At 37.7% G+C, this 72,089-nt stretch overlaps 3 protein-coding genes across 6 annotated transcripts in view; 2 read left to right on the plus strand and 1 right to left on the minus strand.

Annotated features, from left to right (window-relative positions):
* Positions 1 to 4,176: 4,176 nt before the first annotated feature.
* Positions 4,177 to 16,151, plus strand: KLRF1 (killer cell lectin like receptor F1). Its single transcript, XM_060658421.2, has 6 exons — positions 4,177 to 4,491; positions 10,792 to 10,890; positions 11,801 to 11,956; positions 14,211 to 14,350; positions 14,967 to 15,079; positions 15,589 to 16,151. Exons 1-6 carry the CDS (start codon positions 4,407 to 4,409, stop codon positions 15,695 to 15,697), a joined length of 702 nt encoding a protein of 233 aa, XP_060514404.1. The 5' UTR covers positions 4,177 to 4,406; the 3' UTR covers positions 15,698 to 16,151.
* Positions 16,152 to 24,957: 8,806 nt separating this feature from the next.
* On the minus strand, positions 24,958 to 47,531 carry CLEC2B (C-type lectin domain family 2 member B). Of its 4 annotated transcripts, none has more exons than XM_060658424.3 (6): positions 47,265 to 47,530; positions 40,193 to 40,288; positions 36,875 to 37,038; positions 31,856 to 31,959; positions 30,226 to 30,366; positions 24,958 to 28,324 (listed from the first exon to the last, which is right to left on the minus strand). In XM_060658424.3, exons 1-5 carry the CDS (start codon positions 47,332 to 47,334, stop codon positions 30,258 to 30,260), a joined length of 543 nt encoding a protein of 180 aa, XP_060514407.2. In that variant the 5' UTR covers positions 47,335 to 47,530; the 3' UTR covers positions 24,958 to 28,324; positions 30,226 to 30,257. The 4 variants fall into 4 exon arrangements, with proteins under 4 accessions (XP_060514407.2, XP_060514409.2, XP_060514406.2 ...); XM_060658426.3 differs by adding an exon at positions 44,845 to 45,054 and having other exon boundaries at positions 24,958 to 30,366; positions 47,265 to 47,527; XM_060658423.3 differs by having other exon boundaries at positions 24,958 to 30,366; positions 47,265 to 47,529.
* Positions 47,532 to 68,982: 21,451 nt separating this feature from the next.
* KLRF2 (killer cell lectin like receptor F2) overlaps positions 68,983 to 72,089 on the plus strand; it is a 15,695-nt gene continuing 12,588 nt past the window's right edge. The window contains exon 1 of the mRNA XM_060658420.2: positions 68,983 to 69,119. Within this exon, the coding sequence (XP_060514403.2) occupies positions 69,056 to 69,119 (64 nt within the window). The 5' untranslated portion in view covers positions 68,983 to 69,055. The remainder of the gene's footprint in view (positions 69,120 to 72,089) is intronic.

Below are 72,089 nucleotides of genomic sequence, written 5' to 3' on the forward strand. Positions count from 1 at the left end.
ATATTTTTGTAGTATACTAAGATGGCTTTTTATTGCTGTTAGAACTCTTCGCGGTTACTTGGATTTAAAGTTAATTTTGAAAAGCTAGATTCAAAAAAAAAATGTTAAAGGCTGTATTTTTAGAGCTGTTTTAGGTTCACAGCAAAATCGAGAGACAATTGTGCAGATTTCCCACATCCTCCCGCCCCCACTCATGTGCAGCATCTGTCACTATCAATACCTGCCCCGATTGATTTGTTAAAACCGATGAACCTATGCGGGCACATCATTAGCACCCAAGATGGGAGTTTACATGAGGGTTCACTCTTGCTTCTGTACATTCTATGGGTCTGGATAAATATATATGACCTGGATGCAGTGGTATAGTGTTCGTTATACAGAGTAGTTTCACTGCCCTAAAAATCCTCTGTGTTCTGCCTATTAATCCTTCCCTCTACTCCTGCAATTGCTGATCTCATAGCGCATCAATAGTTTCGCCTTTTCTAGAATGTCCTGGTGGAATCATATAGTGTACCAGTAGGCAGTCTTTTCAGATTGGCTTCTGTTATATAGTAATATGCATTTAGAGTTTCTCCATGCCCTTTACTGGTTTGATACTTATTTCTTTATTTTACTGGATACTATTTCACAAGCTGCCCATACCACAGCTTATGCAGCCATTCATCTACTAAAGGACATCCTGGTTGCCTCAAAGCGTTAACGATTATAAATAAAGCTGCTATAGACATCTGCCTGCAGGCTTTTGTGTAGATACATGTTTTTCCGTTCCTTTGAGTAAATGCCAAGGAACATTATTGCGGGGTCATATGGTAAGAGCGTGGTTAGTTTTGTAAGGAACTTTCAAACTGTTCCCCAAAGTGGCTGTACCATTTTGCAATCCTATTAGCCATGTAGGAGAGTTTCTGTGGCTCCACAATTTGGCCAACATGTGGTGTTTCCAGTGTTCCGGATTTGAGCCATTCTAACAGGTGCGAACTGGCATCCCATTGTTTAATGACATTGTCTCCAGGACATACGACGTGGAGCTTTTCATAAGCTTGCTAGCCATCTGTATATTATCTTTAGTTAAGGTCTTTGGCTCACTTTTTAATCAGGTTTTTGTTTCTTATTGTTGACCTTTAAGAATTCTTTGTATCTTTTGGATAACAGCCCTTTATCAAATGTGAAGTGCAAATATTTTCTCCGACTCAATGGCTTGCCTTGTCATTCTTTTGACAAGGTGTCTTTGGTAGAGCCATTTTTAGTTTTAATGAATTCTAGTTTACCAATTATTTCTAAGACCTTTGCGGCAGTTTTAATAAATAATATAGTAATCCTATAATGTGACACTTTAGATTCTGTTATATATTTCCATAATACCAAAAAAAACCCCTACATTTAAATATAAACTTTGAATGTAAATAACAGAAATTACAGAAATTGTACATTCAGGTTAGCTTGGCGCGGCAAATCCTGAATCGTACAAATTTTCTAATATGCTAGATTCTAATTTAAGTTTAGAAAGCCACTTATTACAGTAAATCAAAAACCCTTTGTGGAAGCAACAGAAACTTCTCAACTTGCGGTGGATTTGATTTATTTTATCATTACTACACTAACTCTGAGAGAGGATTTGACAACAGGATTTTGGAACCTAGGAGCAACCTACATCCCAGATGATTTTATTTAAGCCACAAATGGAATTCTCTGGTCCTTTTATATCATTGAGGTCTGTTTCTCAGTCAGCAGACATCCACCACTCCCGGCACTGGAGACAATGTTTAGATTGTTATCCATTTCAGGTTTCTTTTCCTTTATTCTCTGTCAACCTAATTGTACAAGGTGTGCAGCTCATATAATGACCCAGGTTATCATTATTGTAGGATCTAAGTTCTTGGTGGTATTTCTATTCTGTTGGCCCAGTATTTCATTTACCAGAACCATCAGGGGAAATTGTAAGAAAACTTGCTTTTATAAATCTCCTGGGTTCAAGGCATAGTTCTCCTAACCACCTTGTATAACAGTAACCCAACTGCAGTGATGCTGTTCTCCGCTTTTTGTTTCAAGGGTTGAGAAGGCACAAATGCAAAAAAGGAAGTCTTAGCTTCTAATTCATCAGGGCCTTGATCATGTTCCTTATTAGAACAGTCTTCCTGTGGGCATTAGGAGCTCTACACCCAACAAAAACAAGGTCTTGGGTTAAACAGGAGATAAGGATTAAGGAGCGCACTTGAGATGAGCACCGGGTATGAAAGTGTTCGATCACGATATTGTACATGTGAAACTAATATTACGCTATATGTTAACTAAGTGGAATTTAAGTAAAAACTTTTAAAAATGTAAAAACACACCCCCAAGATCTGGGGGAAAGGAAGGAATTTTCTTCATATGGGAGAAATAAGGTGTAATAATGGGAGGGGGGGCACTTTGTGAACCCTAACTGCATGTTTTGATTCACAGACCTGTCTATTCTGTCTAGGGCACCAGCTGGTGTCACTAGTGTGCATTCAGGAAGTCATGTCAGCATCCTGCCCAGCAAGTCACTTATAGATAAGTAACTTCTTCAGGCATGAATGGATTAGCAGATGTTCTTTTCTGCAAAATGCCAAATGCAAAATTGTGTGGAAAATCATAACAACAAATCAGACATTCTGTAACTTTGTGAATGGTGATCCTTGCGGACATTACAGGTGCAGAGGTCAAATCTGCTCCTAAAATCCGTAATCATTCCTACAAACACAAAGCACTATCCAGTCCATGATGGAAGACGCTTAAGTAGAAGATCTGCCATCAGGTCATTAGCTGGTTTCCTTTGAACTTTGTGCTCTTTGGAATTTGCCCTTGATAGGCTGGGCATTCAGCAGAGGCATTAAAAAAAATTGGCCATGAGAAGGGAAGAGGTTATTATCTGAGCATCTATAGCTTCCATCCCTGCTGTCCAGCCAATGTTACAGGTGTCCCTTTAGTAAGTTCCAGCATGTCTGAGGAAAGACGCTGATGGACATGCACTTTTTCCACCCAATTATTGATAAATAAGCCAAAAGTTGAAGCCTCTAGGTAGAATACGTATAGCAGGACTATAACATGAATTTTTAGACAAAATAGTCCTACGGTAACTGTGAAAATATCAAGTAAAATTATCATTGAGTCACTAGTAAATTCAAAAGGACAATTGTACAGGTAGCATTAGCTCACCCCTCTCCACCACCCACCTTCTGCATCTCCTTCTTTGCCCCGGGAGAGTGACCTGTGCAGACAACTTTGCCCCGTGGCTTCCACTTGCCTTTAGCCAATTGATTTGGGGGCAGGAAGGCAGAGGAATGAGATAGGAGTCAGGGTTCATGGCCCTGGGCCTCCTCTCGGAGACTAGGACTGACTGTACTCCAGCCAGGGGTGCCTGCTCTACCCAACTCACCTTCCTCTATCTTCTGCCTCACCAGTGAAGCCTTCCTGTGGAAAGTTCTAGGTTTCTGTTCTCAACTTGCTACAATTGCCAAAGATTTAGGAGTTATGCACCAAAATTTTAAACTTCATCTCAACTTACAAAATGAATGTTTCCACAACTGTATTACTCTTTTTAGATTGGGCTTGAGGGGACTTTTTAGAGGGATAAGAAAGTTCCAAAAGTGCATTTGGGTGATGGTTGCACACATCTATTTATTTTCTAAAAGTCATACAATCATGTAATTACATACCATGTTATGGTATGTAAATTAGACCTCAATGAAGCTAAGAGAAAAAAAAAATCTGAAATCTCTGTCCTGCCTCATGAATATTGTATATTCTGTTCAAATACCAGAAAAGGCCATTGAAAAATATGGTTTCTTTCCTAAATTCTCCCCACATTTTTTTTTTTTTGGTATTTAAGATGTCTTTAGAATGTCAAAAGTTGCCAGTATTTTTTTCTTCAAATTATATTATTAAATTATTAGCATGATTTATAATCAATCTTGTTTTAGGGTCAGGAAATTTAACTGTTAGGTAATTGCAAACTATTATGTTAAATCAAATATCACTATATCAGGAAGTGTAATTGAAAATTGATGTATTGTAACTAAACCGAAAGGCACCTATGTATCATTTAACTCGACTCTGAAAGGGGTACAATTTCCATTTCCCTGACTTTATGGGATTATCAGGAAACATTTTTCAAAGAACCATAAATGATATTAAATTCAATATGTGGTGGACAGTTTAGAAATTATGTGTTATGTAGGTCATGAGAAATAAACTTAAAAAAAAAAAAAGAAAACATTTCCTTTGAGGTTTTCACCGATAGATGAAACTGTGTACCCTTGTCTGTACCCTGAGTGAACAATTTGAGGACTAGCTCTGAATAGCAGCAGATTTATTATTTTCTTATTATATATCATACTTAGGAAAACAAAACGTACACATATACACACATATATTCACCCACATTGAAGATGCAAGATGAAGAAAGATACATGACCTTGAATTTACAATGGAAAAAAAGGAGTTCTATCGAAACATCCCAACTTAAATTTAAAGGTATGGTATTCCTTTTTTTCCCCCAATTGGTATGGGTTAATATGAATAAGAATTCAATGTGGGTTAATCTGAATATGAATACGGACGGTAATTTCCAACATTCCAGTCTTTACTGTTCTTGGACTATTTTATTTTTTGGTGCTTTCCTCTCTCTGTCTGTCCCCATCTTGTCTTTCTGTCTCTCGCTATCATTTATCAAGGTGAGGGCAACAATTGTTTTTAAAGTAAAATTTTGTGTCATATAGTTTCCTAAGGACATTCTCAGGACAAAATACACCCTTACTTGTTATTAAGAAAAATTTTGTGTCATATAATTTCCTAAGGACATTCTCAGGAAAAAAAATACACAAAATTAGTAAAATTGAGATGGATGTTTAGCTCCAATCATCCACCTCCTTCTCACTCATAAAAATGGCATCATTAGTACTAGTTTTTAATTCAGCTTGTCAAAAACTTTAGAGTGTATTTTTCACCAGGTGGAAAAATTTCAGTTTGGAAAATAGAGATACTGACTTGAAAGACCACAAAATGTAATGGCTCTTCTGTGCAAATTTTTTTTTCACAGTTTGTAGATATCACTCTGAAACCAAAATGGGTTTTGGTGCAGAAAAGGAGCTCAGGTGGTTGCAAATAATGAATGTGCAACTCCTAGCTATTTAAGTGGCATCTGCTAATATTCATCCTTTACCAATAAATGCATCGTTCGCTAATAGTAAAGTTTTCTAACATTTAGTAAAGCTTGGGGTGTGACATACATTTGAGTCTAATTGACAGTTTAAGTCCTGTCATGATACACAGGGCTTTTACTTAACTTTGTGATTATATATTTGTGTATTTTTTTCCTCGTATCTTGGTGGTAATGAAAATAAGACATTACATTTTTGCCACTATCTAAAGTTTCAGAATCAGTGTAGAAATAGAGTTACTAATAATATAGTTACTTAATATAGATTGAGATGTTTTTGCAGGTTTTTCTTTTCTTGCCCTTAGTGTATATTCCATGCACAGTCCCATTATGTTTTAAAATTGCTTGGGGGCGCCTGGGTGGCTCACTCAGTTAAGCTTCCGACTTCGGCTCAGGTCATGATCTCACTGCTCGGCCCCTGAGTTTGAGCCCCGCGCCGGGCTCTGTGCGGATAGCTCAGAGCCTGGAGCCTGCTTCAGATCCTGTGTCTCCCTCTCTCTCTGCCCCACCCTCTGCTTGCACTCTGTCTCTGCCTCTCAAAAATGAATACATGTTAAAAAAAAATTCTTGAAATAATTCCTCTTCATGGTTAAGCCACTAACTTAATATCCAGTTAGGGCCCTTTACTTCATCTTCCATTTTATTTTTAGGGATCACCTTTTTTTCACCTTGACTTAGTTCATTTTATGATTATGTATAAGTATACACACTGTGCAATTGTAATAATATATATAATGCCTGTTATACAATATAATTATAATTATTTTATAATTATTTAAAACATTTATATATTTTCAAAGTCAAACCTAGATAACAAGGTACTTCCAGAGATCTCCAACTCCCCAAAATCCAGATTCCATCTTTTGCTTTCACCCTGCTCTCTCCTCCCACACATTTCAATCCTACATACAGCCTAACATTTCTCTATTAAGTGGATGTGCCATAGTTTGTTCCACTAGTTCCATTATTGGCCATGTAAGATGTTTGCATTGCTTTTCTATTGTATTCCTATTATAAATAGCACTGCAATGCCTTGCACATATGTCTTTTGATGTTTTGCCAACATGTCACAGGGATGTATTCCTAGAAGAGAGATTGCTGGATACCAATGCAAATGCTCATGTAATTTTGCTCGTTTTCCCCCAAATATTGCTCCACATGATGGTACCATTTTATGCCATGATGAATCTAATAGTGGCAAATATCTTTTTAAAATACTGACTTCAATGGGGCACCTGGGTGGCTCAGTCGGTTAAGCGTCTGACTCTTGATTTCGGCTCAGGTCATGATCTCATGGTTTGTGAGTTTCGGGCCCCACATTGGATTCTGTGCTGACAGTGCAAAGCTTGCTTGGGATTCTCTCTCCCTCTCTCTCTGCCCCTTCCTTGCTCTCTCTCTCTCTCTCTCTCTCTCTCAAAAATATACAAATAAACAAATAAAATAAAATAAAATACTAATTTCAATTCTTTTGGTATACCCAGAAGTGGGATCGCTGAAAGGTATGGTAGCTCTATTTTTCTTGTTTTGAAGGACTGTCATCCTGTTTCCAATAGTGACTGCATCATTTTATATTCTCACCAACAGTGTGCAAGGGTTCAAAGTTCTCCACACCCTCACCAACACCTGTTATCTCTTTTTGATAGCCATTCTAACAGACATGAAGTGGTATCTCATTATGGAATTGTTTGCATTTACCCAATGATTAGTGATGTTGAAAGACTTTTCAGGTACTCGGCCATTTGTATGCCTTCTTTGGAAAACAGTCTATTCAGATCCTCTGCCTCTTTAAAAATAAGATTTTTTTTTTTTTGCAATTGATTTGCATAAGTTGTATGAGTTCCTTATATATTTTAAATGTTGGCCCTTTATCAGATAAGATATAGATTTGCAAATGTTTTCTCCCTCTAATTTTTTTTTTTCTCTCGTTCCTTGTGTCTTCAATTTAGGTGGTTTGAGATCTTCCTTTAAAAAAATTTTTTTTTACTGTTTATTTTTGAAAGAGAGAGAGAGAGACAGAGTGTAAGCAGGGTAGGGTCAGAGAAAGAGGGAGAGACAGAATCCGAAGCAGGTTCCAGGCTCTGAGCTGTCAGCACAGAGCCTGATGTGGGGCTCGAACCCATGAGCTGCGAGATTATGACCTGAGCCAAAGTCAGGCCGAAGTCAGATGCTCAACCTACTGAGCCAACCAGCCACCCCAGATCTTTCTTTTTAACTCAATGTAGGTATTTATGGTTATAAACATCTCTCTTAGAAGAGCTTTTGCTGTGTCCCGTAAGTTTTGTTGTGCTGTATTTTCATGTTTATTTGTCATAAGTTTTGTTGTGCTGTATTTTCATGTTTGTTTTTTAAAGATTTTTAAAAATTTCCCTTTTGATTTCTTCTTTGACTCATTATTTGTTCAAGAGCGTGTTACTTAATTTGACATATTTGTAAATTTTCCAGTTATCCTGCTGTCTTGATTTCTAGCTTCATACCATTGTCACTGGAAAAAAAAATCCTTCATATGATTTCAATCTTCTTAAATTTGCCATGACTTGTTTCATAAACTATCATAGGATCTATCCTGGAGAACGTTCTGTGTGCATTTGAGAAGAATGTGTATTCTTCTGTTATTGGATGGAATGTTCTGGGTATGTCTGTTAAGTGCATTTGGTCTAAAGTAATAATTCAAGTTCCACGTTCTTATAGTGATTTTTTGTTTGGATGTTCTATCCATTGTTGACTATGAGGTATTGAAGCCCTCTATTATTATTGCATTGTTGTCTATTTCTCCCTTTCACATCTGTTAATACTTGCTTAATGTATTTATCCACTTTGTTGTTGGGTACATATATATTTCTGATTATTATATCCTCTTGATAAATTAACTCCTTTATCATTATATGATGATGACCTTCTTTGTCTCTTGGTAGTTTTTGACTTAATGTCTATCTTGTAGCTACCTCTGCTTTCTTTTAGTCTCCATTTGCATAGAATATCTTTTTCTATCCGTTCTTTTTGAGCCTATGTGCATCCTTAAGGAAGAAGTGAGTCTTTTGTACATAGCATGCAGTTGTATCCTGTTTTGTTTTTTTTGAATCTATGCAGCCACTCCATGTCTTTTGATTGGAGGAGTTAATCCATTTATAATTAGAATAATTCTTTTTTAATTTTTTTTTTTTATTTTTGAGACGCTATTTATTTTATTTTTATTATTTTTTTAATATGAAATTTATTGTCAAATTGGTTTCCACGCCACATGAGAAAGAATGAAATATGGCCTTTTGTAGCAACGTGGATGGAACTGGAGACTGTTATGCTAAGAATAATTCTTGATATGATAAGACTTACTAATGTCATCTTATTACCTGCTATTTAGCTGTTTTGTAATTCCTTTATTCTTTTCTCTTTTTCTTGCTGCCTTCCTCTGTGAGTTGGTTTTTCATAGAGGTATGCTTTGATTCCCTCTGTTTTTAGTGCATGTATTTAATAATGTGTAGGCTTTGCTTTGTGGTTACCATCCACTTCTGTAAAACATCTTATAGATATAACAGTCTATTTTACACTGATAACAACTTCAATCGCATACAAAAACTCTTCCTTTTTAATGCTTGCTTTTTACGTTTTCGATGTCAGAATTTGCCTTTTGTAGTGTGTATTCAATAACAAATTATTGTTATCTATAGTTACTTTAAAGACTTTTTTCTCCTTTAACTTTTATATGAGAGTTAATTTTTTCCAAACTTCTGTGGGAAACTTCCAGTGTTTCTCAATTAACTTCATTAGAAAACAAACAAACAAACAAAAAACACCTGTTACTGGTGTGCATATTGAACAAGTATCCATCAATTCCTGCTTTATTTTCTAGCATAAAGTTGTTGGGTTTTATCAGTTGCATTTTTTTACAACTATTGAGATGATCATACATTTCTTTCTAGCTCTATTAATAAGACAAAATGAAAATCTTACTATTGAATAGCATTGGATTGTTTTTTAAAGATTTTTAAAAATTTCCTAGTATAAATCTGCCATGGTCATTTTATGTTTGGGCTACAATAATATATTTAAGATTTTTGTATGGACACTTAGGAGTGATTGTGGATTTTTAAAGTTATTTTTATTTTTATTTTTATTTTCTGATGTTAAAGTCTTGTATGTTAAATTCTGTGCAGGAGAATTCTCTACAATTTCTCTACAGGAGAAAACACAAGATAGTGAAAATGTTATTTCCTCCAAAATCGTGAACCTTAATAGGGCTCAAATTCATACCGTGGAACTCTTTTCATGATGCTTAAGAGAAATAATTGAGCCTCAGTTTGAAAAGGCTTCTGCACCCTTTCTCCTAATGTTTTCTGATAATCATGTGTTTGATTTTTTTTAAATGAATAAATGACATTTTATTACATGTGTTGAATACTTTGAATTTTTTGATGATAACTTTTAACATATCAAAATATTAAAAAATAATCTGGGAAATACAGGGAATCCATTAATTGAATGAATATAACATATCTTATTTTACTGTCTTGTGAATACTATGATAAGATAAAAGCTATGTACTATTTTTCTGACATACTGTTTTATATGGTTTATGATGCTCTTTCTCGACCAGGTTCAGCATCTTCAAATGTGGTTTTTTACTCCCACAGATTTAAAGGGTATTTGGAATATGAATTTCAGCATTTATAATTCAATTTATTGACTGAACAATAAGGATGATCATAGTTATAGGGAGTGGCTTCTTATCAATTGTTGTGATACATTTGCAAAAATTATCTTTGATGACATAAAATGTTGTGCAAATATAGATGTTCATTTATTCAACATAAAATAATTGCTCATATAATTCCACAAGCTAATGTTCACCAACCTAAGTCCTTTTTAATGAGGTTGAGAAAAATAACAACGTATATAATTGAGGCGCTGGATGAGACTATTTACTTTCTATATTATGACACCAGTTTGTTGATAACAGCCATCACTGAATGCACATCTTATCTTGAACCTAGCAGTATATGGAAAATAAAATGAGTATTTTCATACATATGAAAAAGAAAATAGTCGTCACTCTTAAAGAATTTACCGTCTAAAGAGAAGCTGAAGCATCATTATTACATGAGTTAGAGAAGATTTTAGGATTTTTTTTTTTTTTAGATTAAAATAGCTGGTACCAGGAGTCGTATTTAGCTTTGATTTATATTGCTTTCTTAGTAAATGAGATGGGCTGAATGACTTGTGAATATTATTACCTTAAAGCAAATTTATTAATTCAAAGCATCTATTTGTGTGAATATAGATGTGTGTATTTGTAAGTGCACAAATGAGCGTGTGTATGCATGCGTGCTTGGGGAATTATTAGGTGTATACATAAAATTCTTTATCCCTCTGGTCAGTTATGTCAAATATTAGCAATTTCTTAAGATCTGATATAACATGCATCATAGCTCTAACCATGTAGTGTTACTATTACCGAATAAAATACATATTTATTTTTCTGTTTATTTAGGTTTTAAACTTTTGATTGCCTGATATCATTTGAAATTCAAAACCAATATTATTTGCAATCCTCGTCTTATAGTTGCTTTCACTTCTTAGAAATTACTTTTCTAAGCTAATTCATTTGATTAATCCCTCAGATTCTTCTGTGATGTTGCCTTGGTCTAAAATCTTACTGGGAATATCTGGAACCATAAATGGTATTCTGGTTTTGACTTTGATTTCCCTGTGTTTACTGGGTAAGTTGAAAGATTTTAAATACAAGTATGGAAATGTTTACGTTCTTCTTACTACTCTTTTCATATTCATTCATTCACTTATTCATTTTCTGTCATGTTAACAAAGGCTTAATTAGAAGCTACTGTGTATAAAGCCATATAGCATTCTCCAGCGTAATGTATTTAATCTGTAGTCAAATCAGGTGAGTATCTTGTTCTCAAGTGGCATACATTCTAATAGGAAGAAAACGTGTGTGTGTGTGTGTGTGTGTGTGTGTGTGTGTGTGAGAGAGAGAGAGAGAGAGGGAGAGAGAGAGAGAGAGAGAGAGGGATGTATTTGGAAACCGTGTTTTGGATTTCTTAGAAAACTGTGAATAAAGAGAATTCCATTATTTTTCTTAAAAATATTTATATGTTTTATCTAAGATTACATTTAGTTTATTTTTTTGTCCAACAAATATTTACTGAACAGCTACTATACCCCAAACATTACCACAAATTTTCACCCCCCCCAAAAAAAGGAATAATCAGGGTCAAGAATCTCTAATGAAAGAAATAGATTTTAAATAAATAATTATGGTAGAATAGGCTAAACACAGTATCATAGGTTTCAGTAAGGCATTAAGAAAGCATGGAAAGAGGATGTAGGCTCTCTAGAGGAGGAATTTTGCTTTATTTCCTACTGTATCACCAGTTCTTAGGACAATGCCTGGCACAGAATAGATCCGCAGCAAATATGTATTCTAAAAACGATTCAATCGTGTCATCCTTGAAGTTATTTTTCATTAAATGAACATGAAAATAAGAAACTTCCCAGTTACCCCTTCAGATGTTTCTTGTTCCAATCATCAGAATCTTTCCAAAGAATTTGTCTCTCAAACATTGCGCAGAAAAGATATTTCCCCTATGTTAAAATAATCCTGTTTTTAAGTTTCTCAGGGAGTATTGCAAAAATGCCAAAAAGGAAATAATTCAAATCTCACCCAACACGATGACATTGGAAACCCAAAAATGAATAATGGCACAAGAGGAAATTTAAGTAATAAGGATACAAGCCACTGTGGCTCAAAAGCTACGGACCATACAGGTATCTCTCAAGGCTTTGGCTTATATTGAGTTTAATTGTTTTGGCTTTCAAAATTTGAAAAATCCTATTTAACAGGTATGCATACATATGCATATACATACATATATATGTATATATGTATATGTACATATATATATTGATTATTCTTTTTCCAGTGGGAGGAAAGCTGTAAAAAAAGAACAAAACAAATAGTCTGTTCCCTTCAGGAACTTAAAATCAAATTGAAATATGGAAAGTTAACTGTGATTATAAGGCAGTGTATAAATATGGAAAGTTAACTGCGATTATAAGGCAGTGTATAAATATGGAAAGTTAACTGCGATTATAAGGCAGTGTATAAATAAGCTGCAAATAACTATTTTTGTCTCTTATTTATTCTGTTTTGAAATACAAAATGAATAAAAGTTATTATACATAACAAATTATCCATTACGATTTTATGCTTAGAACTTGCAATCATGCAAAATTTTGGAAAACTGTCCCTTCTGCTTCCAATTGTTTTCAGTTTAACTTTAGAACACTTACCTTTTTGAGCCTTCAACATTTACTTTATGGTTTATGTGAAAAATGTGTTGATTAATTTATTTTATAATTACTTGCCAAAGGGTTTTCTCTACTCCATTAGTTTGTGTTATTCTCTTGATCACATATGAAAATGTCATATATATTATGGTTTACTTATTGGTACTCTTTGCTTTTGGATTATGTATCTGTTTTATATGTATAAGTCTCAAAGTAATTAAGATACTGTAATTTTAACACATATTTTACACTCTGATTAGATGTTAAGAAAGCTTTGATAGGTAAACATGGAATCATATAGACACCTTTAAACTTTTATTAAAGTCAGTCTAAATGCTGTATATCCAATTCTGAGATATTAATTTCCTATTACTTTTTTTTTTAATTGAAGAAATACAAACATGAAGTTAACCATTTAAAATAATGCAATTCAATGGCATGAGGACATTTGAATGTGCAACGGCTAATCTATCTAGTTCCCAAACATTCTCATCACCCAGAAGAGAAATTCCTACTCCCAATAAAAAAATCCCCCACTCCTTCACCCAGGCCTTTAGCAACCACTAATCTGCCTTCTGTCTCTGTGGATTTACCTATTCTGCATTTTCATATATGGAATCATACAATATTTGACTTTTTGTGTCTTGCTTCTTTCACTTAGCATAATGTTTTCAAGGTTCATTCGTGTGACATCATGTATCAGCATTTTATTTCCTTTTATGACTAATATTCTGCTCTTTGTATATATCTAAAATTTGTTTAAGATGGCAATACCAATCAAAGTGGTCTATCAAAATTCCAATGCCCTTTTTTTTTTTGAGGAAATGGACAAAGTGATCCTGAAATTCATATAAAGTTGCAAAAAATCCTGAATACTAAAAACAATCTTGAAAAAGAAGAATACATTTGGCAGATTCACATTTTCCAATGTCAAAACTTAATGGGGATGGAAAGAATGAATCCTAGCTGCTTAATATTTATGGGGTTTCTTTTCACGGTGATGAAAATATTTTGGAATTAGATAGTAGCTGTATTTGCACATTGTGGACATGCTAAAAACTCATGCACGTTAAAGTGGTTAAAATGGTGGCTTTTATGTTACATGAATTTTACTTCAATAAGAAAAGGAGATTTTAATGGCCATAAGTTTGAATAGATATGCTGACCTGCCGTCATATTTACACATACAATTTACTTTCGTTCATTATTATGCCAAAGTCTTAGGTATTTACAATTTAAGACCTCAGTTTAATTTTAATTTAAGAAAATCGAGGAATATAAACTTGTAATTATATAGAGGTTGAAAAAACTAAATTCTCAATATTAGTTAATATCAAAAGGGAATCATTAAGGATTTATGCACATAAAGGAAGCAGAGAAGTCTTCAAGCTTTATTTGGTTAAATTATAAGAAAATGGTATAAATAATATTTAATCTCTCAAGTAGCATTAACACAATATACAGCTTAAATGGTTCATGTTATTTTAGCAATTACATTAGATCTGGGCATGAAAAACATTCCCCTTTGTCTAAGTTTTGCTTCATCTTACTAAATTGATTTCTTAATTCCCAAGAATTATCATTTGTGTTTTGAAAACCTTGTAAATCTGAACCCCTTGTTGTGAGTGATTTTATCATACAGCTCCACTCTTACTCATACAACACGTAAGTATTCGGTGTCCAGAGATACATATGTAATTTAATTTTCTTTGTTTCCTTTGTATCACCACAGGATTGTGCCCATCAGAATGGCTCAAATATCATAAAAAGTGTTATTGGTTCTCTAATGAGATGAAAAGTTGGAGTGACAGTTATAGGTATTGTTTGGGAAGAAAATCTCATCTGCCAATCATTCAGGACCAAATCGAAATGGTTAGTGGTTTAGGGCCAGGGTTATGGCGTTAGTTTCTGTGGAGTTAAAAATAGCCTACCTCAGGGCGCCGGGGTGACTCAGTCTTTTAAACATCGGACTCTTGGTTTTAGCTTAGGTCATAACTTCACGGTTTTGTGGGCTCGAGGCCCACGCCCAGCTCTGCACTGTTAGTGCGGAGCCTGCGTGGGATTCTCTGTCTCCCTCTCTCTCTGCCTCTACCCCACTCATGCTGTATCTGTTCCTCTCTAAATAAATAAAAAAGTAAATAAATAACTTAAAAAAATGACTTACGTCCTATTTCTTCCCACCCTTCCAGTCAGTTATCATGTACCTTGATTACTGAGTTCTTGGCACCTTCTTAGATTTTGTGCTCAAGGCCAGTGCCTTACTTGACTCATGCTAGCCCTGGACTGAATACTTGTATTCGATGTACAGGTAGCGTATACGTATATGTATGTTTACAATAAACATGCAATGTGTGTAAATAAGTTATGAATTGATTACTATCAGAATGCTCATGCAGGATACTAATTGTCCAATAAAATCCTAAATTGTTTTAATATGTCTGAAAACTACTAAAATATTCTGTTCACTCACTCATTCCTCACTTTTTAGGCTTTTATACAGAAAAACCTAAAACAATCAAACTACGTGTGGATTGGGCTCAACTTTACATCCCTGGAAAGGGCATGGACCTGGGTGGATGGTTCTCCGTTAGATTCAAAGACGTGAGTCTTTTCAAAAAGACTATCTGATTTACTGTCTATCGTAGAACTTATCTTCATAAAGCACCTCTCGGTCCACCAAAATCAACTCTGAAATAGTTCTCGGTACTAAAACATTTGAAAGGATGAAAATCAGGTTAATGTTCCCTGGAGTAATGATGGATACTTTGGTTTTGTTTTCAAAGCAAAAAGACTAGAAAAGAATAATGGTTGCGCATTTATTGTTTAAAAACTACACCATATGCAACAATGGAAAGAAGACTAGACCAAGGATGTGGGCACAAATGTACTCTCAGTTCAGTCACTTCTAAACAGACTCTCTGGGAACTTTCTGCAAAATCACAGACAGCAATATTAAGTAACAGACATACTGTAACTTTTACTGAATCAAAGGATTTGAAAATGCCCTGAAATCTGAGTTACGTTTTGATTAAGGGAGGGAATTAGCCGAAAACGTAAATGGATGTCGTTAGCAGCGATGATTAACAATGTATTTATCATTTCTTCTACAGATTTGTCATAAAAGGACCAGCTAAAGAAAATAGCTGTGCTGCTACCAAAGAAAACAAAATTTACTCTGAAACTTGCAGCAGTGTTTTCAAATGGATTTGCCAATATTAGAATTAAAAAAAAAAAAAATTAGTAGTGAACTAATCAATGATGAAAGCTTTTGCCTATTAGGTTCTAATATTAACCTTAAGGAGTGAGAATTTAAAACTGAAGACAACAAAAGGTCTTCTCCATTTTCTCTCTATCATCTACATTGGTCCTAATCTCAGAGTAACCCATGTACATAATCCAAAATATGCCCTTCCTATTTTTTATGTGATAATATAATCCAATGTGAGTCCATGGATTTATACTCAGGACTTTTATTCATTTTTCATGTTATAACAAATGTGACCAAATTTATCTGCTTTTCTGTATTTTGCTTGTTTATGTGTAACAATATTCTGTGTTAATTTCATATCATTCTGAGTTGCATTGTAGTATGGATTTATATATGTTTTACTGCTTTGTTGGGCATTAACTTCATTCTCAGGTTTTTGCTACTGTAAGCTATGTTGCAATAAACATTCTGAATATCTTTTTATTTTATTATAAAGTTTATTTATTTATTTTGAGAGGGCGGGGGGCAGAGAGAGAGAGGGGAAAGAGAATTCCAAGCAGGCTCCACACTGTCAGCGCAGAGCCCAATGCAGGGCTTGAACTCAAAACCCTGAGATCATGACCTGAACAGAAATCAAGAGTCAGAGGCTTAAATGACTGAGCCACTCAGATGCCTGTGAATATTTTTTTTAAATGGTAGCCCTTTCATTTCTTTTTCTTTGATATAAACCTTAAAAGTGGAAATTCTGGGAGAGTGCCGGAAGATGGCGGCGTAGGAGGACGCGGGGCTCACAGCGCGTCCTGCCGATCACTTAGATTCCACCTACACCTGCCTAAAGAACCCAGAAAACCGCCAGAGGATTAGCAGAAGGGAGTCTCCGGAGTCAAGCGCAGACGAGAGGCCCACGGAAGAGGGTAGGAAGGGCGGCGAGGCGGTGCGCGCTCCACGGACTGGCGGGAGGGAGCCGGGGCGGAGGGGCGGCTCGCCGGCCAAGCAGAGCCCCCGAGTCTGGCTGGCAAAAGCGGAGGGGCCGGACAGACTGTGTTCCGACAGGCAAGCGCGACTTAGCGTCTGGGAGGTCATAAGTTAACAGCTCTGCTCGGAAAGAGGGAAGGCTGGAGGACAAAGGGAGGGAGAGCTGCTGAGCCCCCGGACGGCAGAGCTCAGCTTGGCGGGGAACAAAGGCGCCAGCGCCATCTCCCCCGCCCATCCCCCAGCCAAAATCCCAAAGGGAACCAGTTCCTGCCAGAGAACTTGCTCGCTCCGCGCAAACACCCAACTCTGTGCTTCTGCGGAGCCAAACCTCCGGCAGCGGATCTGACTCCCTCCCGCTGCCACAGGGCTCCTCCTGAAGTGGATAACCTAAGGAGAAGCGAGCTAAGCCTGCCCCTCCAGCCCCCGTGCACCTTGCCTACCCACCCCAGCTAATACGCCAGATCCCCAGCAACACAAGCCTGGCAGTGTGCAAGTAGCCCAGACGGGACACGCCACCCCACAGTGAATCCCGCCCCTAGGAGAGGGGAAGAGAAGGCACACACCAGTCTGACGGTGGCCCCAGCAGTGGGCTGGGGGCAGACATCGGGTTGGACTGCGGCCCCGCCCACTAACTCCAGTTATACACCACAGCACAGGGGAAGTGCACTGCAGGTCCTCACCACGCCAGGGACTCTCCAAAATGACCAAACGGAAGAATTCCCCTCAGAAGAATCTCCAGGAAATAACAACAGCTAATGAACTGATCAAAAAGGATTTAAATAATATAACAGAAAGTGAATTTAGAATAATAGTCATAAAATTAATCGCTGGGCTTGAAAACAGTATACAGGACAGCAGAGAATCTCTTGCCACAAAGATCGAGGGACTAAGGAACAGTCACGAGGAGTTGAAAAACGCTTTAAACGAATTGCAAAACAAAATGGAATCCACGATGGCTCGGCTTGAAGAGGCAGAGGAGAGAATAGGTGAACTAGAAGATAAAGTTATGGAGAAAGAGGAAGCTGAAAGAAAGAGAGATAAAAAAATCCAGGAGTATGAGGGGAAAATTAGAGAACTAAGTGATGCACTAAAAAAAAATAATATACGCATAATTGGTATCCCAGAGGAGGAAGAGAGAGGGAAGGGTGCTGAAGGGGTACTTGAACAAATTATAGCTGAGAACTTCCCTGAACTGGGGAAGGAAAAAGGCATTGAAATCCAAGAGGCACAGAGAACTCCCTTCAGACGTAACTTGAATCGATCTTCTGCACGACATATCATAGTGAAACTGGCAAAATACAAGGATAAAGAGAAAATTCTGAAAGCAGCAAGGGATAAACGTGCCCTCACATATAAAGGGAGACCTATAAGACTCGTGACTGATCTCTCCTTTGAAACTTGGCAGGCCAGAAAGGCTTGGCACGATATCTACAGTGTGCTAAACAGAAAAAATATGCAGCCGAGAATCCTTTATCCAGCAAGTCTGTCATTTAGAATAGAAGGAGAGATAAAGGTCTTCCCAAACAAACAAAAACTGAAGGAATTTGTCACCACGAAACCAGCCCTACAAGAGATCCTAAGGGGGATCCTGTGAGACAAAGTACCAGAGACATCACTACAAGCATAAAACATACAGACATCACAATGACTCTAAACCCATATCTTTCTATAATAACACTGAATGTAAATGGATTAAATGCGCCAACTAAAAGACATAGGGTATCAGAATGGATAAAAAAACAAGACCCATCTATTTGCTGTCTACAAGAGACTCATTTTAGATCTGAGGACACCTTTAGATTGAGAGTGAGGGGATGGAGAACTATTTATCATGCTCCTGGAAGCCAAAAGAAAGCTGGAGTAGCCATACTTATATCAGACAAACTAGACTTTAAATTAAAGGCTGTAACAAGAGATGAAGAAGGGCATTATATAATAATCACAGGGTCTATCCACCAGGAAGAACTAACTATTATAAATGTCTATGCGCCAAATACCCGAGCCCCCAGATATATAAAACAATTACTCATAAACATAAGCAACCTTATTGATAAGAATGTGGTCATTGCAGGGGACTTTAACACCCCACTTACAGAAATGGATAGATCATCTAGACACACAGTCAATAAAGAAACAAGGGCCCTGAATGATACATTGGATCAGATGGACTTGACAGATATATTTAGAACTCTGCATCCCAAAGCAACAGAATATACTTTCTTCTCGAGTGCACATGGAACATTCTCCAAGATAGATCATATACTGGGTCACAAAACAGCCCTTCATAAGTTTACAAGAATTGAAACTATACCATGCATACTTTCAGACCACAATGCTATGAAGCTTGAAATCAACCACAGGAAAAAGTCTGGAAAACCTCCAAAAGCATGGAGGTTAAAGAACACCCTACTAACGAATGAGTGGGTCAACCAGGCAATTAGAGAAGAAATTAAAACATATATGGAAACAAACGAAAATGAAAATACAACAATCCAAACGCTCTGGGATGCAGCGAAGGCAGTCCTGAGAGGAAAATACATTGCAATCCAGGCCTATCTCAAGAAACAAGAAAAATCCCAAATACAAAATCTAACAGCACACCTAAAGGAAATAGAAGCAGAACAGCAAAGGCAGCCTAAACCCAGCAGAAGAAGAGAAATAATAAAGATCAGAGCAGAAATAAACAATATAGAATCTAAAAAAACTGTAGAGCAGATCAACGAAACCAAGAGTTGGTTTTTTGAAAAAATAAACAAAATTGACAAACCTCTAGCCAGGCTTCTCAAAAAGAAAAGGGAGATGACCCAAATAGATAAAATCATGAGTGAAAATGGAATTATTACAACCAATCCCTCAGAGATACAAACAATTATCAGGGAATACTATGAAAAATTATATGCCAGCAAATTAGACAACCTGGAAGAAATGGACAAATTTCTAAACACCCACACTCTTCCAAAACTCAATCAGGAGGAAATAGAAAGCTTGAACAGACCCATAACCAGCGAAGAAATTGAATCGGTTATCAAAAATCTCCCAACAAATAAGAGTCCAGGACCAGATGGCTTCCCAGGGGAGTTCTACCAGACCTTTAAAGCAGAGATAATACCTATCCTTCTCAAGCTATTCCAAGAAATAGAAAGGGAAGGAAAACTTCCAGACTCATTCTATGAAGCCAGTATTACTTTGATTCCTAAACCAGACAGAGACCCAGTAAAAAAAGAGAACTACAGGCCAATATCCCTGATGAATATGGATGCAAAAATTCTTAATAAGATACTAGCAAATCGAATTCAACAGCATATCAAAAGAATTATTCACCATGATCAAGTGGGATTCATTCCTGGGATGCAGGGCTGGTTCAACATTCGCAAATCGATCAACGTGATACATCACATTAACAAAAAAAAAGAGAAGAACCATATGATCCTGTCAATCGATGCAGAAAAGGCCTTTGACAAAATCCAGCACCCTTTCTTAATAAAAACCCTTGAGAAAGTCGGGATAGAAGGAACATACTTAAAGATCATAAAGGCCATTTATGAAAAGCCCACAGCTAACATCATCCTCAACGGGGAAAAACTGAGAGCTTTTTCCCTGAGATCAGGAACACGACAGGGATGCCCACTGTCACCGCTGCTGTTTAATATAGTGCTGGAAGTTCTAGCATCAGCAATCAGACAACAAAAGGAAATCAAAGGCATCAAAATTGGCAAAGATGAAGTCAAGCTTTCGCTTTTTGCAGATGACATGATATTATACATGGAAAATCCGATAGACTCCACCAAAAGTCTGCTAGAACTGATACATGAATTCAGCAAAGTTGCAGGATACAAAATCAATGTGCAGAAATCAGTTGCATTCTTATACACTAACAATGAAGCAACAGAAAGACAAATGAAGAAACTGATCCCATTCACAATTGCACCAAGAAGCATAAAATACCTAGGAATAAATCTAACCAAAGATGTAAAAGATCTGTATGCTGAAAACTATAGAAAGCTTATGCAGGTAATTGAAGAAGATATAAAGAGATGGAAAGACATTCCCTGCTCATGGATTGGAAGAATAAATATTGTCAAAATGTCAATACTACCCAAAGCTATCTACACATTCAATGCAATCCCAATCAAAATTGCACCAGCATTCTTCTCGAAACTAGAACAAGCAATCCTAAAATTCATATGGAACCACAAAAGGCCCCGAATAGCCAAAGTCATTTTGAAGAAGAAGACCAAAGCAGGAGGCATCACAATCCCAGACTTTAGCCTCTACTACAAAGCTGTCATCATCAAGACAGCATGGTATTGGCATAAAAACAGACACATAGACCAATGGAATAGAATAGAAACCCCAGAACTAGACCCACAAACATATGGCCAACTAATCTTTGACAAAGCAGGAAAGAACATCCAATGGAAAAAAGACAGTCTCTTTAACAAATGGTGCTGGGAGAACTGGACAGCAACATGCAGAAGGTTGAAACTAGACCACTTTCTCACACCATTCACAAAAATAAACTCAAAATGGATAAAGGACCTGAATGTGAGACAGGAAACCATCAAAACCGTAGAGGAGAAAGCAGGAAAAGACCTCTCTGACCTCAGCCGTAGCAATCTCTTACTCGGCACATCCCCAAAGGCAAGGGAATTAAAAGCAAAAGTGAATTACTGGGACCTTATGAAGATAAAAAGCTTCTGCACAGCAAAGGAAACAACCAACAAAACTAAAAGGCAACCAACGGAATGGGAAAAGATATTTGCAAATGACACATCGGACAAAGGGCTAGTATCCAAAATCTATAAAGAGCTCATCAAACTCCACACCCGAAAAACAAATAACCCAGTGAAGAAATGGGCAGAAAACATGAATAGACACTTCTCTAAAGAAGACATCCGGATGGCCAACAGGCACATGAAAAGATGTTCAACGTCGCTCCTTATCAGGGAAATACAAATCAAAACCACACTCAGATACCACCTCACGCCAGTCAGAGTGGCCAAAATGAAGAAATCAGGAGACTATAGATGCTGGAGAGGATGTGGAGAAACAGGAACCCTCTTGCACTGTTGGTGGGAATGCAAATTGGTGCAGCCGCTCTGGAAAGCAGTGTGGAGGTTCCTCAGAAAATTAAAAATAGACCTACCCTACGACCCAGCAATAGCACTGCTAGGAATTTATCCAAGGGATACAGGAGTACTGATGCATAGGGGCACCTGTACCCCAATGTTTATAGCGGCACTCTCAACAATAGCCAAATTATGGAAAGAGCCTAAATGTCCATCAACTGATGAATGGATAAAGAAATTGTGGTTTATATACACAATGGAATACTACGTGGCAATGAGAAAAAATGAAATATGGCCTTTTGTAGCAACATGGATGGAACTGGAGAGTGTGATGCTAAGTGAAATAAGCCATACAGAGAAAGACAGATACCATATGGTTTCACTCTTATGTGGATCCTGAGAAACATAACAGAAACCCATGGGGGAGGGGAAGGAAAAAAAAAAAAAAAAAGAGGTTAGAGTGGGAGAGAGCCAAAGCATTAGAGACTGTTAAAAACTGAGAACAAACTGAGGGTTGATGGGGGGTGGGAGGGAGGGCAGGGTGGGAGGGAGGGCAGGGTGGGTGATGGGTATTGATGAGGGCACTTTTTGGGATGAGCACTGGGTGTTGTATGGAAACCAATTTGACAGTAAATTTCATATATTAAAAAATAAAAAAAATAAAAATAAATTAAAAAAAAAAAAAAAAGTGGAAATTCTGACTAAAACATTAAATATGTTTTTTTTTTGCTTTAGATTTTATACAATTTTAATCTAAATTACAAACTGATAAGATTACAGGTACAGAGCAAAAACACTTTCCTGTTTCGTGAACCTCTCGAGAATTACTTGCCGGACTGATACATTTTATTATATTAAAAAGAATTTTTTAATGTTTTATTTATTTTTGAGAGAGACAGAGAGACAGTGTGAGCAGGGGAGGGGCAAAGAGTGAGAAGGAGACACAGAATCCGAAGCAGGCTCCAGGCTCGGAGCTGTCAGCACAGAACCCGACGCGGGGCTCAAACCCACGAACAGTGAGATAGTGGCCTGAGCCAAAGTCCCACCCCCAGCTGACTGAACCACCCAGGTGAATTTCAAGTACATTGGATACTTTCGTATATATTTTCTACACAAAAAAAATTTCCTACTTAATCACAAATTAAATGATCAAAAGTCACACACCTCTAACATTGACCCAGCACTACCATCTAATTCTTGGACTCGCTTTAAGGTTTGCCAATTGTTTAAAAAAAAATGTCCTTTAGAGTAAAATATCTAGCTCAGAATCATTTTCTGCATATAGTTTTTACGTCTCTTTAGTCTCCTTCCATCTAGAAGAGTTCTTTGGACATCCTTATTATTCACAACCTTTATGTTTCTGGATACTATAGCAGGTTCTTCTCTTTTTAAAAAATTTTTTAATGTTTATTTTTTAGAGACAGAGAGAGAGCGCAAGTGGGGGAGGGGCAGAGAGAGAGAGAGAGAGACACAGAATCCGAAGCAGGCTCCAGGCTCGGAGCTGTCAGCACAGAGCCTTGGCGCGGGGCTCGACCCACGAACTGTGAGATCATGACCTGAGCCGAAGTCGAAGGCTTAACCGACTGAGCCACCCAGGCGCCCCTCTAGCTAGTCTGCAAAATGCTATTTAATTTGAATTTGTCTGATTATTCCTCGTGGTAGATTCAAATTCTGACTCGTTGGCAGAAACAGTGAGAAGTTCTCACTGCATCCTTTCAGAGTTATTTGTTCCCTTGTTGATGCTATTCACTTTGTGCACCCAGTTAATGTGATGTCTACTGGACTTCATGTAAAGTGACTCTTCTCCCTTTGTAATTAGTTAATATTTTGTGGAGAGTGACAAAGATGGCCTTAACATTCCCTTCAGCTTCACCAAACTTGACTTTGAGTCAAGTTTGGCTCTTCCTATCTATGAGCCCCTGACCACCCCATTTTTAGACCATTTACTTCAAAAAAAACTTGTAGTTGGAAATATTTCTCGGCTCTTTTGAAATGTAAATCTTTAAAAAAGCTTTTTAAGGTTTCACCACCCAGAAATGTCTTTCTTAGGGAAGGGAGAGTCATTCCTCTGAAGTGTAATCATCAAGAAAGAAATCTTGACATTTGCAACAATGTGGGTGGGACCGGAGGTAATTATGCTAAGTGAAATAAGCCAGTCAGAGAAGGACAGATATCATATGATTTCACTCATATGTGGAATTTGAGAAAGTTGACAGATGAACATAAGGGAAGGGAAGGAAACATAAGGTAAACACAGAGAGGGAGGAAAACCGTAAGATACAAATACAGAGAACACACTGAGGGTTGATGGGGTGGGGTGGGGGGTAGGTTAAATGGGTGATGGGTATTAAGGAGGGTACTTGTGGGGATGAGCACGGAGTATCCTATGTAAGTGATGAATCACTAGGTTCTGGAAAACAAAGGCAGAAGGCAATGGCAGATAAAATTAAATTTCCTTATAGCCTGCAGCCCACTGATGATAACTTGAGGCTGGCAGAGTAAAACATTTCTCCAGGAACTCCCTACTGTCTTAATGTGAATGCTTTGCTGGAGAGGAAAACAACCTTAGCTTGACAATAACTAGGCCTCTAAGGATCCTGGGAGTCTTCTTTAACATATGAAAATCTCCCTGGAAACTTCCCCTGGACTTTACCTCCCCCAGCCCCATAGTATATAACCAGTCTCTCCTCATGGTCCAGGGGCAGCTCTCCCTGACCATGGGTTCTGTGCTTTAATAAAATCATCTTTTATGTGTGTGTGTGTGTGTGTGTGTGTGTGCCAGAAATGTCTCAAGAATTCTTTCTTGGCAGTTGGTTCTGGATTCCCCCCCACCATTCCAAAACCCCATCAGGTTCTACTCCTGAAGCCAAGACTACACTGAATGTTAACTAACTAGAGAATCAAATAAGTAAGTAAGTCAATCAATCAATCAATCAATAAAATAGAAAATAAAATAAAATACAACAAAAACAAAAAAAGAAAAGTAGCACCTCTATTTCTTAGATTCTATGGGAAGGTAGGAGGCTGACTTCAGGGGGCACCTACCTCCAAGTTTTAAAACTATCGCCTATCACGAAGACCTGAAAAGGTTTAGTTTCCATCTGGGTACAGCTGTTTAGCAGACGCACATGGTGTAGGACCCCTCCTTCACCCCAGCTCTGCAAAACCCTGTGCGCAATAAGCCCGCTGACCCAATCAAAGGCGAGACGCAGAGACTCTAACACAAAGTTTTTTGTTTTTATTTATTTATTTTTGAGACAGAGAGAGACAGAGCATGAACAGGGGAGGGTCAGAGAGAGAGGGAGACACAGAATCCGAAACAGGCTCCAGGCTCCGAGCTGTCAGCACGGAGCCCGACTCGGGGCTCGAATTCACGGACCGTGAGATCATGACCTGAGCCGAAGTTGGACGCTTAACCCACTGAGCCACCCAGGCTCCCCAAACAAACAAGGTTTTAATCGACGTTCTGGCAAGAGCGTTTCTGATGGAAAGGCACACTAAGGGGCAGTCACAGCGGACAATTTATCTCCTAGGGAGAAGTTCCGCCCCTGGTTCCTCATTGACTGAGTACTACAGAGGTTACAGCCTTACTGGAAGTTGCCCGTGCCCATGTAAGGCAAAGGTTGTCTGATTGGAACAGATGTACATTCTTTGAGGTGACCCAGAGACTTCAGTTCTTTAGCACCTGCTGGTTGCAAAGCCTGGGAAAATAGGTTGTAAAATTACTAACTAAGCAGCACAGGTTTTATTTCGTCTTTCTGAAATGAATCATCTCCCTTATTCCTCACAATCCTACTCTTTTTCTCAGTAGATTTTAGCTCAGGTTGAGTTCTGGACTATCTCCCTGATGGCAATAACCCTGAATAAAGTCTTTTCCAGTGTTGGTATTGTTGAGTGCAATTGTTGCTTTGGCGGGAAGGAGGTGCTTTTAGATTTTGTAAGTGCCCCATTCTTCATAAGAACTTCAATCTGTTCCTTTTTGTATTTGTTTCTTGGTGGACTCTCATTTTCATGTTTTGTTCAATTTGTATTCTCTATCTTGGGGGTATTTCTTTGTCCAGACCTAGTCATAAAAGTTAGCTTTGAGGTGACATTTGTATCCTTGATCACCATGATCCTTTTCTGGTTTGCAATGTTGTTTGTTTTATGGTAATAGCATCAACAGAATACCAGTGACCGTTTTTTTCTAATGTTTGAACTGACCTTTATGTTCTAGTCTGATTCATAAATACTAATAAAATAATTAACCAAATAAAACGATATATTTTTTCTTTGTTCAAACAATTTGCTTTTCTTTGTGCCTTCTAAAATGTTACTTTATTTTCTGAGCCCTCATCTACAACTTGAGCTCTATGTGCAAGAGTTTTTCCTTATTTGGATTCCTATCATATCCCTATTATTTAAAGCAATGTCTGATACACAATAGATGCTCAATAAATATTGGTTGAATAACAATTGATAGGTACTGTGGAGAAAAGTTGCATGTCACTTATGAGGATATAACTTAGGGGGATATGATGTTGTCCCTTAATTTAACTAATACATCTTTAAATGTGTGACAAATGAACTGAGATCTAAGTGAGTAGAAATGGGTAGAAGAAGAGGGAAGCTTCCATGAAGTCCCAGATAAAACACCAATAGGAAAAAAAAAAAAACTTTTGGATTTATAAGCATGTTATGATTTTTAAAAATGCAAAGGTAGTGTTACTGGACCCAAGAAAGGATAAACGGGATGTGAAATATGCTGGAAAATAAGAGGTGTCTTAATGTCACACATTTTCACTTTCATTTCAACAGCAATTGGAAGCCAATAAAAAGCTTGAGTTAGCAGAGTAACCAGGTCAGTTTCGAGATTTAGTACCATTACCCCGGCTACCACATGGGAAAAGGAAAATGAAGAAGTGTTCCAGTTATGAATTAATTTAGGCGACTGTTGGGCAACAGATGATGGGCTGGTATGAAAGCTTTGGAGATGCAGTGAATTGAAATATAAACATTAATAGGATTTATTATGAACAGTAAAAATTTAACTTTCTTGAAAGAGAGGTGTACTATTTTAAATTGTGCTTAGGTTTTGAGAATGTACTTGTTTCATTTACTCCTTCAACCATCACTTTACTTCAAGAATTTTCATCTCAGATTCACACCTTCCTCCCCCAGCAATACACACCCAGCAAACAGTTCTGCTCGTGGGTTACCTGCCGAGTATTTCTATTTATTCCTACTAAATTGACTACAAATGGTAGATGAGGAACAAAGCCAATGTTAAGGGTAAAACCAGGTTTCTGTTTTTATACACTTAGTTGGATGGTGTTTACATTTGGAAGACTGAGGAGAGCTATATTTTGAGGGAAAGATGATAAATTATAGACATATTCAGAGGCAAACCATAAGAGGCTCTTAATGGAGAACAAACTGAGGGCTAATGGAGGGAGGTGTGTGGGGAATGGGCTACGTGATGGGTATTAAGGAAGGCACTTGTTGTGATGAGCACTGGGTGCTGTATGTAAGCGACGAATCACTAAATTCTGCTCCTGAAACCAATACTACACTAAATGTTAACTAACTAGAATTTAAATAAAAGTTTGAGGAAAAGAGATACAATTCAGATGTTAAAATGGAGTCCACGGTTAGATAATATGGAACTCAAAGAAAGTATCACTGTTGAATATGTAAATTTAGGATCCCTTAGAGTAGACGTTGATCCCTAATGTATAAAGGATCCCTCCTCCCAGGGAGGAGTAGGAAGAGAGAAGATGAAAGGCCTAAAACTATAGGAAGACTAACAAATCTGGCAGAGACATAAATTGAAAAGAGCAGAGAAATCAGGGGAATATGATGTCACAAAAATTCTTGGAAGACGGTATTTAAAGAAGGAACGAATAGAAAAGAAATGTTACATTCTGCTTGAGGTGACTTGTGAGATGTTAACTGAAGCAGTTTCACTGGGTATGGAAATACAGATTGGCATGATTTGATGAGAGCCGCTTTTGCAGAATGGTAGATAAAACCAAATGTGACCAGGCTGAGATGCTGGGAGGACATATTTTCTTTAATTTAAAGAAGGCTCCTGAAACAAGGAAGGGACACCCTAGCTTAGGTGTATATCTGAAAAAGATGGAACATAGAAATGGAAATAAGCTGATCTTGATAATACAAAGTATCAGATTGCTGGGCTGCCGTAACAAAGTGCCACAAATTGCAGGGCTTAAAACAAGAGAATTTTATTGTCTCATAGATGGGGAGACTAAAAGTCCAAGATCAAGGTGTCTACAGGGTCCATGCTCTCCCAGACTGCTCTAGAGGAGAATCCTCTCTTGCCACTTCTGGCTTCTCTTGGTAGCTGGTAATCCTTGGCATTCCTTGTGTTATAGATATATCACTTCAGTCACATGGCCACTTTTTCTCCATGTGTCTTCACATAATCTTCCTTTTGTGAGTGTTCATCACTAAATCCAAATTTTCCCTTCTTATAAGGACACCAGTCTTAGAGAGATCTGGGCCGATCCTAATGATTTCATTTTGTATTACATTTTTCATGGCTCTATTTATAAATGAGGTCACATTCTGAGATGCTGAAGGTTAGGACTTCCACTTGGCGATGTAATTAAAGCCATAACAGAGAGGAAATAAAATTTTATTAAAACTACACATGACTAAAGTTTATAAATATTACTACTACCATATGGAATAGAATTCACTGTTTTTCATAATATGTATAAATAACTATTAAATAACCGAACAAAATTATTATGATCTACAGCTGAAAAGAAGTTGTGTGATTATTGACTGATAAATATTTGATCTTGTAATGTCTGGCAGATTCTGGGAATTTTGGGGTGGGTGGGGGAGAGCTTCCATTTAAGCAAACAATTTGATTAAAATGTGTTATAGAATTCACGAGCCCACGAAAGGTATTATGACTTATCTGTAAATCTTCAAAACAGGGGATAGAGGAGATTGATTATGCATTTGCTTATTGTCCAGTGAGTGTGGAAGCAGGTTTGTAATAGTGTCCACACATCACTTCTTCCCGTCCAGGTCCAAGGACCCCCTCTGCCTTCTTTATTGCTAAGTGTGTCTTTCCTGGCTAGTTTCACTCCTCATGAGAAAAAGTTAGCAATGCTGTTATTATTCACACTATCATGGCTCTTAAAAATGTGCTTTCAAACACACTTTTAAACAAACAAACAAAAAATTGAAACAACATGCATCTGCTTGAGTTTGCACATGTCTAGCACTGTCTACTTCATTCTGATTTCATCATCATGCCATATTCTTCATAAATATTCTTTTCCAGTGATTCTCTCAAAGGTTGGCGTTGTGGTGCATTGACGATCACAAATGTGAATCTAATCTAAGATATGCATAAAATATGGGCAATAATGTTTTAGATGTATTAAATTCATCATTCGCAATTTTATACCGTAAAGGTAAAGCAACAATCTTCCAATCATGTCTTTGTTGATTTGTTGAAACCTTGGTCCCTGCTTATCCAGAGAAAATTTTAGGGCAGTCACATTCATGAATTTAGACATGAGATATTAAAAATAAATATCAGAATAAATCAATTTGGAATAAATACAATATAGCATTAGGACCGATTTAAATTTTATCTAGGAATACAGAGTAGTTATTTAATATTAGAAAACTTGTGTCATTAACCACGTTGAAAGATTAAGAAAGAACATCAAAACAAATGCAGGAAACAAAAAACAGGAGAAAATTCAAAGTCCCTTTCTATAAAAACATTTTTTTTTTTTTTTTTTTTTTAGGAAACAGGAAGAGAAAAGATCTGCCTTCACTTATAAAAGTGCATTAAAAAAAACACTGAGATAAAACACTGGTAAGGTGGAAATGTTAGAAGCATTTTCTTTAACATGTGAAACACACCAAAAATGTTCACTGTCAATATTGTCCTGGCAGTCCTACACATTCTAATTAGACAAGAATTAAGTAACAGTTATAAGATAAGAAAAAATAAAAGTGCTGTTTTACAATATTTAAAAGAATCCACCAATTGTTAGAAATTGGACTTTTTCAGAATGTATGTTGAACAGAAGAATAGCCAAAACAGTTACATTTCCATATATAAAGTAACTATTTTAAAAAGTGATAAAATCATACAATTGCAATAACATAAACATCAGATACATTCAATATGGGCACATATAATAAATAACATTCACGACTCATTAGAAAAATTACAGATCACTCAAGAAGACCAACACAATACAAAACATATAAATAAATAGAAAAATAACACCATAAATACACACAACACTTCTCAAATTGACCTAGAGATCCTGTGAAATTACAAGATTCTTCTAAAATGTTACAGAAAAGCAAAGGTACAGGCCATGTGAAGAGTAGAAAAATAAGTTGAAGGAAATTATTTTAACAACTATCAAGATGTATTATCAGGCTAAAGCAGTAGAGTGTTGAAAATTAACTTACACAGAAGGAGAGAAAACCAGCTACAAAGATCATTGTACCTGTATTGTAATTCCACTATAGAAACCTGAATTTAGTGCATTTGCATCCTGCAAATCCATTTTCTGTCTGTGTAGCATCTAGCTGTCGCCGCACCAACGTGATCGAGGTAAGCACACTTTTCATTTCCTCTCACAGGAAACCTATGATAAAGGGGTTAAACACTATGTGTTAAAAATTCCTGTGACTTGGGGGCCCTTGGGTGGCTCAGTCTGCTGAGTGTCCAACTCTTGATTTCGGCTCAGGTCATGATCCCAGGGTCGTGGGATAAAGCCCTGCATCTGGCTCTGCACTGAGCATAGAGTCTGCTTAATATTCTCTCTCTCGGGGCACCTGGGTGGCTCAGTCGGTTAAGCGTCCGACTTCCATTCAGGTCATGATCTTGCAGTTCGTGGATTCAAGCCCATGTTGGGCACTGTACTGACAGCTGGGAGCCTGGAGCCTGCTTTGGATTCTGTGTCCCACCCCCCCCACCTCCAACCTCTGGCCCCACCCCCCCCCCCACTCCCTGCTTCTCCCCCACATGCACTCTCTCTCTCTCTCTCTCTCCTTCAAAATAAATAAACATTGGGGAAAAAAAAGATTCTCTCTCTTCCCCCCCCTCTGTTATTCTCCCCCACTTATGCTCTCTCTAAAATATAAATAAAAAACAGTTTTTCTAAAAACTCCCATGATTTCTTCTTGCCCAATGACCCTTTTTAAAAAATATGTGTCCAGAGTCCTAAAAAAATGTGGTGTGGCACAGACTTCTCTTGCTAAGGGGAAGATATCTGTACCAAATTGGACTGTAACAGTCTCTCTTCCAAGAGTTTATACCTGTTAAACTGCCATTAACACAGTTCTATGTAATCAGTGCAACTATCAGTTTATATAAGCCAATAGTCCTTAAGCCAGGGTGATTTGCCTTCTGTTCCCCAAACACACAGACACAAGTGACACTTGGCAACATCTGGAGACACTTTGGGTTGTCGCAATAGAGGTTGGGGAGGAATTGCCTAATAAGTAGAAGCCAGAGACACTGCTCATATCCTCAAATGCACAGGACAGTACCCCCTCCCCGCAACAAAGAATTATTCAGTCGAAAATGTCCGTTGTGTTGCTGTTGGGAAATTCTAACATAAACTAAGTGGCTAAGTAGCTGGCAGTCACCATGTGAGTTGTTACACTAAGGTCACGTGTGCAGTAAATTTAGGTCTTTAGATCCAGCTTTCTATATTGCAAAATGGAAGATGTGAAGCCCAAATAAATTCAAGTTAAAATGAACAGTAAGTTGACCTTGAACTGTAAGAGATATCAGCAAACAGGGAGCATGAAGTTTGAAGAATAGATACAATTTGGAGAAGATAGGTTAAAATCAGGCAAAAGATTTTTGGCTTTTTCTTGGTCTGTGTTTATGAATCTCAAAATTCATATTTTCAAAATAACCAGCTAAGACCTTTCCTCTTAGATCCTGATTTCCAACCTCCCTTATTGACTCTTTGAACTGATCTCAATACATGATACAATTTTCCTGATCCCATTTTTCCAACACATACCGAACTCTTGGGTTTTAGAGAAATATAGCTAATGCTGAGGTTCTACAGAGGATTGTGCTATCTAAATTTAAATAATTCCCCAAAGAAAGAAACTCACCATATTTTAGACATGGTTCCATTTACCCATTGTAGTGTTTGATTTTCGGTTATCTCCAGCCCAATCCAGTGATCAGCAGTGCATTTGTATCGCCTAAGAAAATCCTTTAGAGACAAAATAAATTGGATATATTTTTTTAGTTTTTAGTACAAACTATTGTGCTCCTCTTGCTTTGCAGTTTATGGGGAGCAAGACAATAGATGTCGCCAAAAAATAGCTATGGGATTTTGAAAAATGTATTTTACCTTCTGACCCTTAGGTTTCTTATCTGTAAACAAAGATGTGAGATAAATTTTCTTAAGATCCTTTTTTGATTCCAAATTTATATTCAATATGGAAATCTATTCCTCCAGGATTTTAAAATTTTAAACTTCTGGAAAGCCAGAGTTTGCAAGTGATTTCTCACACAGCCTTTCTTAAAAAAAAAAAAAAAAAAAAAAAAAAATATATATATATATATATATATATATATATATATATATATATATATTTATTTATTTAAATTCAAGTTAGTTAACATACAGTGTAGTATTAGTTTCAGGGGTAGAACCCAGTGATTCATTACCTACATACAATACCCAGTGCTCATCTGAAGTGCCCTTCTTAATGCCCATCACCTGTTTTACCCATCCCCCTGACTCCCCACCCCCATCAACCCTCCGTTTGTTATTTGCATTTAAGAGTCTCTTATGGTTTACTTCCATGTTTTTATCTTATTTTTCCTTTCCTTATAAGGAAGATGTTGCACAGCCTTTCTAATCATCAGATATTTATTATAATGTTTTTCCACTTCTCAGTAATTACTAAAATATTCATTTTAGAGTTATATTTTACTTCAAATTCTCTCCCAAAATGATCACATGTGCATATGTGCACACACACACACACACACACCCTTCGTATAGCCAATTCCTTCAGACTTTAATTCTCAAATTTTTTTCTGCCAAAAATTTCTATTTTTTTTTTAAATTTAATGTTTATTTATTTCTGAGAGAAAGGGGGGGGGGACAAGAGCAGACAGAGAGGGAGACACAGAATCTGAAGCAGACTTCAGGCTCTGAGCTGTCAGCACAGAACCCGATGTGGGGCTTGAACTCACAAACTGTGAGATCATGACCTGAGCTGAAGTTGGACACTTAACTGACTGAGCCACCCAGGTGCCCCCAAAATTTCTACTTCTGATGAGATCATTCAGTAAAAAAAATATAATTTTACCCTATTTCTCCTTTTCTCCTTATTCAATGTTGAAATTTCTTGCTACCTTGGAGCATTTTTACCATAGAATTATATATAGAAGGTTATTGAATCTATCGTGCCACTAAATATCTGGGAAACCATAACCTTGACATTGTATCACTCCATGTTTCAATTCTATGATAAATATAAGGGATACGGTTCACAACACTGTGGTCCATTCCCATCTATAACAGTGACACTAATAATCTTTGCATTTTAATATACCATTTTCTGCAGCATTTCATAAATTTATTTGAAAAAAATTTCTCATTGAGCTAAGCTTTGGGTTTATAAAAGAACCTGATTAATCAAACACTGCCCCTGTATTCATAGGGTTTCATTTATGTTGAAGAAATTTATGTAACTATAGAGTTAGAAAATATTTTCCTGGCTAAAGAGAAGATTATGGCTATAATAAAAACAAAGTGAAATTTTATTTTACAAAAAAGAAGTATTTGAATCCTTATGGGGCACTTGCACATCGGATGTGATCTAAGAGGTGTATCTGGAAGAGAAGAATAGAATATTCCATAATAAATACAGAGGACAAGGAAGAAGAGGACAGTTCATATTTTAGGCTTTGGGAAAAGGTTGTTTAAAGGCAGAAAAAATGCGAGAAAGGATAACTGTATTGACCACCAACAGGATATATGTCATCACATAATTGGGAAAATTGAGCGGCACCTGGGTGGCTCAGTTGGTTAAACTTCTAACTCTTGATTTCGGCTCAGGTCATGATCCTAGAGTTGTAGGATCGAGCCCAGTGATGAGCCCACGCTCAGCATGGAGCTTGCTTGAGACTCTCTCTTTCCCTGTCCCTCTGCCTCTCCTCCAATGGGCACAAGTTGTCTCTCAACAACAACAACAACAACAAAAAAAAAAGAAATAAGAAAAAGAAAAAGAAAAAGAAAAGAGAACAACAAAAGAAGAAAATTGGATGAGTTTCGGTAGTTGTGGTCTTAGTGACAGGGAACAGGGAGGTGAGTGTCCTAAAACCTATCCATGAAAAATGTTAATTATTATTTGCTCACTAAAGGAATACCAATGTGGCCTCTTGTTAAAGATGCAAGACAACTCTACATTAGTGGAAATAAATATGAGCAATATTTCATGAAACAAGCTTCATCTCATTTTAACTAAAGAAAACATTTTGTAATTTAAGTAAGCATATATAATATTCTAATTAAGCTGTTTTAAATAAACAGTCCTTTAAAATTCTTCCATAGATTATTTTTATCACTCCTTCGCAGATTGCTTTACCTCATTTTGTCACTTAAATTTTGCCCAGATCGTGTAGTACATGGTAGGCATCTATCACCTTCAAAATGTACCAGGAAATTGTAGAATCAAAGTCTCTTTTCTTGATCCAAAAAGTGCAATGATTCTTATCAGATGTTTAATGACTTCTCTTAAGTTCATACCTAATATTTTGGTATGCTTTTGACCCATGATATTCACTATTTTTTTTAAGTCTGTGCTGTCAAGATTCCTGTGAGTGAAAATTCTAAAAATATTTTGCCTGGTATTTCTTTGTCCCTCAAAACTTTTACGAGCACTCGTTACTTTTCCACCTTTATGCTAATTTAGACATTTTTTCCCCAGGAGGAACTGTAAAGGGAAATTTAAGAATTTCCCAGAACATTCATTGCAAAAGTCTTGCAAAATTCGGCAGTGAAACTACTGACTAAGGATGCTCTTCCTATTAATTTAAGTCGGCATCTAACTTGTTGATTTGCTGTGTCTGCTCTTAACGTACCTAGTTTTTTTGTTTTTGTTTTTTTTTTATTCAGATTTCTCTACCTTTTGTTGCAAACAAAAGTTGAGTTTCTTCGCATTGATCTGTAAATTGCCCCAGTCTGGTTTGCACCCGTTTGAATTTGAACCAATCTCAGGTAGAGGGCAGAAATATATTTTGTTCCCCACAGAAGTAAGAAAATTCTCTTTTTAACAATTTTAAATGCCGTGCTGTGCTGTTTTACATTGTAAGCCCTTTTTAATTGTACATTATTCAAGTTATATTTCTTCTTATATTGACCCTTAATTTTTTTTTTATTTGAGGATAGTTGGTATACATTGTTACATAGTTTCAGGAGTACAAGGTAGTGACTCAATAAGTTTATACATTATGCGATACTCATGACAAGTGTAGCTATTGTCTGTCACCATACAAGGTTATTACAATATCATTGGCTGTATTTCCTATGCTGTGCCTCCTATTCCTGTGACTTATTCATGCCGTAGCTGGAAGTCTGGATCTCCCAGTCTCCTTCACCCATTTTGCTCAGTCCCCCATCCTCCTCCCCTCTGGCAACCATCAGTTTGTTCTCATATTTCTACGTCTGCTTCTGCTTTTTGTTTATTCATTTATTTTTTTAATTATTTTAAATGTTTATTTTGAGAGAGAGTCAGCATGAACACGGGAGAGGCAGAGAGACAGGGAGAAAGAGAATCCCAAAAAGGCTCCATGCCATTAGTGCAGAGCCTCATGGGGGGCTCGATCCCACGAACTGTGAGATCATGACCTGAGTTGAAATCAAGAGTCAGATGCTTAACTGACTGAACCACCCAGGCGCCCCCATTTTTTTTTTAGATTCCACACATGAGTGAAATCATATCTTAACCATTCACTTTTTTTTTTAAGTTTATTCATTTATTTTGTGAGAGAGTGAGGAAGAACAGGGGAGGGGCAGAGAGAGAGGGAGAGAGAGAAGCTCAAGCAGGCTCCACACTGACAGTGCAGACAGAGTCCTTGGGGCTCGAACTCACCAACTGTGAGATCATGACCTAAGCCAAAATCAAGAGTCCGATACTTGACCCACTGAGCCACCCAGGTGCCCCTTGACCCCTTGGCTTTTAAAAAGACTAAACAGGAGTAGAAGCATTTGCTTATTGCATACATGATTCAGGGAAAGAGTGGATTTCACAAGTGCAGAAGTATGTAGTTTTGCAATCCTTTATTAAAATTCTTGGAGATTTCTTTCCCTCCTGGGATTTTTGCCATGTAAATCAGTATTTATTAAACAAAGATCCATAAAGCTTTTAATTTGTACCTGCCTTTGTGGTATAGCAAATGCAACAATTTCAAATAAAACACAGTGTGTGTTCACTGGAAGCCCATGCTTCAATCTAAGAAAACTTTCCATCACATCTGCTGGTTGTGAGTACTCCAACGAAAGCCACTAAGGGATCTCAGAGACAGACAGCAAAGCAAGACTGAGAAGTCAGAGGAAGGTTCCTCAAAGGGGGTAGCCTGGAGAATCCCATCCTTCGTGAAACAATTATGTCTTTGTGGAGTGTTGGCTTTTAAAAGGATCCCAGGGGCATCTGGGTGGGTCAGTTGGTGAAGTGTTGACTCTTGGTTTCAGCTCAGGTCATCATCTCACGGTTCATGGGTTTGAGCCCCATGTCAGGCTTTGAGGTTGAAGCCTGCTTGGGATTCTCTCTCTCTCTCCCTCTCTCTCTGTCCTTACCCTGCTCATGCTCTCTCTCTCTCTCTCTTTTTCTCAATAAATAAATAACTTAAAAACAATAAAAGGATTCCAAATTTTGTGAAGTTATTCTATTTATACTCCTTAAAATATAAACACAGCTGTCAACTCTATTGCTTGATGTTAAGTCTTAACCCTATTCAAACCGAACATCAGCAGGTTTTCCAACTTTATCTCACATGGCATGTTCTAAACATCTTCTTCATAGACAGGCATGTGTGAAAAAAATTTACATTATCATATCATTTGAATGCCCCTTCTTAAGAAATTTTGTAAGAATGGTGCGTTAAATTACCATTTCTTTTGTTGTGTCAATGATAGTTAGGTCTGCACCTCGAGTGATACAGTCATGTCTACTTGAATTCCAATCCCCTTCTTCTTTAGAGAAATAATAGCATTTTTTTTGGAAGCCAATCCAATCATCTGGGCAGAAATGATGAGTACGCGGACATTGTGTAGCTGGAAATGAGACAGACACATATATCAAAGACCAGATGAAACACTATGCCACCGTATTTTGAGATCAATTGGGGAAGACAAGGTCATGAGGCAAAAGATCATGATCACGACCAGAATTGCACATCTATCACACAACAAGGTGAAAAATGTCACGTTAGTTGAAAAGATAGCAGTTCAGGATTTGACAGGATGCTGATATTCCTTTCAACTCCTACCCCAGTAATGCATCAGCCTTCACGGGGCTACTAGTGTGAGTTTATCCGTGTTAAGTCACCTTTACTGTCTTGGGGCAAGTGAAATATAATGAAATTCTAGCATTATCTGGGGTAATAAAAATACTAATTTATATTAGACCGTTATAATGGAGGACACATGTTTTAACCTCTAAGGAAGCAGTGAAAATAATAAAACAGAATACAAAATTAACATTATGTATGTTGACTGCTTATTGTCAACTAGGTATCGCCATCACTCTATGGCTCTGGGTTAACCATTGAAAAGACTCTACATGAGATTTTGAAGGCGGAAGTAGGGCAGAGCCATTATTCTCAGAGACATAGGGCATAGGAACGTCCCAAGCCTTTTTTATTTTTTTGTAGTACTTTTTGCTTTATTTTATTATTTTTTTAATATGAAATTTATTGTCAAGTTGGTTTCCATTCAACACCCAGTGCTCATCCCAACGGATCGTCCCAAGCTTTTTAATGAGTTTGCCTTTGGTACTCTTGACAGCTAGATGTATTTTTAGACTTTCCCCAAATCTCTAGGTTCTCCAAACACATTAATGCTTTAAGCCAAAGTCATCAGTAACTATTCCTCCTCCAGCTACACAGCTTTCCAGATCATCACTCCCCGGCTCCTTCCACAGCCATGTTATCCCTAATTCTCATATTAAAGTCCTGTTCTAACATTTTCCGAGACTATTTTCTTGAAAGCACCCAGACTGAATCAGTTTTTGGTACCAAAAATGGGTCTAAAGGAAAAAAACCTTAAGGATGAGTATTAATTGTCCATGTGATTCTCTTTAGAGGCATGGATTCAAACACCAGTTGTAAATGGGATGCTGGTGATATGTGAAGGTAAAACAATTAAATTATCACCTGCAGTCACCTGATGCCAAGCACCTATAGAAGTGAAAGCTTTAACACCTTTTTCTTTTTTTTTCCTTTTTCTTTTTTTTTTAAATTATAATTCCAGTTAGTTAACATACATTCGCTTCAGGTGTACAATATAGTAATTGAATACTTCCATACATCCCCCTATGCTCATCATGATACATGCACTCCTTAATCCTTACCACCTATTTAACCCATCCCCCACCTCCCTCCCCTCTGATAACCATCAGTTTATTCTCTATAATTGTCTATTGCTTGGTTTCTCTCTCTCTCTCTCTCCCATTTCTTTCCCTTTTTTTGTTTTGTTTCTTAAACACAAGATCATGACCTGAGGTGAAGTCAGACGCTTAACTGACTGAGCTAACCAGGCGTCCCAAGAAAATAAATTTTTAGATTAAAATTGTCTAAAAATTAAGAACTTCCATTCATTGGAAGACATCATACAGAAAATAAACTTAAGCTTCATAGCTAAAGAAGATTTTTACTATAGTTACAATATTTACATAGTAGAAGACATTTACAAAATATTTTTATTTACTATACTAAATAACACTATGAATCAAACAAAAACCAAAGAGGTAACTCAACAAAAATATGGACCAAGTATCTGAATATACCCATCACAAAATACTGTGGCTAAGTGAGCAATAAATATGACAAGGAGTTTAACAGTATTGGTCATCAGGAAAATGTCGATTAAAGTCACAATAAGGTATCAACACACACTTATCAGAATGGCAAAAATGGGTAAAGTTGGCAACAAAGTGTTGACCAGTATGTTAAAAAAAAAACTGGCATTCTCTTACACTTTGGGCTGGACTATCTACTATCTATGGAAATATTTGCTAAAACTGACCTATGCATATTCCATGGCTTAATAATTCTTCTCATAAGTATATCCTACACAATATCCACTAGTCACTAAAAGGCTAAAAGTGTAAAGATGTTCAAAGCAGCATCATTTGCAGTAGTCAAAATGTGGCCCAACCTGAATGTCCGTCAAAATAGAGTGATTGCTGGGGCGCCTGGGTGGCGCAGTCGGTTAAGCGTCCGACTTCAGCCAGGTCATGATCTCGCGGTCCGTGAGTTCGAGCCCCGCGTCAGGCTCTGGGCTGATGGCTCGGAGCCTGGAGCCTGTTTCCGATTCTGTGTCTCCCTCTCTCTCTGCCCCTCCCCCGTTCATGCTCTGTCTCTCTCTGTCCCAAAAATAAAAAAAAAAAAAAAAAAAAAAATAGAGTGATTGATATAGAGCATGAAATACTCTATAGCAAGGATCTGAAAAGTACAACCTGAAGCCAAAATCAGAGATGAAAAGGTGTTTACATTTTAAAATAGTCAACACAGTAAAAAATAATAGAAAAATCAAAACAATTAAAAGAGGAATAATATTTTGTGACATGTGCAAATTATACGATATTCAAATTTCCATGTCTAATTTCAGTGAAACACAGACAAGCTCAATTGTCTGTGCATCATGGGCAATGTTTTCATACCACAAATGCAGAATGGAGAACTTGCAATACCGATTGTATGGCTAACAAAACCAAATTTATTTACTCTCTGGTTCTTTGCATGAACATTTTTCCAACCCCTTGAATGAGTCAATGAACTTTTGCTACATGTTATAACACGAAAGAATCCTACAAACATGATGTGGAACAAAGGAAACAAGATGCAGAGAATACATAAAAATTGCATGATCTTATTCATAGAAAAATGCTTAAATGGGCAAAACCAACCTATGCAACAGAAATCAAGACAGTGATTGCCATTGGTATGGGAATGTTGGATGGAATGTGAGATTATTCGGGTGAACGATTTCGTCTTCATCATTTTTGTGTCTCCCAATGCTTTATGTAGGTCATGTAATTCATAACAATCCATTCATTGATACTCCTTACGGATCATGAATAATGGGAAAAGAGTGAGAATAATGAGAAAAGATCATGAATGAGGCAAAAAAGAAAATGATCGTTCAGTAGGAAGCCCTAAGAGAGAAAAAAAATAAGTAAAGACATAAAAAAATGTAATTTACTCACCCATTAAACTAATTAGAAGAAGAAGAAGGATGGTGCTGGATAATATTGTCAATAAAACGCACATTAAACGAGTTATCTTATACTTGTCCTTAATACCTGAAAAAAGTTATATTTAGAGACAGGTAAAAGAAATACAAAATTTGTATTCATAATCATAACTAACAAACTTCTTTAGGCAATTTATTCTGATATTTCACAAGATGACACAAACATACTCTTTCTGCGTGTTATGGAGAACAACAACCTTGGTTTTTTTTTAAATGCCTTAGGATCGTTATGTTCAATCCACGTGTTACCATGCTGTGGATTTTACTGCCATAGTCCAAGGAATCAAATAGAATTGTTTAGGGTAGAATTTCTTTAGGCCTGGAGCCACCCCCAGGGCCTTCAGTATCTTTCTTCCATGGTGCAATATCAGTACATCCTAACAGTCCTTAAATATTTCTAAGAAATTCTACTTTCTAACTAATGAAAACTTTGCTTTAAAGGATAGATAGTATGTCATACATGAAAGTTCATGAAGATTTGGAATTGAGCTTTCTGCTACAAACAAGCAAAGGGAACTTGGACAATACAGGTTTTTTTGTTTTGTTTTGTTTTGTTTTGTTTTTTTGGTCTGATAGTTCCTCCTCTGCAAAGTCAGGAGAACAGAATAAATATTCAGTGAAGAATTGTTTTTCTTTTATGAGTGCCCATTTGGGGAAAAATGGCATATAGGTTTTTTGAAATAAAACACTTGTATCTTGTATTATTTTATATGATTAGAAAGTATCCGCCCTTATTGTAAAGTTTTATTAAATTCTAAAAATTACAGGAGTTACTTTAATAGACGGGCATACTTATGGAGGGCGTTTATCGTTCCTATCTTTTCCACCTAGTGAAGAACTGTTCTGTTGTTGAATTAACTGTTTTTCCTTTGTGGATGAGTGAAAGATATTACATTTAAAGCACATATCAATTTATATAAGATATATATATATATATATATATATATATATATATATATATATATGAGATAACCAGCATCATCTTTTGGGTTAACATCCTTCTATCCATAGTTTCACATGTACAACATCTCCCACAAACACCCAATTTTAAACGAGTGCCATCATCATGTACCCACTGTTTTATATTCTAATGTTTTCGGTTAACAATTGGTTCTTCTCATGTGTGGTTGACTATTAAGAATGGCCCCCCAGTGAATCATGTCCCCCTGTGCCCACCATCACTTTGCCACATTTTGCTGCTCCTGTCATCAAAAGATATACAGTGTTTCCCAACCCTTGAATATGAATTGCCTAATGCTTTGTTTTAACCAAGACGGTGGTAGAAGAGAACTGAAACTTTAGAGCCCAGGGCTTACGGGACCTTAGAATTTCTACTTTCACTGTTCTGGAGCCCAGCATAACAGAGGGGACAGGAGACATTCCTACTGAATGTATCCATATTCCTAAACCATAGAACCACAGGCAATACAAGGATTGTCTTAAACCACGAAAATTTGGGATGGTTGTTCATTCAGAGCAATGGCTAAATTTATACGTAAGTAAAAGAATAATTTGACATTATAATTTTATTTATTTATTTTATGGGATTTTTTTTAAAGGTTTATTTGTTTTTGAGAGAGGGAGACAGCACAGGCAGGGGAGGGGCAGAGAGAGAGGGAGACAGAATCCCAAGCAGGCTCCAGGCTCTGAGCTGTCAGCACAGAGCCCAACACGGGGCTCGAACTCACAAACCGGAGATCGAGATCTGGGCTGAAGTTAGACACTTAACTGAGCCACCCAGGCGTCCCTTTTAACAGCATAATTTTAATGGCTGATAATACTTTCATGTAGTTATGCTGTTTAAAAAAATAAAAGTCTTCCGATGGGTATTTAGGCTGCCCTACCCTTTTTAGTTTTAACCAGAACTAGCATGAGCATAGTTTAAATATCTCACATACTTGTCTAAATACCTTAAGAAAAAAAATTCAACAATAAACAAATTGGCGTATATCAATTAGATGTTCTTCCACAAGTACTGCAGTAATCTACACCATCATGAGTAACATATGAAGATATTGGTACTCATAGAAATTCATAATAAAGTATTTTTTTTAAGTACCGTAAGGAGGGAGAGGGACTGCAACAAAGAGAAAACTAGCATTGTTTCTGAGCCACCAAAGTGTTATTATTTCAACTCTGTGAGAAAGATAATGGGGAATTATGTCTAACTTTGTGGATTTCTGCCAAATTTCTGAAAAGTCTGGTCGTTAGCTGTGCATTTCTTCTGAGCATCCGCAATTTCAAAAGCTCTGCAGTCAGCAAGGACTGTAGTATCTACAATGCATCACTTTTGAACCAGCATTGTGTTTGTTTTTTTGTTCATTCTTTGCCAAATATTTAGTAATCGCCTACGATGTGCTAGTTTCCATAAATTTAATAGTCCACACCAGACATGCAAAATCTCTGCCCTCCTAGAACTTATATTTGGTGAAACAGACCCAGTAAACTGATGAAACCGAATTTAAAAGTTACAAGTTGCAACAAGTGTGGGAAGGCAATAAACGGGATGCTCTGATTGATAAAAGGGAAAATGACAGGGAAAGGTAGCCAGGAGCGCCATTCTGTGGAAATGACATTAACACCTAGACAGAGAACATGAACAGCGGCCATTTATGTGAAATAAACCAGAAATCGCCTTTTAAGCAAAGAGACCAGCAAATGCCTTGAATCAGGAAAACCTGAAAAGAATGTGGCAAAGTAACACGTGTGATAGAGCCCGAAATAGCAGAGGATCGCAACTAGGTAGAAGGAAAATGATGCTCAGCTTTGAAACCCCTGCGAAAGAGCTTGAGTTTCTTCAAGGTGTAACAGGAAGCCACTGAATTGTTTTAGGTAGGTGTTTGGCGTTGGCCACCTTTATGTTTTTAAAGTTCCCTATGACTCGTGACCGGAGAGACTATTTAGGGAGCTATAACTCTGACAAATCAAGTTACGGTGATCTCTTAAACAGGGGTGGCAGCTGTGGAGATAGAAGCAAAAATAGAACCCTTGGAGGCCACCGGTATCCTTGATAGAGTGGTTTCAGAGTCATACAGAAGAATGTTAGACTGCTGGAAGTAAGGAAGTGAAATCAGCAGGTGGATTCCAAAAACTTGTGCTGTGGGAATTAGAGGAAGCGAAGAGGTAGGTAGTCAGAATGAGGTGAGCGGTTATTGTAGGATTAAAAAAAAAAAAAAAAGATGCACCACTTAAAGTTTCCATGCATCTGGGGACGGTTAACATGGAAGGGATAGGTTGTTAACGCAGGCAGGAGGGAGAGGGAATAATTAAATTAAAAAGAAGAATTCTCAGGGTGCCTGGGTAGCTCGGCCAGTTAAGCGTCCGACTTCAGCTCAGGTCATGATCCCACCATTCATGGGTCAGGGGTCTCTGCTGACAGCTCAGAGCCTGAAGCCTGCTTCAGGGTCTGTGTCTCCCTCTCTCTCTGCCTCTACCCCACTCACACTGTCTCTCTGTCTCTCAAAAATAAACAAATAAACATAAAAAAAAAAAAGAGTTCTCGCAGAGGGCAGAGGGGTTGTGGTCTGAAGTACAAATGGAGAGATTTCTAGGTAAGAGAAATGACCCTACATCCAGTGCGGCAAAAGTCCAAAAGGGAAGAAACAAAACGCACATCTGTCTTTTCAACCTTTTGGTTCCGCATATGCCGTAATTCAGAACTTGAGTCCACGTTCTTTCTAATGGTGTTGTAATCGCCTTGCAAGTGTCACCTTATGCATTTCCCTGTTTCCCTATTAGTTTTCTTTAAGTGTCAGGTGTCAAGAAAAGAAGACGTTTTCTCCTTTTTCTCCGTCATCAACTAAGTCAACATGTCACCATGCCATTCTGTTTGTCTGGGAATTGGCAGAGTGGACCAAAGAGCCTCAGGTTCAAGATCTTGATCAAAGGTTTCTGGCGTATAAATTTATTTTCTTACCTATTGTGGGCCTATTATCTCCTTATCCATTAAGTGACACTATCTTTCTTTTTGGCTTTAATTAAAGAATATATATGTTGATATGTTTTCAGAAGGTCAGGCTTATCGTAGGAAGTAACTAAAAGAAAGCTTGTGGTGTTTTTTTTTCTCATGTTATAGCTCTCCCATCTTTCCATATTTTATTTATCTTGTGGTGTGTGTGAAGACTATTTACCTCAATATTAAGTGGAATTTTTATTTAAAAAAATTTTTTTTTAACGTTTATTTATTTTTGAGACAGAGAGAGACAGCATGTGAACAGGGGAGGGGCAGAGAGAGAGGGAGACAGAGAATCCGAAACAGGCTCCAGGCTCTGAGCTGTCAGCACAGAGCCCGATGCGGGGCTCGAACTCACAGACCGTGAGATCATGACCTGAGCCGAAGTCAGACACTCAACCGACCGAGCCACCCAGGCGCCCCTAAGTGGAATTTTTAAAATGTAATTTATTATTTTAAGTGGGTAGCCAGGCTCTTTGGAATCCTTGCCTCCAGAATGATTGCCGGAAGAAACGCGAAGCTGCTTGAAATCAATGACCCTTCATTAAAAAAAAAAAATCTAGCTTTTTAAGTGGCTGAATCTAAGAATCATGGAGGAGTTTTAAAAAGAGGAAATGCCTCTGAAGCCAACACAAAGAAAGAAGGGCACGTACCTCCTGATACTATTAGAAATGCTAATTTGCATTATGACACAAGAGTCCTTTCCAGGGCAGAGTTGGTAGACGATGTAACTTTGTGGTGCATGTGACAACCGTCAGATCCCGTGGGCAGACCATATCAGCCTCAATAAAGATGTTGGTGCCATGAATGTGGCAAAGAAACAGTGTGGCTTTTGTTATAGGCGTAGCACAGAATTAGCAGGACTAAAATCAAAAGGCTAATCACTGTTGGGATCTATCTGGTCACAAATAATCATAGAAAAGGAGTGACTCAAGACTCTTGATGCTTCTATGTTGCTTAAAAGCTGGGAAACTTCACATAACCCTGGAAGTACCTCCCTCACTCCTCCCCCCACCCCCAACTTTCTCAATACCACCAACTGGCAAAGATTAAATGTCCTGCCAGCTCAGCGGGATGGAGACTTGGAGTGGCATTTCGTTTGATGTAAGGCACTAATGAATTGGACATTTATTGCACTTCTGAACATGCAGGTACATGTTTAAACATGCTACCTGTTTATTCTCTAATTAATCTATCCATTTCCTGAGCCCTAAAATCTAATTTTCTACGTTCAATTTAAATAGCTTTCATTTTATAAGTTCCTTCTCTCTCAAATTATCCAAAAAACAAACAAACAAACAAAACCCTGAAAATGTTTCCTTCCTGCTATGAATTTAGTATTGAGAGATGAATTTCAAAGAAATTGCTCAGCCCTCATAATCTGTTCAACAAAGGAATGTAAGAAACAGATAACATCCCAGGGTAACTCGGCAAAAACCTATTTAATTAATAAATGTAACTAAAATAGTTTTACACTCATCCCTATTGTAATCTAAACAGCTAAGGATTCCAATTACTTTCCCCACAGAAAAGTTTCACGGACTCAAGTAATTAGTTTCAGTTTCTGAGCCTGATCTTCAAGCTGTCTTCCACAGCACATATACTAAAATCATCTCTAATTTTCTCCAAGGAGAGATAAGAGGAAAGATCTAGGGTGACCAATAAATTTAAAACCAAATAAAATTCCCTTTTCCCTAGTTGATAGCTATAGAAAAAATCATAAATTACCAACAAGTGGAATGAATAAAATAAAAGAAAAATGAAAAAATAAAATATTTAAAAATAAATTGTCCAATGCACTAAATTTAACAAGGGCATTTTGAAGTTCAAATTATGCATCTATATAGGTTAAATATAATATATATAATATTATTTAGTAAATTACAGAATATACATAATATTTTGTACATATACATAATATATAAAAGATACATAATATATAATATACATAATATATAAATTATATATATTTATATACATATACATAATATACATAATATATAAAATTTATTTATACATAAAATGTGTAAATTCACACTGTTTGAGATGTAAGATAGAAATTAACACTGATTGGATGAGTGGCTAGAAAGCTTTCTGTAAAACTTTTGGTTCCGATATTTTCATGTGATCAGCTAATATTTGATCCCATTGTCCCCAACCCTCTTTGATCTAACCTTAGACAAAATGATGACATTGTCAAAAAAAGAGGAATAAAGTATTTACGCATTCTAATATGAACCGCAGCACTCTTGATTGCTGCATAAACTAGTAGGTTGAAAGACATTAAATGGCAAGTGTTCAAAACCCACCATCATCTCGAAACCATCCATTGTTGTATTTACTGCATTTTCGTGTCATTGCCTCTCTTCTTCACCTTTTTTATGACCCCTGTTGAAATAACTTTGAAAGATTTTTCTGCTAGATTTAGACTTTAGATCTTACATAGTCCAAACTTGCTATTTAGTGCATCCAAAGCTCCCAAGTGGTTTTCTAGTTCTCGTTTTTTTAAGGTACATTTTCTTTTCTTATCTTGTGTAAGGTTGCCAGAGACATCTTCAAGGATATCCGAGCACTAGCAATTGGTTCAATGAGAGCGGGAGAGGAGGCTACTTTCTGCTCTTAAGCACCCCCAGAGTCCAATTTATCTTGACTCCACTCACTGTTAAAACACGAGAAAAATTGGCCAGACTTTTCCTATTGTGTCTGCATTCTGAGTGTTGAATGTGGACATGGATCAAATTTAACATTTTCTCCAGTAGTGGTTTTATTAAATACTTAGTAAAAATGAAATTAAATCTTGAACAGGTTTAAGCTGTGGTTAATCCCTCGCCACTATCAGTTCAGATAAGATAAGTCGATCTCCCTTTAAGAAGTCAAAACAGTCCATGGCAAATCTGAATTTTGTCATCACAATTTTCATTTTATGGAGACGTTAGCCCAAAAAAGGATTTTTCTGCCTTGATGGGGAAAAAAGCAACAAAATCCGCTTCGTGCCTTTGAAGGCTTTGTTTAACACTGCATGTCAGAATTTTCATAAATAACCTTCGTTCTGAACAATTGTGAATGTCCTTACCTTGTTTCTTTTCGTCAGTTCCTTGATTGCTGCCAGCAGTCTGGGTAACTACAGGGGAGCTTTGTGTCATCTCGTCCAAAACCTCTCTTCAAAGTTTTAAATTTAGTGTAAAAATGTTATTATTTGTTTATTTATTTTCTTTTTATAGCAGCTTCACACTACGGTTACTCTACTTTGGAAAAACAAAATGAAAGTTAACAGCTCATCTATGATTAAGTCAAACTGTTGTCTTCTAACCACAATATCTTCCTGTAAAATGAAAAAAAAAAAAAAAAAAAAAAACCATTACTAGAGAAGGAGGAAGTTAACTAAATGGTAAAGAAGTAACAAACTCATAGATTCTGACTTTCTCAACAGGGGAGCCCCATCGAAACTTTCGAACAAAAAAATATTCCAGAGGCTATTTTTCAATTGTTTCAAGAGCAGCACCTAACTAGCATCCTTCCAGGGCCATGGGAGATAAGAATATTAATTGATTAAAAGGCACACTTTAAGTCATTCTGTCTCGATGATCCTGTGTTTAGAAAGACTGTCTTAAAGGTGATGAAATTAAAGATAAGAAAGCTGTGTTTTAAATGGGTTACTGAAACGAGAACAAAAACTGTTTTCTCTCTCAGTGGCAATCATAGCCACAGGCACACCTACACCACCACCCACCCCCCCCACCACACACACACATACACACACTGAACAAAAGAAAAAGAGGCAAATAAAGTTAAAAGGCGCTCAGAACGTTATCATCAAAATTGAAGATGATAATGCTATTATGCTAATATTAGGGTAGCAGGAAACAGTTTCCTTCTCAAAACTGTCCTCAGCAGAAAATTTTCAAACGATTTCATATTTTCTTTCAGTAAATACGTTAACAAACTACAGAGAAATAGCTGACTTCCTACAAGCTGTTTCAGGATTAACACCACGTTCGTTCTGACAGGTACACTGTGAAGAGAAAAGGGATTGAGAACAGAGAAGAAGTAGAGTACAAAGAAATGAAAAGGGGAAAAAAATGTGAAGAGAATAATCCTGTTTAACACAGGATTAAACTCTTCTGGATGGGCTTAAATATATAGCTCTGGTCCTGTCTATCAGCTCTCAAAACAAAATTATGCAAGATGAAATGCAGGTAACAAAAGGGTTCCTTCCCTTTTGGGACAGAAAGAAGACTGAAAGTTTGGGGAGAATTGAACATATTCTATCTATCTCGTCACCAAAATATTCTACCCTTAGGACTATTAGAAATACATATAGAAGGGAATATAGGGACTGCACTATGATGGCTGGTGAAATTTAGGTTTTGTTCCTGAAGAGCGACAGTCAAGATATAAAATTTGACTCAAAATATAAAATATTTCCAACACCATAAAATGTTTGCTAATGTACCTTTGCGGTTCATCCCAAGAACGAGGCAGCCACTAACCTACTATCAACAGAGATGAGTTTTGCTGGTTTTAGAATGTTCTGTAAACAGAATCACACAGTGTGCACTTTTGTGAGTCTGGTAACTTTTGCACAGTGTAATGTTTTTGAGTTTTATCAATATTATGGCAGACCAGCCGTTCATTCCTTTTCATTGTTGAGGAGAATTTCATTGTGTGAATATATAATAATTTGCTTATCCATTACTCCATATGGCTATTTCCACATTTTGACTATCATAACTAAAAGCAGCATAAATATTTCTGTTAGTCTTTTTGTGGACATTTATTTTCTAATCTTTCAAGGAAATACCTTAAAAAAATTTTTTTAATGTTAATTAATTTATTTTGAGAGAGAGGGGGTGGAGGGGCAAAGAGAGAGGGAGAGACAGAGAGGGAGAGAGAGAATCCCAAGCAGGTTCTGTGCTGTCAGGCCAGAGCCCGATGTGGGGCTCGAACTCACAAAACCGTGAGATCATGATCCCAGGCAAGATCAGGAGTCAGATGCTTAACTGACTGAGCCACCCAGGCGCCCCTCAAGGAAATACCTTGTAGTGGAATTCCTAGGTCATATGGAAAATATATTTGTATCTCTCCCTCTTTTTTGTGATAAGAACACTCAACATGTCATCTGGGAGATGATGGATATGTCTATTTCCTTGATTGTGGTAATGGTATCATGGGTGTTTCCATAGGTCCAAATGCATCAAATTGTACACATTAAATACATATAGTTTTTTTTTTGTATATAAATTATGCCTCAATAAAGCTGTTCTTAAAAATAAAATATGTGGTTAATTTTATAGACATATAATATCTTCCAAGGAGTTTGTACTATTCCCTCGATTAACGTACAACAGTTGCATTTGCTCTATATCAACAGCAAAAGTTGATGTGGTTGGTCCATCTTTTTCATTTTCATCATTCCAGTAGGTATGTGGTGATATCTAAATATAGTTTTAGTTTGCATATCTCTGAAGACCTGTTGAGCATTTTCCCATATGCTTAAGGCAATTAATATATATTTTTTTGGTGAATTCTGTATTCAAATATTTCGCCAGTTTTACAGGATTATTTGCCTTCTTTTTAGTGAGGTGTAAGATATATATCTTATATCCATTATATCTTACAGCTCACTAAAAAGAAGGCAAATAATCCCATAAAATATATATAATGAGTTGTAAAATAGTATTTAAACAATATGGAAATAATTCCTTTGCCACACACACACACACACACACACACACACACACACACAAATACTTTCCACCATTTGTAGTGTCTTTTCACAAAATCTTTCTCAAAAACCTTAAAAAAAACTAGAACCCTGTAAATGTTGAGTTCTGTAGACCTTTGAAAGTGGCATATTCTCCATTGTTAAAGTCTAGAGTTTATCCTTGCTTAAATACGATTCTGAATCCTCTGTCATCAAAGAAAATACACACCTTCCTTATGAAGATCCCTTCCTTCCCCTACTGACCATAAAGCTGATAACTAAGATTAACTGTTACCCTTGATACTCAGGAGAAATTCAGACCTAACAACATGTAATGACAACCTAGAGAGTACAAAATGGGGTTGGATTCCAAGGGTGCTAGATCAAGAGAGAAACACAAAGCTGGATGAGGGAGATTTTATCAACAATGGGGTCCTCTCTTAGTCATAAAATTTAATAAGTTGACAACATATTGTGAGACAGTGTTGAAAAACTGCTGAAATAACTCAAAGAAGATTGAAGAAAGTAACAGCTCATGCTAAGCAGAGTAAAATGCCAGAATTGCTATGGGAGTTAGTTGAAGATAAAAATACAACAGTACTTAGAGCAGTTGGCATTCCATAGTTGATATGCTCTGGATGGACAGAAAATCCACCAAATGTTCTATGGGATGGTATTATGGACACCCTATTAAAGTGATAAGAATGTAAGAAGAACATAAGCATCAGGAAGAAGCTTACTGAAGCTTTCCTTCCCAGGCCAAGGATTACAATAGTAGATGTCTTCACAGAATTGGATTTATGGACAGCATTGAGACTGATAGGATCTTGGAGTCTTAAGGGTCAAATGGCATACCTCAACTCTAAAACAAAGTTGTCACAATATTGTAATGAGGGTTGAGTTTGGAGTAGCATCTAGACTACTGACCAAGAGAAAGTTATAGATACGTTAAATGTTCCTGAGGCAAGACAGATTGATCTGTCTTGAGCTAAAAAGGATATTTTTACTTATGTGCTGGTCTTTAACCCGGTGCTAACAGAGAAGAAAAAAAAAAGGTTGTATAATTCTGATTTCTGTGATGTAACACCAAAGTTGAAAAGAGATATGCAGTAGTTTATAGTTATATAGTATTTCTATTATATAGACATAGGAGACGTAAAAAACTTCATGTGTAGATAATGGTAAAATACAGTAAAAAAAATAACCAAAAATTGATTTATGCTAAGTATGTATTACCTTTTTTAAAATATAATTTATTTAATTTTAGGGTTAGATACTGTAACTTATTATTTTATTTTATCTTATTTTATTTTCTTTTATTGAGAGAGTATGAGTGGGAGAAAGAGGAAGCGAGAGAGAGGATCTTTTAAAAGTTTTTTTAACTTAAAAAAATTTTTATGTTTATTTAATGTTTATTTTTGAGAGAGAGAGAGAGAGAGAGAGACAGAGACAGAGACAGAGTGTGAGCAGGGGAGGAGCATAGAAAGATGGAAACACAAAATCCAAAGCAGGCTCCAGGCTCTGAGCTGTCAGCACAGAGCCCAATGCGGGATTGGAACCCACGAGCTGCAAAATCATGAGCCACCCAGGCACCCCAAAAGACCTAGTGCAAATCCCGATTTGGGGCTCAATACCATGACCCTGGGATCATGACTTAAGCCAGAATCAGGAGTCAGATGCTCAGCCAACTGAGCCACCTAGACACCTGATAATGTAAGTTTTAATGACAACTATATTTAATGACTGGCTCACAAGATCCTGAAAATTTAGCAATCAGATCTTGCAAGCATACCACTGGGTTTTGCTCAACACCTACAATAAAAATAAATCAAAACTGGGTGATCACTAGGTTAAGGGAAACCATTCCCCCAAAGTTATAAACTATTACCTTGTCCTACTTCTGCTGAGTCAGTTTTCTGACTCAGGACCCAGTTTTTAGAGAAAAAGGCAAGTCCTCAGAGAGAAGACCCCTTCCATACTATGGCTAGTATAAACCATATTGCTTCCCTCAATCCAATCCCAAAGGGATTTATTTATATTAGTCTTCTCAGGCTGCCATTTCAAAATACCACCAGCTGGGTGGTATTTCTAAATAATAGAAATTAATTTTTTCACAGTTTTGGGGTCTGGTGATCCAAGGTCAAACTACCAGAGAATTGATGTCCGATGAAACTTTACTTGCTAGCTTGCCGATGGCTGTATTTTCGCTGTTTCCTCATATTACCTTTTGTCTGCATGCATGCGTTGACAAACAGATCTCATTGCTGTCTCATCCCTTCTTATGAAAACCCCAGTCATGGGGCATGTGTGTGATTTTCACTCAGGTCTTGATCTCAAGGTTTGTGGGTTTGAGCCCCTCATCGGGCTCTGTGCTGACAGCTCAGAGCCTGGAGCCGGCTTCTGATTTTGTGTCTCCCTCTCTCCTGCCCCTCCCCTGCTCACACTCTGTCTCTCTGTGTCTAAAAAATGAATAAGCATTAAAATATTTAAATAAATAAAAAATGAAAACACCGGTCATGTCAGATTAGGTCCCAACTCTTATGTCCTCATTTACCCCTAATTATCTCCTTAAAGGCCCTGTCTCCAAATATAGCACCTTGGGGGATTCAATATATGAATCTGGGGAGACAAGATTTAGTTCATAATATTCCATCCTCTGGCCCTTCAAACTGTGTATCTTTCTTGCATGTTAAATACTTTTATCTCATCCCAATAGCCTCAAGTATTAACCTATCCTGCATCAGTTCCAAGTCTAAAGTCTTATCTAAATTATGTCTGGTGAACCTCCAAGTGTGATTCATGTTGGGACGCAACAACCCTCTAGCTGTGAGACTGAAACAGGTACGTTATATACTCACAAGATACAATGGTAGAACAAGCTTAGGATAGACATTCTTATTCCAAAAGAGAGAAATCAGAAAGAATAAAGGGGTGATAGGTCCCAAGCCAGTCTAAAACTTAGGAAAATTCCACCACTCTTAGGGCTCAAGGGTAATTCTCTTTGGCTGAATGCTCTGCCCTGTGGTCCCCCTGGGACAACAGTGTCATCCCCAGGGTCCTAGGTGGTGGCCCTGCTTTCTCAGCTCTGGGGGGCAGTCTTGTCCCTGAGGCCCTGAGTAGGGGCCTCTGAAACTCAGGAGGTGGCATCACACTCTGAAGTTGAGAAGGAAACAGCTTTGCCCCGCTGCCCCCCTTCCTCCTTTTGCTGTATCTTCCGGGCTTGCAGTCAGAGTGGTGGCCCTGATGATCCCTTATAGTCTTTAGGGTTACCCCTCTCTTTTCTTCAAAGATAAAGTGTGTTCATAGTTGAATAGCTCTCCAGAACCCCAGAAGACTGTGATCTTTCTCTTATTTCATCCTGCCTCTTCGCTTAATAATGTCTTCATGAGTGACCAAACATGTTTCCTCCAAAGTGCTCATCATATTTTAGTTTTATATTCATGGACTCACTGATCCAACAATTCTACCCTTTACTCAGTCCACACCAGCCACAGTGACTTCACGGTCTCATGAACTTTGAGTTTCCTTCTGCCTAGAGATTTATGTCCTCAAACAGCAATGAGGTTCATTGCATCACTTTTTCAAGCATTTGCTTAATGTCACCTTCTCAGTGAAGTTGTTCATGATAATTCTATTTAAATTGCAAACTCAAGCTAACCCCACTTGCTACTCACAGAGGTAAGTCTTAATTCCAGCCAGGAACATGTACATATATATGGTGTGATTACATATTTACTTATTCATTTTGCTGATTGTGTGTCTCCTACAGTAACATGGAAGTTCCAAATCAAAAGTTTTTATCTGTTTCATTTATTGGTCTATCTCAGTGCCTAGGACAGCGCCTGTAACTCTATGTGTGTGTGTGCATATGTGTGTGTGTGTGTGTGTGTGTGTGTGTGTATGTGTATGTGTATTCAAAAAGTCTTATTGAATGAATTAATATATGATGAGTGCACACACACACACACACACACACACACACACACACATATATATAAATGAGGATTAAGAAGTTAGTAACAAACAAGGGTAAAGGAATGAATAGTTTACCCAAATAATGAAATAAATATAGTCAATAAATGTAGACAAAGGTGTTTCAACACAAGAGATATCCGAGAAATGTAAAGTGGAATGATAAAACAGCTTATCAGACTAAAAAATGTGCCTTTAAGATTAAAGTGATGATTTGGTATGGGTGTGGGGAAACCCTCAATTTCAGTGGGAATATAGTTATAACATTTCTGGAGAGGATAAAGGCTTTCTTCTACTGACTAATTCATAAATGATGACACGAAGTTTGTAAAAGGTGTAAGTTTTCAACAATTTTTTTTTTGACAGAGAGAGACAGAGCACAAGCAGGAGTGGGGCAGAGAGAGAGGGGGACACAGGACCCAAAGCAGGCTCCGGGCTCTGAGCTGTCAGCACAGAGCCTGACGCTGGGCTCGAACTCATGCACCGCGAGCTCATGACCTGAGCCGAAGTCGGACGCTCAACCGACTGAGCCACCCAGGAGCCTCTCAGAAACTTATTTTTTACCATCTTTTCTTTATCATCACATTGATTTGGTATAACATTTAGTATGGAATGGCTCCGTCTTTTGTTTTGCACGTGTCAACCAGAGGACAGGACCAAGGTAGATTAAATGTTACCATGAAATAGCATATGCATTGACCAAGGTGGATGATGTACTAAAATGACACCTCTTAAGATGGGCAGTGGTGAATTGACTAGGGAAATGTGCAGGGGATTAAACTGACAGGATGTTATGACTAACTGAGTAGAAAACGCTGGACAAATCTAAAGTTTGGGGTAATCATTATGATACAAATTTTAGATATGTTCAAATAGAGATCTCTCTCAATGAGACATCTCTGAGCTATATCAGCATTCAATCCCATTGACTCTTATTATAATCAGACTCATTGTTAGAGAATTAGATATCAACAGAGCCTGAACAGAGAAGATAAAGGATTTTTTTTTATGAGGTAGGATCACACAACTAGCTAATTTGTATTGCCAAGAGCCTGAGAGTCTACATCAGAGTGAATTCTAAGAATGTCATTGCAATGGGATAAATAGGTGAATTGACAGAGATGAATATTTTTGACACCGAATTAGGATGTAATGTTTGCCTCATCATCTAGGAGGTGAATTAATGATTAGCTTGGCTGGCTACTAAAAACCCGGATATAGTTAATGACGCTTAAATATTGGAAATTCCCGAGCACAACATATAGGAAAGAATCTTAAGGCTCCGGGAAATTATTATGCTGAAATGAATCTAATCTGTGCAACCTACTCAACCACTTTTTAGTGATATTCCCCTGGAGGGCTCAGAGGGCATGCTTTGCAACAACACCTTAAGAACCCATTTGGTGATGGCCTGTTGTGACGACTGTTTTTGGAGACCAGAGATACAGTTGAAGATGCGACAGTGGAATCAGGTTTCTGATCACTGGTAATTAGCTGGTTTTAAAGGTGAGGTGTATTCAATTTCTGCAATAAGTCAGAGAGACTGACTGGTAATCAGGGTGTTGATTCACAGAGATCTGTGACAATGGATAGTTGATTTTGGGGTTGATTCCTAGAAATGGGGTCGGTGGGGAGGACTAAGTAGCTGCTTGATATGCTGAGAAGATGCTAGAAATAGTGGCCAGAATCTAAACTTAAATTTTCAGAGAGAGGACTCCCTGTCCTTTATCCAGTCCCTCACTTACATAGTTACTATCAGAAGCTCTTTCCAGATCAGGAATCCCTCACTTGGGAAAAAGACAGACTGAGCCTTTTTGTTGGAGGACACTGTAACATGGCCACAGGTATCATTATGACACTTCTTCCCCCAAACCTAACCTAGCCTGAAAGAAAACCTCCAGCCATTATCTTGGATGATTACATTCTGAAAAAGTGGATTGCTCCCTTTAATTTACAAGCATAAACAACATAAGCACTTCTTTACTGTCTAACCTAAGTATATATTAGCTGCCCTGATCTCTGCCATAAGATATCCCAGAAGGAACTAGATCGTCTTGATATATCTCGACATGATATAGCTCAGAAATTATTGCCAAAATATATTTATTTCTTTGATGATGACATTATGCTAATTGTATCCAGTGAACAATAAGCAGTAAACATCCTATAACTTTAATACAGTATATGTTCACCAGCAAGAATCTGATCTAATTTGACCAATTTGACCCAGGGGACCCTAAATTTAGAAATGCACAGCCGTGTTCTATCATAAACTCAAAAGGGCTATATTGGAGTCTAGGTCTGAGCAGTTCTAAAAAGGTTCAGTAAACTGCATGAAGAGATGCTTCAGACTCCCATGGTACATCTTGTATTAATTTTCTCTCTTCACTCCAACCATGTATCAGGCTTTGGGGTAGGGTCGGATGTGGTTTTGGAAAAGGTTCCATATGCTCATATGTGGAGAAGTAAAAAGAAAATCTTTGTCAGTGGAAATGAAAAATACGCCAGCTAGAAATAGATGCCACACCACGGTCCATTTGGGGGGTGACTTTGAAAGACAAAAGGGAAGTTAAATCTTCACATTCAGTAGAGATTTGGGTGTTATATCTGGTTGTCCATCTGGCAGGAAAGATGAATACCTAGAGATATAAATCTAAACTGACTCACTGTCAGAGATTGACAGGTTAGATGGCTGGTTGAGAACTCAAAAAGAACAAAATCGGAAAATTAGGGACAAAGAAATTTGGGAGAGAAGAATATATAAGGATGATTCGAATGGACATAAATTGTGAAGATACTCATTCCCATGTAACTTCCAACAAATTATATCCACAATCGAGGAGGGCACTCTCAATAATCAGGAAGATAAAATGATATGTGCTGTGGCCATCTAGCAGTTTCTTTCTTCAGACACACTGACAGTTGATCAATGGACGAATATGGAGTGGCCACACAGACAATTATGAATAGCAGACAATTCATGAAATCAACATGGTCTTCTACTACCCAAGGATGGCCTGCAATTGATGAATGCCTAAGCTACCAAAGACAGAGGCTGAATCTGAGTCTCAGAGAAAATACCAATTCAGGGTGGGACAGCTGGCTAGCCTGGTGGCAGACTGATTACACTGACACTTTATGATATTGAATGGGGCAACACTATGGTAAGGTAGACTCATACTCTTCTAAAGAATTTGCTCTGTGCTGACAGCTCAGAGCCTGGAGCCTGCTTCACATTCCATGTCTCCCTCTCTCTCTGCCCCTTCCCTGCTCATGCTGTGTCTCTCTCTGTCTCAAAAATAAATAAACATTAAAAAAAAAAGAATTTGCCTTGGGACCCACAGATCTTCTTCAGGGTTATCATCGACAGATGATAACCATCTCCCCTGTAGTCACTCTACCGTCGTTTCTGCACTGACCATCCCTTGAGAACCTCAGACCCTTGTGGCCATACCTCGTTCAGGGATTCTGGACAATTATTTAGACTAATTGTTAGGACAACTGAGTCAAAGCATGCCTGAGGTTACCTTTTCTCGTGCCCTCATTATGTACTCCTCACCTCCCAACCTGTGACTTGCCAGTTGCCACGGAAGAGTGACATTTTCCTCCGTGTGCATGCATGCACAGAGCACAAATGTGGTAAAGACAGTAGCATGCATGTAAACTTTGTACCAATGTGAGACTACAGCTATGGATAAGTTATCCTCCCTTGTTCTGCTTTCCGCTCCTGAGACAAAGTCGTCTAAATGGCTTTTCTAAAGATGATCCTGAGATAAAAAAAATCACCCTTGATATCCATTAATGTGCCCCTTCTATTTACTCCTTCTTTTGTCCTATCTCATTTCCCTTGCACTCATTCCTGTTGTCCTGTGTTGCACTTCTGCAAAAAGCATTAGATGCCTTTGACTCAGCATTTTTTTTCTAGGTACCACACTTCTTAGAAAAACTGGTAACTGAGTGGTTTCAAGAAGTGGATTTTCTAAATGGGATTTTGAAATTAAACTGTCAGGGTGAGGACTAGGAGGACTCCATTGAGGACTCAAAACAATAAGATATTTACCTGTCGTCAATTTCTGTGAGTGGCGTGGAAGATGAAGAGTTGGGATATATGAATGTGTGGCCCGTGGTTGGTATGGAGGTAATGATAGGCATTGTGGTGAGGGCTGGCTAGTAGAAAACTTAGAAAAAGGAAATGAAAGCTTCTAGTCGCTAGCTGAAAATTGAATGAATTATACAAAATCTGCGGTGTCTCTAAGGCAGCTCTGATGAAAATTTTCCTGTTCTGGATCTTCAGGGTAGACTGTGATAAGAATTTGGCTCAAAACCCCATTGGAAAAGTCATGTATGCCTGTCAGTAAAAATTAGCCTTGAGTAGAAAAAATGAATATCGTGTTCCAGAGACCTGACATGTGACTATTAGGCCAGATGAGTCTGTGAATCTTGGATTCCAAAATTCCTCTGTGCCCTCAGAAACTATAACTTTTTAAAAAATCTGCTGCCAGAGAATAGTAGTCTTTCTACGACTGGAACCCATTTAATAATCTTACCTTTAGCAGGTACCTCGTAGGATGAGTCTTCTCCTTATTGCCAATGCCTCTAGATGATAACTTCCAGATGACAAAGAACATAATCTGAATAGGGAAGAATAGTATATGTTTTGAGAGGTAATAATTTACATGATGAAAAAAATTATGGGGCCTGGCAGTAACTGGGATATTATGTATGGAGTCGTGTGGTGTAAGGAGAGAAGAAACATAGGGCTGTACAAGAGACGCTTAAATCATATTGATATGGGGGCCCTCATTCATAACTTGAAACTTTACATGCTCATTAGGGAAATTTTTATCTGGTCTAATAATCTGCTGGGTTGGCTATATGAAACTGGAACATATGGGGATCTGCCCTCAATGAGGTAGAAATGCCAGAATTTGCGAAGCACACTTTTAAGAAAGCACTCTCGGGTACTAAACACAAAATTCTTAAACTTTACTAGTTGCAGCATTAATCTTCTGGGAAGAAGAAAATTCAAGCCAACTTCATAAATAAATGACAAAGAGAGAAAGATTGTAAGGGACTGGCCTACATGGTTAGGGAGGCTGAGAAGTCCCACGATCTGTAGTCCGCAAGCTACATACTGAGAAGAGTCACTGGTGTAAACTACAATCTCAGGGCACATGCCTGAGAATCAGGAAAGCTAGGGATGTAAGTTTCAGTCCAAGGACAGGAAACCTGATGTTACAGCTCAAAGACGAGAGAGAGTGAATTCTCATTCCCTTAGCCCTTTTTATCAGCCCCTCAAGGCTCAGCCACCTTGGTGAAAGCAATCTGCTTCAGTCATCTACCCACTCAAATGCTAATCTTATCCAGAAACACCGTCACAGATGCATCCAGAAATCATGCTGATTATTTGGGCAATGCATGGCCTGGCCAAGTTGACACAAAATTAACTTATCACAAGCCCATTTCTTGTCAACTTGGCTGGCACCCATACACATCTCCTTAAACCCTATATTTTTAAAAAGAATTTATTGACATTGATTTATTTTTGAGAGAGAGACAGAGTGAGAGCAGAGGAGGGGCAGAGAGAGGGAGACAAAGAATCTGAAGCAGGCTCCAGGCTCTGAGCGGTCAGCACTGAGCCCAACACGGGCCTCAAACCCACGAACTGTGAGATCATGACTTGAGCCGAAACCAATAGTGGGAGCTTAAATGACTGAGCCACCCAGTTCCCCCTCCTTAAACCCCGCTTAATCTCCAAATAAAGACATTCACAAGGTCATAATTCTGTTTAACAGTACATAATTATCCTGTATACAACTGAAAATGTACTAACCCCTTTCTCAGAAAAAGAAGTAAAGAGCTTGAGTAAAGTTTACTCTTTTTTTTTTAATGTTTCTTTTAATTTTTATTATGTTTGAAGGAGAGAGAAAGAGCATGAGCCGGGGAGGAGCAGAGAGAGAGGGAGACACAGAATTCGAAGTAGGCTCCAGGCTCTAAGCTGTCAGCACAGAGCCTGATGCAGGGCTCAAACCCACAAACTATGAGATCATGACCTGAGCTGAAGTCGGATGCTTAACCGACAGAGCCACTCAGGCACCCTGTAAAGTTTACTCTTCTAATTGATACATCATAACTTAAATATCATGGTGTGAAATTAATGGTACTTAAATACTATAATATAAAGTCAATACATCTTATGTTACATGATAAGAGAAGAAAGAAAATATATTTTTAAGGTATTTAAGATATTTAAGGTATCTTAAAGTATTTAAGATATATTTAAGATATTTTTAAAGGTATTTCTATCTATTATCTATCTATCTATCTATCTATCTATCTATCCATCTATCTATCCATCTATCTATCTATCTATCCATCTATCATCTATCTGTCTATAAATGCATTTACACAAAATAAAGTATGACAATCACAAACTTCATTTCTGTAAATGGTCATCTGGCCATAACTGGTGTTTCCTTCTATCCTTCTACTACCCATTTTGTATTCCCTTCTCATTTAGCAAGCACCTCAGCTGGTCATAAATTCTTTGCCTGGTGGAATAATTCAAGCCTTCATTCCTGAAGGGTCAGGACCATTAATAGGCCTACCTGGATTAGGTTATTATAGTTTTTCTTTGACCTTTCTCACAGGGCATGATAATACTAAAGGATCTCCTATATTCCAAATATAATTTCCTTTACTTCCATTGTGGAGTAATAACACAATTTCCTCCTGGTAGTCAGGATCAACCCTTCAAGCCAGTTCAGTAACTTTCTTCCCTGTTGATTCAGAGACATGAGAAGTCCAAGGTGGCAGTCTTAAATTTCAAGTCAATGAAATCTAAGTTTCAAGTCAATGAAATCAGGAGATTTCAGGAGATCTCCTGATGGAATCATTCCTCCCTCTGGAACTAACACCTCGAGGCCAGCAGAGCATAATGTCATGGGAACCAGAAACAAAAATTTTGCTAATGGATTGCGAGGTATAAGAGTGAGTGGTGCCACTCTGATTTCTACATCTTGATTCGTCAACCCATGATTACTGGTTATAGGAGAAACAACCCCTTATACTGAATGATGATTCAGAGCATATCTAGCCTTCTGGAGAACTTTGTCCCAGCCCTGCAAGGTATTGTCCCTTACTAGTACTGTAACTAAATTTTCAAACGGTCACCCACCATTCTATCAAGCCAGCCACTTCAGGATGGTGGGGAACATGGTAAGACCAGTGAACTTCCTAAACATGGGCTCACTGCTGCACTTCTTTGGCTCTGAGATAAGTTCCTTGATCAGGAGTCATACCATGATGGTGGATAAGGCATTCTGTGGGTCTATGGATGGTGGTTTTGGCAGAAGCACTGCATACAGGAAGGTAAGTCTGAGACCAGACTGTGTATTCCAGTAGGAACAAAATACTGCCTCTTCCGTGATGGAAGCGGTCGAATATAACCAGTCAGCTGATCACATGGGGAATGGTGTTCTTTTGGGATTCAGTGTTGGTTTTTGCTGTCAGCAGATTGGGCATGCCCAGTGGTCGTGGCCAGGTTGGCCTCAGTGAGGGGAAGTTCATGTTCTAAGCCCATGCGTTGCCTCCAAATTTGCTAGCATGACACTTTACTCATGAGACTATTAGAAAATGACAGGAAATGCTAAGGAAAGAAGCCCACTGATACCCACAGAACAGGTCTTTCTACCTACCTGATTATTAAACACCTTTTCTGCTGAGGTCACCCTTTGGTGAACATTCATTTCAGATGCATTTCAAATACCTCCACATTTTTTTTTTTTGCCCGTTTAGAAATATCTATCTTCACACCTCTTCCCCAAATTGCTTTATCACCGGTTTTCTAATTATGTTCCTTGCCTGCCCCTGATTATCCAGTTAAACCACTGGATTCGGCCCATGTTTTGGCATACAATTGCACATCCGGTCATTTCTCCTGAACAAAACGAGTCACCAGATGCACTGCTTCACATTCTGCCCCCTTGGGCGATTTCCCTTTACTGCTGTCTTTGAGGGTAAAAAAAAGGCTGTAGGGTGACATCTGTCCACTCTCAAGTGCCCTCCTGCATTTCATGAAGAACCATCTGTAAACCAGGCCCACGTCTTCTTTTGCTCTGTCAACCGACGTCAAGGAACTCCCCCCAGCAGGTCGTAGGCACCGGGTGGGAGAAATAATTAGACATAACAGAATTGGGGACCATGAGCCCTGGGGCTCCTTCTTCATGTAACTTATTTGTGCTTTCGGGGTTTGCTCAGCTCCAATCCAGTAAATACCACTTCCACCTGATGATAGAGTGCGGTCGTCCTTGCCCAAGTTTATGGGTTGGTGGCCCAGTATGCCAAGCGCTGTTTCTCAAAAGGAGAATTACTATGTGCTGAGGATGGCAGTGGTTTTCTCTAAAAATACTAAGGGTCTGTGCTGTGAGTCACCTATACGGGCCTGCCAAACACTCCCAATAGCAACCCCATCTGCCACTGCCACTTTAAGTGCCAGAGGATCTGCTGAACCATAAGGCCCAAGCAAGAAAGTGGACTGTTGCAGAGCCTTCCATTGTCCCCCGCCCTCCCCCACCCAAAACTACAGTAAATAGGGTAGAGTAACAATCCAAATGAAGAATATGTTGCCTCCAAAATCCAAAGAGGTTGGCTAGGAGCTGTGCGTCTCTCTAGATTTCGAGAAAAGTCACGTGGGACTACTTATCTTTCTCCTTATGAGAGATGTCTCAACACGTTCCACATCACTGGAACTCTAGGAATTTTAGCCTGGATTTCAGTCAAATTTATTTCCCACCCTCTGGCATGCAAATGTCTCACCATTAAGTCGAGAGTTGCTCTTATTTCTTGCTCACTGGGTCCATTTAACACAGTAGCATCAGTGTAATGGACCAGTGTGATATCCTGTGGAAGGTAAAGGTGATTAAAATCTCTGCAGACTGATACATGATATAATAGATACAACGCTGAGCTAGGCCAGGAAAGATGCCTTGCTGGCATTGCCAGCTGAAAACAAACTGCTTTTGATGGGTCTGTGGACAAATATGGAGAAAAAGACATTTGATTGCTCAAGCGATGGACCCCTATCTGGTGCGTCAGTTGCAGGAGCCCTAGTGGTTGAGATTAGCGTGAACCATTGTCATTCTCCAAGGTCTGTCTATCTTCAGCACAGACCAAATAGGGTAGTTGAATGGGGATGTAGTGAGAATCATCACCCCTACATCTTTAAGTCCTTGGTGATGGCACTAATCTCTGCACCCCCTTGTCTTTGTCCTTTATTATTTTCCAAGGTAAAGGCAGTACTAGTGGCTTCCCGTTTGGCATTTCTCACCACAGTAACACCCATTACGCAAATCATGGAACCAGTGTGCCAGCAGTTGAGTGTATCTATTTCAGTAATGCTTTCCGGAGCTGGAGAAACAGCCACAGCCAAGGGTTCCGGGATCCACTGGGCCCACTGCGAGATGAACCTGAGCTAAAATTTCATGGATCGCCTGACCTCTGTAGGCTCCTGCTCTGACTGGTGGGCCACAATTACACGTTAGGTGGCCTGAAATTAACGTCAGTTTAGAGGCAGAGTCCATTACTCTCTGAAAGTTCAGACTTTTTTACTGTCCCCCCATTTATAGTTACCCTGGCAAAAGACCATAAGTCTTTTTGGAGAAGGTTGGGAGAAGAACTTAACACTGTCAATTTTGGGTGGTGGGGATTTTGGTACTGGGGTTCTTTCTCAAGTGAACCTGACCTCCTCTTTATTCAAGGGGTCTGGGTCTGTACACTGGCTCACGTCTGGGAATTGATTGAAAGACTGTGACTCTGTTTTTATGATTGAGGTTGGGATTGTGTTCGCTTGACCTAGAGCTTTTCTAACTATATAGAACAAACAGGAATTTAATAAATTTCCTATATATTTCATTTCTAGGAAAACCATAATCAACTAGATACCATCATAGGTCTATTAGGGTCAGACTATTCTGGCTGCTGTCTGGACTCTGCTGTCCATTGCAGTAACCACACCCACCTTGCCTTTTGTGATTGCTGCCACGGGGCCCCTGTCACTCAGGGATCAAAGTAGTCCCATTGCATTTACATTTCTCAGTTCAGTGATATCACTTCTCACTGTGAAGTCTTGCCTACAGAAAAGATCAATTACAGAGCTCTTCAAGAGTGCTGGAGCTTACTTCGCCAATTTCATTTGGTGAAGTTTTTCACAGATTGGTGAGAGATATTTTTCCGGACCTTCCCAGGGTAGGTGAATAGGTCTTAAAAGGGCAAGGCAAGCTGACATTCCAATCTCTCTAGTACTTTGGGTTCCTTCTTGTACATTAATACAAGGCAGGTCCATCGTTTCCAATGCTCACCTTTCGGTCCATGTTTCAGCCAACCAACCAACCTGTTAGAGTCTTTTCTAACTCCTCAAGCTGAAGCATTTAACGCATGATTTCTGCCTAATGAGCCCATGTCAGTGAATTTGGCCTGATCTAACTTTCTGTTTCTTCCACCGTTATCCCATATCCTTAGTTTCCACACATGTTCCCTAGATTTCTGCTTGTGTAAATCAGAAAACACAAGTAGTTCTTTTGGAGTGTAATGCATCTCCTCATGGGCCACACTTTGTACCTCACCTTTAGGAGCCTGTTGGGACTTGAGTCTAGTTATAGGTCTAGAAGCAAAAAACATGGTGGTGGTAGGTTTTGAAGAGAACCAATATTGTCTCGCATGCCAACTTCCTCATAAAAGGCTATTACCACTTCCTCAAGCAATGCAAGTTTAATCCCCTCAGACAGATGTGGAAAAGCCTACACCTTCGTTAGTGGCAAGGCTGATACCATTGTGGGTAGAGAAACCACTTCCATTGGTATTGTAGAGGCCACTCCAGTGGGGGTAGGGAAACTTTTTTAACTGGTAAGGAAACTCATCAGAATTTAGAGGCTCGATGTGAACCATTGTCATTCTCCAAGATCTATCTTCAGCACAGACCAAATAGGTCACCAGATTTACCAAGGTCTTCTCATATGTTCCCATTTCAACTAACAAGATCTCATTCTCTCCCAGTCAATGCCCTCACTTTAGCAGTAGACACTCTGCAAGGCTGGGTCGTCAACTTGTGTTGTCCCTCATCCAGTCCCACCCAATAGATTTTGTATTTGGTTTTCAGTAATTTCAACTCTGCAGCTCCAGAAGCCAAGGATGTTTTTTAAGACACACATAGAAGCTTTCAGGTCATTCATGTGGAGCTTGAGCTGGGAATCTGAATCCCTGAGCTCATCCTTTCCTTTCATCACATTGAGTAACAACATTAGTAGCAGCCAGCCAATCTCATTATATTTGTTAGTTTTCCAAGAATATCTGTATCATATCATCAATGAAAGTATCATATATGCAAACACCTAGCTCCTGGTTTCTTATAAATAGTTGATTAGGAGTATCCATGGAGATACTTTGCATATCTCTATTGCCATGGATTATCAGTACTCTACTCTCTTTACTACTGAAAATAGAGTCATTAGTGTCTCATTCTAATCATGTAAAAGAACCAATCCCAGAAACTCCATTGGCTCATGCAATTATAAAATGTGAAAAGCCCTACAATCTGCAATTGGTGAGTTGAAGACCTCTACGGAGGATGACGGTGTATCTCCAGTCCCAATCTGAAGGCCCAGGAACCAGGAGAGCTGTTGATGTAAGTTCTAGCTCAAGGGGAGGAGAAGACTGATATCACAGCGCAAAGACAAACTGGATATGGAGAGAGAAAATTCCTAACTTCCTCAGCCTTTTCAAACTATTTAATCCTTGAACAGATTTGATCAGGCTCATCCGTATTGGGGGAGGGCAATCTGCTTTACGCGTTCTACCAATTCAAATGCCAACTTATTGCAAAAATACCCTCACAGACACACCCAGAAAAAAAATTTAACCAAATATCTGGGCGTCCCATGTCCCAGTGAAGATGACACACAAAATTTATAATTATAGGTATTGAGAAACTTAGATCTTAGATCTTATCTTAGAAATAAGATCTGTTTATTCTATAACTCACTAGCCAAAGTTTCTGCAGATGCAATTTTGCAAATTTTAAGCTAATTTTTCTCTTATTGTGGGTGTGTTCACGGAAAATGAGCACGAAGGATCTGGATAATCTCAGACTCCATCAAATGGCCATTGGAAGACAAAGCTGATGCCATGCATGACACAGTCCTGAGATAGCTAACGTCTGCTCCGACTCAGAGAGGTGGTGATGGGAACAAAGAAGGCTTAGATCTAGATCTTAGTTCTGTAATGTAGAATTTGTGTGTGGGTGTATGTAAAATTACTTAAGTTGTCTGAACAACAGTTGATTTGCGTGCAAAATAGAGTCGATGAAATCGTTGTAATATATAAAGGCCTTATTCTTGGGTTTCACCATCCCTTAAATGAGTCATCAAAGCACAGATATCTGATTTCGCAAGGGATAGTTCCATAACTTTTATAAGTGACAACTTTTGATTTGTTGCTAGGAATAGCACTGTCAAAAATTACTTATTTTGGAGGGAAAAGGAAAATAAGACACAGTAAGAAAAGGCAGATATTTGGGACCAAAGGGAAACACTTCTAATTTTATAATATTTGGGAAGAATAGTAGCTAAACATCATGCTAAATAGGTGGAATTTTCATAGGAGAAAAAGAGTTGGAAAAATTGCTAGTGAAAGCGAAACTAGGTTGCAACGTAACAGAACTGTAAAAATATAGCAGTGAATAAAGGCTAAGTTTTGTCTGCATTTTCCAGACTTTCACGAATGTAACGCAAAGTCTGATAGAGAAAAATCTGAAAATGATGGACACAATAATTAATGTGTTTAGTGTTAAATATCTTGAAATGGCTGTGCCTGGATCTGGTCAAGGGCAGCTACTCTTGGAGAGAAGGTGAATCCATGAATAGTATAGATGATGTCCTTATGTGGGGTTGGGGGAAGAAAGCAGGGTCTTGAAATGAAAACACTGCTGAACACTACAGTGCTTATAGTTCACGCCAAGCAATTTGTATTCACTGAAAGAGCTAATAAGAGATGATAGGGAGCTGAATAAGTTTATTAAAGATTTGGCTGGCTGAAGAAAGGAAAACAGATGCTGGGTCCCCGAGGGGACGACACTGAATGCCTGAAGACTCATATGGAGGTCATTGAAATATTGGAGGCCTGGGATGAGGGTACCTTGTACTATGATAAGGCTATTGAGATGGAGAGAAGTAAATAGATTAGAGAAATATTTCAGGAGCAAAATCTGCGGGACTTGGTGCTTACTTGAATTAGGGCTGAAGGATGGAGTAACAACTTTTTTCACAGCTGGTTAGATAGGAAACCCTGAATGAGTACCAGTTTGGGGGAGCGAATCATCATTCAATTTTAGAAATACTTGTTTTGAGCCATCGAGACTAAGAAATCAGTTGGATGTATTATATGTAGCACAAAGGAAGTTTCAGTGGTAAGCTGAAAAATGGGTACTAATTTAGGCCATGGTTATGAATAAGAATTTCTTGAGGAGGAAGTGGAATGAGGAGAGGAAATTATTTAAGATGGTGGGGAATTTAACAGTATATTGTCAATGAAAGAAAGATAAATCTGCCTCAAAAAAGAAGCTGTCAGAGAAGATAAAAAAAATACCAGAAGAATGTAGTATCACAAAATTGAGAAGACTGTTTCAAACAGAAGGGATTTTCTCTTTCAAAAGTTTCATAATTCTGAGTTTCTGATAAGATAAGGGCTGAGGGGCGCCTGCGTGGCTCAGTCCGTTGAGAGTCCAACTCCTGATTTCAGCTCAGGTCATGATCCTAGGGTCGTGGGATAGAGCCCTGCCTTGGGCTCAACACTGAGCATGGAGACTGCTTAAGATTCTCTCTCTCTCTCTCTCTCTCTCTCTCTCTCTCTGCCCCTCTCTCCTTGCTCCCATGCTCAATCTCTGTCTCTCTCTCTTTCTCAAATTAAAAAAAAAAAAAAGATAATATACGAGATATATGTAGTGTAATTAGCATCTGGGAAGTCATAGATGATTTAAATGAGTTGATTTTCTTTAAACTGGTGCCAGAAGGTTCGTGTGGGCTGATGCTGGAGGAGGATGAAATTTTCTTTATAATAAGGCCCCTGAAACAAGAGCAACCACATGTCAGGCTCGTATAGGGAAGAGCAGGAGGGGTAAATCGGCAGATCAGATGATCTTCGACAAGACTGGAGGATTCCAAAATATAAACTGCTATGGTCATCTGCTGTAGAACCTAGGAAAAGCCAATGTTGCAGATGAAGCAGGAACACACAATGGACTGCTGGAGAATATCTTGCTCAGAGGAGGCCAGTCTTTAGTTCTAGTCAGGCCTTCAAATGATTGGATGAGTTCCACCTTCCTCATAGAAGGCGATCTGCTTTCCTCAGAGTCTGCTGCTCTAAGTGCGGGTCTCATCCAAAACCACCTTCACAAAAACACTCAGAATGTTCGACCAAATACTTGGCCGCCCCGTAGCCCAGGCACACAGACACATAAAATTGACTACCACACTTACTGAAGGAAAAATCTGTTTGCGAGGAATTTTTCTGGAAATCATTTCTGACGTTATTGTATTCATAGTAATTCCCAACAATCTGAGGCTGAATGATCTATTATTTTCCTGTTTTGCCTCACGCAAGCAAGCCCTATTGTCTCCTCTACTTGCTTCTATTAACATTTTATACGCTTCCAAATAGCAAAATGACCATTTAAAAAAAATTTTTATTTAAATTTTTTTATTCTTAACTAGCTAGACACTGTTCTTTCGTTTATTTGGTATGTACTTGGTTTATTTCATTTTTTTTTCTTTTACTAGAATATAAAGGACATGAGGGTAGGAAGCATATCTGTCTTGTTCACTGTTATGTTCCTACTACTTTGCAGACAAGTGACTGGTACATGGTAAATGTAGGATAAATATCTGTTGAAAAAAAAATGAAATAAAATAGCCACATTTACCTGGAGGACACAGAACTTTAGCCAGAAATTAACGTGGCTATCCATTTGTATTTTACCAACACATCCTGTGTGGTTTTCAACAGCCATGCCTGAGTAAAGTTTGAGTATTTTTGGACTTCCTTTCAGTTGCGTCTAGGAGAAATAGCTAAGGCTAAGGCTATTCTCCCTTTTCTTTATATTATTTTCTGAGTATTATCACATGAAAATATTTTAGGAGATGGAGAATGAAGATAGCTATATGGTCCTGGATTCCAAGAATCGTTTCAAATCCAGCTCTAAAGGTAGGAAGATTGTCTCCCCCCATTCAGACTGCAGCTTAAAATGGAATTATTCTCTTAGGAAGATTCTTATTTTTGAATATTTTAAAGAGTTAAAATTAACTATGTTCTTGGACTTAAAAACTGTCTAAGGTTATTTAGACTCATGAAAGCCTGAAAAATAAAAAGGCAGTGTTTTTGTAACCATGGGGCCTAAATGCGAATAGAATAATGTATAATTCCCCCAATGTTATAGCATAAGAAAAGGAAAGTATAACTTTCAGGTAAAAGGTCAAAAATAGTATTTTTACAGAAATTATATGTCTTACAAAATATAAGGTATTTGGAAGCTATTTGGGTATGGTATCTATATGAAGATACATGATATATTGGCAAGGTAAATATCCAGTGCTAATGATGGGGATAGTTCTATAGTGTTCTACAGCATAAAAAGCATTTTTATGTATATGTATTGTATTTTTTAATCTTCACAAAAGATCCATAAGATTGGCAGGATGATAGTCCATTGGAAATGAGAGAAGGGCAAAATAAAACTAACCCTCACTACTTAGGGCTGCTATATTTGGGTCAAGGTTTGCTTTTGCACATCCTTGTTTTCAGATCTGTCTCAGGTTCTCTAGGTAAGTTTAAGAAATAACATATTGACATCTAAGTGCAGTCTGTCTAAAATGAATTTGTATAATGATTGTGTTGAAATAGCCATGATCCAAGCAGGGATGACATGGGCCAGGGATTTGGAATTACTGGTCACAACCACAGCTCTGCCATGTGGACTTCTTTTGAAGATCTTTATGTACTATTCCAGTTTCCATCTCGCAAATTTAAGTGTTTTTTTTTTTGTTTGTTTTCAAAAACATGATACTTTTCTCATCATCTGAAGGCTTAGGGTCTTTCTCGTAGTTTCAATTTTGATGCAAATACTTCCTTCTTCACCAGTAACTGACTTTGATGTAGTGAAAAATAGGACCATTGGAGTCAAATTGACTAAATTGGACCCCAAAGCCCAAAGACTAAGTGGACCACCTTGAGGAAAATCTTTTGTCTTCTTAAATCCATAATTTTCACTTATAATAAAGCAGATCTATCTTGTGATTGCTTATGTGGGTGTTAAACCAAACTACTAGGTTTTTTTGAATTTCTAATTCAATGGAATAAATAATTCTTGGAATAAAATGAGTAAAAATATATGAAATCTGAGTATAAGTACATAAAATATGAAATAAACATACATTTAAATTATGAGTGAAAGAAGGATAGGGCTGGAAACATAAATGAGACCTGCAATCAAGTAAAAACTATGTCATATAAGCATGTTTATGCTTGTCGTAAGTTTGTTTCTAAGCTTCTTTGTTTTGATAAGAAAAACCTTGCTAATTATTCAGCTTGCATCAGAGTTACACCTATACTTAAGACATATGATTAATCTTGGTACTAAAAACAAAAAGAAAAGTTTCCCATCATAAAGCAGATACAAATAACACAATAGTGCTCTTGCAGGAGCAAAAACAGGTTTCAGAGTGATTTCTTAGTATTACCCCACATAGGCCAATGGCACCCGGTTGAGTGATTCCAGAATGGGCCAGGGCAATCCATGCTATGCACTCAGCTCTCTGTTCACCTGGCTTTATACAACATCTATATTTTGGCTTATATATAAAAAAAATCATGTTTTAATTTATAGCTATAATATTTGGGAATGAGTTTAAAATTTCCCTTTCTAGCAAATATGGAACCAGTTAACTGCAAATCTGTATGCCTAGGACTGGTGTCTCTTATAAAATTGCAGAAATGTATTTTGAGTACTTTCAGCTCAGTAGAGGTCTTTTCACTTTTGCTTAAGTAGAATAAATACCCATAGGCTAAGGGAAAAAAAAGAAACGTATTCTGGATTTATTCTGTAATACCGACAATTGTTTCATAAATTTCGGAAGTTTTACTGCATACAGGACATTCTGTGTGTATAGTACATATAATCAGATGCACTAAGTCCATAAAAATGAAAGTAAAACATACACGTATTACCCAGATTTGAGAAATAGCACTTTTCATTACGACTTAGAGGACAGATTATTTGTGAAATGTACAACCAAGGTTATGGAACTAAGTGCTTGTTTATTTATAAGCTGATGAAACTGGGAATAATTATCTGAATATCAGAGTATTCAACTTTCTCTTTGGCCATCCGGATGCCAAATGGGCTAGAATGGCCAGTTTGAGATACTGTTCCAATGATATCTGCATGTAAAAGGATTTCGTTTGTGGAAAGAGTGTATATATCTAACTTACTCAAAAGTGCTCAGACGTGGAAGACAATAGATAATACTGAAGGACAATAATAACAAATATCCCTGTTTAATGTCTTTGGATGCTCCCTGTTATCTCCTGTGTAAAGAGACCACTCCTCCCAACTCTGATCCAGCGGAGTACTATGGCATAATTTCTATACAAGTACCTGTAAATTAAAGATCTACGATGCTTTAGGCTGACACCGATTCTTGTCTGAAAAGTCAAGCCAGGAAAATACTACATAGCATATGTAAGAGTGAAATAGCATGAATATCACCAGTGCCGTGATTGGTTCATAATAGAACTTCAGTACATGTTTTTTTTTTTTCCTTCTCTTATTTCTAACAGTGCATCATTAAAATAAATACTACATAAAAAGAAACTTAAAAAAATTAAAAAATAAAATAGGGCAGAAATAGACAAAAATCATGTTGTGATAAAAATTAAATAATACATATAACATATATACACTTGACAATAAAAAGTCCAACAATAAAATTAATAAAAACAATTCCATTTATAACATTATAACATTATATATATTATATCTAGAATTATTTTATATAGAATTAATTATTCTATATGTAATATATTGATATTATATAATATATAATATTATATATAGGCAATATAAATATATATATAACACTCCACCTATAAATTGTGTATGATATTAATACATAATAT

The sequence above is a fragment of the Panthera onca genome, chromosome B4 (genome assembly GCF_046562875.1).
Source record: "Panthera onca isolate mPanOnc1 chromosome B4, mPanOnc1 haplotype 2, whole genome shotgun sequence".
Lineage (NCBI taxonomy): Eukaryota > Metazoa > Chordata > Mammalia > Carnivora > Felidae > Panthera > Panthera onca.

Excerpts from the sequence above, each read along its gene's own strand:
- KLRF1 (XM_060658421.2), top strand. The coding sequence starts at position 4,407 with ATGCAAGATGAAGAAAGATACATGACCTTGAATTTACAATGGAAAAAA. Across the intron at positions 11,957-14,210 it reads AAAAGCTACGGACCATACAG|GATTGTGCCCATCAGAATGG; the intron begins GTATCTCTCAAG and ends GTATCACCACAG. Across the intron at positions 15,080-15,588 it reads TCTCCGTTAGATTCAAAGAC|ATTTGTCATAAAAGGACCAG; the intron begins GTGAGTCTTTTC and ends TTTCTTCTACAG.
- CLEC2B (XM_060658424.3), bottom strand. The coding sequence starts at position 47,334 with ATGACACAAAGCTCCCCTGTAGTTACCCAGACTGCTGGCAGCAATCAA. Across the intron at positions 40,289-47,264 it reads AACTGACGAAAAGAAACAAG|GTATTAAGGACAAGTATAAG; the intron begins GTAAGGACATTC and ends AACTTTTTTCAG. Across the intron at positions 30,367-31,855 it reads GGAACCATGTCTAAAATATG|GTTTCCTGTGAGAGGAAATG; the intron begins GTGAGTTTCTTT and ends CCTTTATCATAG.